At 40.3% G+C, this 72089-nt stretch overlaps 1 long non-coding RNA gene across 4 annotated transcripts; it reads right to left on the bottom strand.

Annotated features, from left to right (window-relative positions):
• Positions 1 to 29216: 29216 nt before the first annotated feature.
• Positions 29217 to 63269, bottom strand: LOC110017367 (uncharacterized). 4 transcript variants are annotated; one of them, XR_013655150.1, is made up of 6 exons: positions 62966 to 63269; positions 62284 to 62380; positions 30712 to 30879; positions 29988 to 30621; positions 29816 to 29876; positions 29217 to 29453 (listed from the first exon to the last, which is right to left on the bottom strand). It is a non-coding gene; the product is annotated as an uncharacterized LOC110017367 (long non-coding RNA). The 4 variants fall into 4 exon arrangements; XR_013655151.1 differs by lacking the exon at positions 62284 to 62380 and adding an exon at positions 41109 to 41261; XR_002292735.3 differs by lacking the exon at positions 62284 to 62380 and having other exon boundaries at positions 29988 to 30085; positions 30428 to 30621.
• Between the last annotated feature and the right edge of the window lie 8820 nt (positions 63270 to 72089).

Here is a 72089-nt window from a genome sequence, read left to right as displayed (position 1 = left end):
ACCACTGGATATTGATGCCACAGAGGGAGTGAGTTCCCAATGATCCCCATGTTAAAAAGTCAGAGTTTGTAAAAGAAAAGTGTTTACAAACTGGTGTCAAAAACGCGTTTAATGTATATTTATTCAATTTCTTTTCATAACAACTCTCAGGTGGTGGTGGGGGTACGGGTTCTTTAAATCAGACTTTATGTTTTGTTCTGAGCGCAAATATTTGCATTATTGGAAGGGGGGTCTTTTGAAATGGAATTGATTGATTATCCATTTTGGGTACCTTGTTGAGGTGGACAGAACCCCTTCGTAATGTGCCTGTTCCCTATTTGTTGGGTGCTGTCAGAGAGTATACGTTCAATTTGTATATATTTTTGTTGTTGTTGTTTTTGTCTGTACTGAATTAATGCAGGTATTTCTCAGAGTGCATTGACATAAAGATTTAGACAGAAAAACAGACATACCATTTATTTGTTGTATTTGAAAGTTGTCAATTGGGGAGCCGGTTTGGCTCCTGCTGGTTTGCGGCGCCTTCCGTCCATGAAACCAGGGTTCGACTCCGGGCTGCTCCCTGTTCCCTTCTCTACTTCTGTGCCGGTCCCGAGCCCGGTTGCCTTGAGAAGGTTGCGTCAGGAAGGGCATCCGGCATAAAATATTGCCAAGTTTACCATGCAACTTGTTCGCTGTGGCGACCCCTGATGGGAAAAAGCCGAAAGAGGAAGAAGAATTTGAAAGTTGTCAATTATCCTGTGCTACAAAAGTTGAATTTTGTGCATTTTCATTCATTCATCTTCTTCTGTTTATTCCCTTTTGGGGTCACGGGGCTGCTGGAGCCATCCCGGCCACTTGTTATCGAAGGCAGGGGGCACCCTGGACAGGTCGCCAGTCTGTCGCAAGGCATTTTTTTGCATTTTCTCCAGTTTAATCCAATGATATTTAAACAGTATTTGGAAGAAAACAGTTTGCTGCCCAGATTTGATATATTAATGTGCTCCGATGACTGTCCGTATTGATTAATTGCCTATACATAATAGAATAAAAAATACTACAAAACACATACCCTCGACATGATTAAAATAGAACAGAAAAACAAATGGAGAGACGGTGATGTGCTAAATGGGTTCAAATGTATGTCGCAGTTAACTATTGCAAGGTCACTGATACATTTAAATGCTCCAGAGGAGAGAGGAAGGATTGATTGAACAGATTCAATGTCCTGCTCTCCTCATTAGACTCATTTTTCAGCTGCCTGAGGTTAATTGCCACACACACACCTCATTCTGTTGTTCCACTTACATCATAATTACTGTGGCTAAGATCAAGAACAATCTAGAGCTCATGATATGTGAGGCTCTTCAGCAAACGTGCACGCACATGCATATTCAAACGTAACACACAAAGTCATATCATGGCATTGCTACCATCAATATTATCTGCCTGACCCTCCCACTACATTCCCAAATCCCCTTCCTTCCCCTGGAGCCAGCTGTTTTTGGGATTGATTTCATTTATTTAATGATGGTTGTGCTAATGACCCCTTCGCACATGGCTGATGGTGTCACAGACACCACAACATCTTAGGAATGAGGATTCGATGGGAGCCTGAGGAGTAAGCTGGCAGTATTGCAAAGAGCAAAATGAAATAGGAAGGGGACCGAGAGAAGGATGAGAAAGGCTGGAGACACCGTGCATGCAGGCGATCGTTGTCTTTCTCAAACAAACAAGGGCAACGGATAAGGGGAAGAAATTAATAACCCCGACACTTACAAATTTCCATACTGTCAAACAGATGAAAGGAACCTATTTACCTCTCATTAGGGATTAGTGGCTCCGTGGCATCATTGTTGTGATTTTTTTGCCTTTTTTTTCACAATACGTTTTTTTCTTTTGTATTGTTTTTTGTTTGTTTGTTTGTCTGTCTGTCCACATTGGCACCTTTGAAAAATGCCCAATTTAAAGTTCTAATTGCTAACATTTTGGGGACAAAGAAAATCATAATTTCAAAGAATATCATAAAGGGGTTTCATCATAATTTTTACAAAATATATTTTGCTGTTGGGTATTTTGTAGATAAAAAGATAGCAAACATTGCAAACATATTATTTGTTGGAAAACAATCTTTACAGGACTTTTGCAACCAATTATTAATTTACAAGGTGTATAGGCTGGTATTTGTTCCTTGATATTTTAGGAGATTAAGGATGTGTTTAATGGGATCTTATTTTATTATTAAATCTTAAAACTGTCTAGCTGTACTGCTTTCCTTCTCCATTTGTGTTCATTAGATCTGTTTTTACTGAAGTTGCAGTCAAGTGTGATGGGTAGGAGAAAAATACTTCCACCAGTGCTCTCTGACACACCTGTGCCAGTTTTCTAAAATATTTGAACCAAATTTCCTAATGCCTTATCTTTTGTCAGAACCTATTCCTTTCACCTTGCGCTATGTCAAAGTAACCAGGCAGTGTAAAAATATGTCACTTTGGGATTCAATAGCCCCAAATTCAAAGTCATGGATGGAGTCACAGCCAATGGAATCAGCAGTGTTTACTGGGGTGAGTCAAATTGCTCTTTTTTTGGGTCTTATTTTATTTTGACATTTTTGGACGTTTTGAAGCAAGAAACCGTGGTATTTCAAAGGTGTTGTAAAGCACTAAAAAAATTTCAAGTATAAAATAAAATAAAAAATGTATATATATATATATATATATATATATATATATATATTTGGATACATATTTGTGTTTAGTGTCATTGGCAGGGTGTTTTTGTCTTGATACGGTTTTGGGTTTCAAGCACAAGTAATTTCCTGGATTGAATAATAGCATTGATTTGAGGTACACTTTTCAATTTCACCCCTTACAGAAGGCAACGAAGTATCACTGAATATATTGATTTAAAAACGTCTTGGTTTGGACGACATTTAATAATTAAGAATGAACAAAATAAAACTAGACTCAGAATTCTCCTCATTATTTTTATCATTTGTTTGACAGTGATAGTGACTTTAACAATCTGAGGGGAAAAAAAGGAAATAATAAGGTTAACATGAAAGTCACTGTGTCCCTCAGATTCACTACTAATCAATTATTTGTTTAGTGTCTCAGACGTCCTCCTTAGACAAGGTTGACTTTATTCTGTATGGGGATACAAATGAGTTCAGTGATTGGTGCTTATAGTGGGATAGATGACAGTGTTTGGTGATTTGCGGTATTTTCTATTTTTTTAAACAAACACAAATTTTTTTTTCATTGCACCCATGGAAGTATCTTATTTGCCTTTGTCTATATGTTGTTAACGGAAAGAATTTCAGGAGTTAATTGTATGCGCATGTGTGAAAAGGGGCGGAGATTTACAGGGACAATGTTGTTTTTCAGAGGGCTCCTTAATGAGCCAAGGTAATCAATGCCAAAGGAGATGGCTTTGATGGATGCCTTTGCGAAAACAATGTGCTGTGATGACCTCTCTCTGAAGGAACCACACAGCATGAACTCAAAACAGAAAAAGTGACCTTCAGCAGATTGTTGCATTCAGGTACTTTTCTAATGTATAATTTAATTATTAATATTTTTCAATGTATCTTTATTATTTTAGCATTTTTCAAAAATAAAACCAAATTTTTTTAACGTCCCCATATACAGTACAGACCAAACGTTTGGACACACCTTCCCCTTCATTTGAATGAGAAGATGTATCCAAACAATTGGTCTGTACTGTACAAACTGACATAAATACACATACCATATAGAAAATGCTGAAAACAAAGATGTTTCATTTCTCCCTTGCACAGATTCATTCTTATTAAGCGACTCATTGTGTGTGGATTGTTAGATGGTTCTCATAAAAAATATATTCCACTGATTCTCTGTATTTTGTTTTTGTCCTTTTTGCTAATGTTACTAAAATGCTAATAAGTTCAGTCTCCTGGCCAATCTTTGTAATATTGCTGTCTGAAGTTACATCATTAAGTAATGCTGTTATTTTGTCAGTAAAAGGGTAATGTGTGGGGTTATCCTTGCCTCTGGGCTTCACACCCAACAGGCTTTGCAGTTGCTATGGGCGTGGTCTGATTCAGTGTTCATATATAAGATGATTTGCCCGCTTTATTTCAGTTTGGCATATGAGTGAATAAAGCTTCACGTATCGAAGTCAAGACTTGTCTTCTCATCATTGCCACATTGGTGACCCCAATCGTGAATAATGTCAGAACCAGCAGACGCGCGAGTTTCAACGTCATCTTCAGTGACCTCGCCATCTCCCGCGCGCGGGGACCCGGCCATGCTAGCTGCCGCCGCCGTGAAGCTGCCCGAGTTCTGGCAGAGCGATCCCGCCTCCTGGTTCCAACATGTCGAAGCCCTTTTTCATCTGCGCGGGGTATACACGGATGACACCAGGTACTACTTGGTGGTGGCTGCTCTGGATCAGCAGTCCACACGCAGGGCAATGCCGCTGCTGCGCAGCCCGCCCCCGCAGGAGAAGTACGCGGCTCTGAAGGAGCTTCTGCTGCGGAGAGACAGCCTGTCTGCTTCAGAGAGAGCAAGGAAGATCCTCAACATGTCGGGCCTGGGAGACAGTTCGGCTGTGGACTTGATGGACAGCATGCTCTCGCTGCTCGGCTCGGATGAGGCCGGTTTTCTTTTCCCGCACATTTTTTTGCAGCAGCTCCCGCCGCCCGTGCGCGCGGCTTTGGCCAACTCTCCTCGCCTGGTGGTGGGAGATTACAGAGGACTGGCTGAGGACGCGGACCGAGTTCTGCTGGCTACCAGGCGTTTCGCCGTGCAGCACGTGACGTCTGATGCCCACCTGCAGGAGACGGAGGACGATCCGGTATCGGTGTCTGCAGTCGGCGAGGGCGCGCGCCGTGGGACCTCCCTGTGCCGTTTCCATCAGAGGTTCGGAAGGAAAGCAAAGCGCTGTGTCCCGCCATGTGCATTTTTGAGTTCGGGAAACGCAGCAGCCGGCACTCGGTAGCAGCTGTGAGTGCTGGCGAACGTGGAGAGCTGCTGTTTGTTACGGACTCTTGCTCCGGACGTCGTTTCTTGGTGGACTCTGGCGCCCAGAAGAGTTTGATTCCCCCCTCCGGCTCAGAGATGTCCACCGGTGGACCGCCGCTGTGTGCGGGTAACGGATCTGCTATCGGGACTTTTGGGACCAAAAGGACAACTGTATGTTTTCATGGACGTAAGTTCAATTGGGAATTTGTCGTTGCCTCCGTTTCTGTTCCCATTATCGGTGCAGATTTTTTGTGTGCACATAGTTTGTTGGTGGACATGGCTAACCGCAGACTAATAGACGCGATCACTTTTGCCACTGTCCCATGTGCAGCTGGGGGGTCTGGGCCTGTCATGCGCGTGCATTTTTTGTCATGCGATGACGTTTTTCAGAGTTTGTTGGCTGAGTTTCCATCCTTGACCACCCCCGCCTTTTCCTCCACTGTGGCTAAGCACGGCGTGGAGCATTTCATCCCCACTAAGGGCCCGCCAGTTTTTGCTCGTGCACGGCGCCTCGATGAGGCAAAACTCTCCATCGCTAAGGAGGAGTTCGCCACCATGGAAAGTCTGGGTATCGTGAGGCGCTCTAACAGCCCGTGGGCGTCGCCCCTCCACATGGTGCCCAAGGCAGATGGTTCCTGGCGCCCGTGCGGGGATTTTCGCCGTCTGAACGACGCTACAACACCTGACCGTTATCCCATTCCCCACATTCAGGATTTCTCGGTTCGTTTGTGCGGCGCCTCAATTTTTTCCAAAGTGGACCTGGTGCGCGGTTACCATCAGGCTCCTGTGCGGGCAGAAGACGTGCCTAAGACTGCAGTGATCACTCCTTTTGGTCTTTTTGAGTTCCTGCGCATGCCCTTCGGTCTAAAAGGTGCAGCCCAAACCTTTCAAAGGTTAATGGACTCCGTGCTACGCGGTCTCAAGTTCGTGTTCGTCTATCTAGACGACATTTTGGTGGCCAGCCCCTCCCCTGAAGAGCATCTCATGCACCTAAAGGAAGTTTTCCAGCGGTTGGAAACCCACGGCTTGATCGTTAACACGGCTAAATGCCAGTTTGGTTTGTCAGCCATTGATTTTTTGGGCCATCGAATGTCAGCGCAGGGTGCGGTTCCTCTTCCCATCAAAGTTCAGGCCGTGGCAAAATTTCCCCGTCCTGAAGTGGTTAAGTCCCTACAGGAGTTCTTGGGGATGGTGAACTTTTACAACCGGTTCATTCCCCGGGCTGCCCACCTGTTACAACCGCTTTATGACAGTTTGCGTTCAAAGAAAGCCACAGACCCTGTTGATTGGACCCCAGACCGTGTTGCTGCATTTGACGGAGCTAAGTCAGCCTTAGCAAAGGCTGCACTCCTCGCGCACCCAGACCCAGATGCTGAGATCGCGCTGACTACTGACGCTTCAGACATAGCAGTGGGTGCTGTGGTAGAGCAGCGAGTGGCGGGCGCTTGGCAGCCTCTTGCATTTTTTAGCCGCAAGTTGCAGACTCGGGAACGCAAGTATAGTGTTTTTGACCGCGAGTTGCTTTCTCTGTATTTGGCAACTCGACATTTCCGTTTTTTGTTGGAAGGACGTTCTTTCGTTGCCTATGTGGATCATAAACCACTTACGTTTGCCATGGCTAAGGTGAGTGAACCTTGGTCTGCGCGCCAACAGCGCCATCTGGCAGCCATTTCTGAGTTTACGACTGACATACGTCACGTAGCCAGAAAGTCCAACACCGTCGCTGACTGCCTCTCACGCGTACTCGTCTCCCCGGTGCTTGTTGGGACGGATTTTTCTGCTATGGCCGCCGAGCAGCCTGGTGATGCAGATATTCTTGCCCTCCGCTCTGGTAGTTCGGGCCTCAAGCTTGAGGATATTGTGTGGCAAGATGGTGGTCTAACTCTCCTGTGTGACGTTTCCACAGGACGGCCACGGCCGGTGGTTCCTGCCGGGTGGCGGCAGCGCATTTTTGAATCTGTTCACTCCCTCTCCCACCCAGGTGTACGTGCGTCTGTAAAGCTGGTTAGTTCCCGTTTTGTGTGGCCTGGGTTGCGTAAGGATGTGAAGGGCTGGGCCGCGGCTTGCGTTGCATGTCAGCGCGCCAAAGTTCACCGGCACACAAAAGCCCCCCTAGAACCTTTCCCGATCCCAGCCAAGCGTTTTGACCACGTTCACGTGGACTTGGTTGGCCCACTGCCTCCCTCGAAGGGTTTCACACATTTATTAACAATGGTGGATCGGACCACCAGGTGGCCTGAGGTAGTTCCTCTGTCCTCCACTACATCTGCTGATGTGGTCAGTGCTTTTCTCTCTGCCTGGGTTGCCCGTTTTGGTCTACCGTCAGACATTACTTCAGACAGGGGCCCCCAGTTCACTTCGGAGCTTTGGTCGGGAATGGCGCGATCTTTAGGGGTGCAGGTGCACCGTACTGCGGCTTATCATCCTCAAGCGAACGGGTTGTGCGAGCGTTTCCACCGTTCTCTTAAGGCTGCCCTCCGTGCAGCGCTCACAGATGACTGTTGGTTGGATCGTTTGCCGTGGGTCCTACTTGGGCTACGCTCAGCTCCTAAGACCGACCTAGACGCGTCCTCCGCTGAGTTAGTGTTTGGACAGCCGCTCCGAATTCCTGGGGAGTTTTTATTAGAGTCGTCTGCCCCGGGCCCCCGTTTACCGTCGGCTTCTGGCCCCGTGCACCACTGCGTCCCACGGTCATTTATGCCTGCATCGCTCCAGTCAGCCCAGTTTGTTTTTGTCCGACATGACGCCCACCGCTCGCCCCTTCATCCCCCCTACGATGGTCCGTTTCGTGTCCTGGAGAAGGGGGACAAATGTTTTGTCCTGGACATGGGCGGGCGCAGAGACTTTGTGACAGTGGACCGGCTGAAACCTGCGTTTGTGTTGACAGGCGACGCTGTGCAGCCAGCTCGAGTTCCTCGCCGGGGGCGTCCTCCTTCCAGACCCCCAGATCTGCCACGCTCTACAAACAGCGTCCCACAGTTGACTCCACAGGCTGCGGGTCGACATAGCCGTTTTGGCAGACTCATTAAACGCCCTTGCAGAATGGGTTTTGACAGTTGAGTTCCTTTCTGGGTGTTCGGGGGGGGGGGCTGTGTGGGGTTATCCTTGCCTCTGGGCTTCACACCCAACAGGCTTTGCAGTTGCTATGGGCGTGGTCTGATTCAGTGTTCATATATAAGATGATTTGCCCGCTTTATTTCAGTTTGGCATATGAGTGAATAAAGCTTCACGTATCGAAGTCAAGACTTGTCTTCTCATCATTGCCACAAATGCACTAAATGCTATTTTGTTGTGAACAAAGTTAAAAACACAATTCTTACTACGTTATAATTATTAAAATTTATGTCCATTTAACTTATTTCAAAAGACTTTCAATGACTTTATAAGAACAGATTTTTGGTTTTACTGAAGAAAAATGTTTGGATTTGATTCTTCCTTTTCATGTGCCACCTTTAGATAACCACAGTTCTGAATTTTGGTGTCATGGTGCCTCTGTCAGTCTCCTCCCCCTCCCCCCTCTGCTTGGCTCCTGATGCGACACAGCTGCGACCACTCACCTCATCACCTGCCTGCCTTCATAAGGAGCTCCAGGACCAGTATTCATCGGCAGTTCGTTAGTTCGTTGCCCCTGATGGTGCTTAGAATGGTCGTCACTTTCATAGCCATAGTTACTAAGCCTTTGCCTAAGTCTTGCTCTCCACCTTGTCCTCAGGATTTCATTATCAAGAGTGGTTGCCTGAGTGATCTACATTCCAGGATCCAACCCTCTGCATTTCCTCCAGTCACGCCACGAGCCTCTGCCGATTCTTCAGTCACGCCACGAGCCACGGTCATATCCACCAGTGACGCCACGAGCCGCAGCTTACCATCTATCCTCGTGGTGGGTCCTCCTTGGATACTCCTGCTCCGCCTGCCGCTTACAGCATCAAGAACTGACATTAAAACCTTTTCTTACTCATCTCAGAACTCACCTGTGTCTCCTTCCGGGTTCCAGCGTCTGGGTCTGTTTTGCCTCGCTAGCCATGACATTTGGTTTTTAATAAGAGAAAACTATTTGAATCGGTTAGTTCAAAAGGGGCCCAAGTCCGCAATTTTTCAAAATAGAGATATTATATGTTCTATGGTCTTCAAGGGAAAAGCTATCTGATTATGTGCAAAAAAGTCTCAAGTCCGTTGAAATGTATTGACTATGCTTGACATTTTAAATGCATTAAGTGCAAAATTCCTGGACTTGGGCCTCTCTTGCATGGGTTTAGCTTTATCCCATAGATGGCAGCACTAGTTATCCAATACGGCAGCACCCCTATTTAATTCAAGAAGGGCCCAAGTCCAGAGACTTTAGTTTGCTAGTCCTCTGAAATTATAAAAGTGAGGTGCTTCATGTTATAGCATTTGTAAGATATGAACTGGTGCTAAATCTGGGTAAAGTATTAATCATTCGGTAGCCTCCCTTTAAACTATGCAATTAAAATAATTTCTGGATAAACAAACCTCTTGGACTTGGGGCCCCTTTTAAACTAACCGATTCATTTGTCTATCAAGACAAAAAAAACATACAAAGAGATGGATCCATTGGGGTCACATTGCAGTTGCTTTCATATCTAACCACCTCTTTCCTTTGCCTTTAATTTTTTAGTTATGCATCCCCATTACATTCTGCACATATATACGCACAAATATTTTTCCCTGGTCACTTTTAGTTTTTAAGCAATCTTGCAGACCATTTATGAGAAATAAAAACATTTCTTTTTTGGGCTTATGGCAGTTTTCTTCTTTCTGTGCATTGGTTTTTGTGAAAGAAAAACAAATAACTATTGACACACTTGCAACTAGCCATGGGCAGATGGTGAGTTTCTCAGCGGGTTCTGTCGCTGCCCATCATCATCTAAGGGAATGAATGGACTCACAATTTCAAGCACCTCACTAAAGTCTGCTGTAGATAGAAAAGCAACAATACATTTTTTAAACAGACAAGGATGTTGTATTTCTGATGGATTTATCCACCAGTGAAGGATGCCAGGCTGTTAAAAATAATTATTATTGCAAAAAATAATAATTTATATTGAAGCACCATGTCAAGCATATCTCTAAAGTAAATTAAACTCTGTCATCTATGTTGTCATAGTATAAAAGATATAAGCCTGAGGTCCTCTGCACTGATGTGACTATTGGACAATCCAAAATGTGGAAAATATTCATTGATACTATGGTGTAAGTATCCTTTTATATAATATGACCACATTAATTGTATTTTTTTACAGAGTTCTGTTTGGAGTATATTAGATTATTATGGTAAAATTAGCTATATCTTTGTATACATTCGTCTCCTTTGCTTCACTATTGTTTTAAATCTCTTTGCCTTTCAGGTTTGACATTTCACTGTAATTTTCCGTTTAGCAACAGTGTTAGGACCTTTTTCTGTCGATATGACTTAATATAAGTGACTGTTGTTTCTGGAGGCAGTTTTCTTGTGACTGGAAAATGTGTTGAGTGTGCTTCAGAAAGTTTTTTGTTACGTCTCTGCCACAACATCAGAATCATTTCTGTTGTGGAGTACCTCCCTATATACATATGAAGCGCTTAGTGGTAACACTAATAACAATAAAAGAAAATGATGCACTAGCGACCACAGGCACGATAAGGATAATTAGGCCAAAAGGAAATTTATTCTCAATTTTATCCTTCAAAAACAGAAATTGAAAACCATAAGTTACATTTAATAGCTGCATGAAATCACCAACTATAAGTGTAGTGGGCCTTACACCCACTCATTCGTAGAGATGTTGGCATATATGTTGTCCACTTCTCTCAAAGTCTGGAATTTGTGCTTTTACAGTGATGGATGTCACTATGTCAATTCACATTTGGCAGTGAAGAAAAGCCATTACATTACAGTGCTTGTCATGCCACCCATCTACTAATATGCAAGTTTAATGGGAAGCTTACCACAAGTTAATGGACTGCATGCTGTGTCCAAGCAATTATATTACAGTGCATGACACATGCGGTAAAGAAAAAAAAATATGAAAAACTGCACAGTGGGAGCATATAATCAAATAGTTGGTGTCAAAGCTTCAAATAAAATGTGCAACATTCTTATTTAAGGTAAAGGATGAAAATGTAACGTTAAATATATATGCCTACATATTGTATCAATTATGCTATACAGTTGAATATTTGTGTTAAATCTCATTTCCATTATTTTTATCATTTTTCTTTTTTCTTTTATTTTAACAAGCAATTTTGACTTATTTGAATAGAGAATAAAGGATATGTATTCAACCAGGGGTTGCAATGTAGCACCAGGCACTTACTTTGATTCCAAATTCTCTTTACTTAATAAAGTTGGCCTTACCCTTATATTTCTCTCAAAACATTCCCTCCTGGAGTACAGGAATCGTCATTGTACTAAAAATAGTAACTGTTCAAGCTGTTTTAAATGAACTGCGGAAAGCATTTTCATTTTTCTTTTTCTTTTTTTATTTGTGCAGTCTAGTGGTAGTGGGTATTCATTGGAAGTTCTCAAAGAAAGGCCAGCAACAAAGTAAATAATACTGGATAAGGGATACTGCAGATAGAGGTCACAGAAGAAAGGTCAGTTCATTAGAAAAAGACAGGATAAAGTAAATAACCCATTTTTGTACATCCTTCCTATAAGAAGCCCATCAAAATGAAGTTTTTGTTTGGTTTCTGACACTGAGACGTCAGACATTTGGGCATTGCTAAAACTACTTGAACTGCTTGGTCTGAACCAACCGAACAGGGAACAAAATGTTACTTAAGAAGTTCTTCCTTGATCAATTATTCAGTACCGGAAGTTCACGAGGGGGTAGCTACAATATGTGACAGAAAAAGAATTGGGTCAAGAACTGGCATTGAGACATTTGAAGAAATCAGAAGGAATGGGATCTCGCCTCATATTGATGGAAACAGAGAGATAACTGATGAAAAAAAATAAAAGTGACTGAAAATAAATCTTGTTAAACACAAATCGAACGGAGCAAAACCAAATTCTTGTGGTTGGTGTAAAGTAACATCCCTCTAACTAGTTAACTATAGTGTCTCTGTTACCGCGGTGTTGATCTAAATTTAAGGAGCTCCACACTGCTAGCAGAGGAAAACTTCAGTCCCACTGAGATGGGGTTTTATTGCACAACATTTTTAGGCAGTGGCTGCAATTAAACAGTGACTGCCAATTGGAGTTCTTTACCTGTGAACAGGTTATTCAATCCAGTACTTCTGAGTTAACAGAAGGGAATTTGTGCTTGTACTTACAGCAGACATGGTTTGCTAAAAGTGTGGCCTGGTTTCCTTTATTTTTTAAATATATTTAAAAAAAGGAACAGATTACATTTTGAAAAAACCTGAGATGCTTAAGAGAAGACCCACCTTAGTTTAACAATGTTTCTATAGTAAAAATATTTTTTTTCCATTGTACCATTGTTTTTGTCCAAAAAATCTCCATTTACGTTTTTTCTCTCCAAATATTTGTTTTTACTAAAAGTCCTCTAGAGAACTGACAAGTGTAGAAGATAACATGTCTTTCCATCTTACTTTCTTTATCCCTTGTGCTATTCTATGGGGTCATGACATGTTATCCCTACCAGGATAAAGGTGGATCGGATTTCATGTAATCCATGGACACCAGTAAAGATCACAAATAATTGAAGAAAAAAGTTTAGCACACTGTCTAGTGGGTCTAGATGACCTCACTTCCAATGTCAAAGAGCCTAGGATAGCACAAGGGTTAACAGACTGGGAAAAACATCCAATTCATCAATATCTGAAATGTTACTTAGAATCTCTGCATATTGACTGCATTTTTAAGATATTTCAGTTCTACATTAGCTAGCATTCCACATACAGCTCAAAGCAAAAAAATAAATAAATCATCAACTGCTTTCAAAAATATTTTTATATTTGAGAAGGGCTCCTACTCCTGCAATATATTTTATGAATGCTATGTCATGGTAGGTCATGTCACTTTATTGAAACCCTCATAATAGATTTGTTTAACGCTACAAGACTACAAGTCCACAGACATTACAAGATTAGACTGATTCACGGCAGAGTCACAACAGAAAAAAAAAAAAAATCAAATATTAATAATAGATAAAAGGGAACTTGTGTTTCAATTGAATGTCTTACATACAGCTTCTCTAGAATATTGTCTGAAACTTTAATGAAAGATGAAGGTATGCCACAATCTAAGAACAAAGTATGGAAGTCAAGATCCACGAGTTTAGTGCTCTGGGGAAAGCCATACAAAGATCCCAATCTCTGCTTAGCAGTGTTTACATAAACCTACACCGTAATGCATAACATAGCTCTAAAGATGCAGACATGAGGCTCTCTAGAGTTGGAGACAAATGCTCTAAAAAGGAATGCAGGATACTTTCTGCCACAATTTGAGAACATTTCTGTTGAAGTGGTTATGGAGAAAAAAAAACAAAAAACAGGAGGTGTAATTTAAATTAAAACCATAACACTTCAATCCGCTGAGCAACTTGACTTATCTTGGCTGATGGGTTTCAGGTCTTGATATACCAATTGAAAAAATACTGTCATGAGTTTCTAGCAGCTTAAAAACTATACCACGATAAAACACCATCAATTCTAAGTGGTTTTATAGCTTTTTACATGCAATTTTCTTAGCATCTCTTTCATGTTTCTTTTTGTCCTAAAAAACCAACAAACCAACAACACAAGTGCCATACTCGGCTGCAGAACAACGTTTAGGCATGGCGAAGGTAAAGGATTTGTTTCTGTAGATTTTGTCTTTTCTTGGTTGTCAATTTTTCATCACACACCCCTGTTTATGAGTCATACTGTCTGTTTTCAAGTTTTTATTAACAGAATTGAATTCTGTGATCTAAGTCTGAATTGATTTGTCACTTTAAAGCTGATTTGAAAATCAGACATTGCAGTAAATAATTTTTACACATAATCTATATGCCATGTTAATTAGCCTGTTTATAGCCCTGAGTTGGATCTGAGACCTTTGCAGATGTCGCTGTGGTAGTCTACTACAGGATAAACATTCACATTTCTACAGTTTTCTTTTACACAATAGTCATCAAGCATGAAGCAATACAATTTGAATAATAGAAACAAAATTCAATTATCTTAATGCACTTTAAAATGAAAGGTAAAACGAGAACCAGATTAAGTGTCACGGGTCCTCCGTCAGCTGCCTCCCTCCTCCCTACTCTGCTCATTGGAACCAGCTGCACCTCATCACCTCATCACCAGAAGACCTTCATAAGGAGATCCATCCCAGCATTCTACGCCAGTCCGTTACACTCTCTCCGGTGCTTATGCCTGGTTTCAAGCTAAGTCTCGTGTTTCCCAAGTCAAGTCACGCTCTTACCTTGTCTTGTCCTACGCCTTCAGGTTCTACTCTCCACGGGTGCCGCTGGTCCCTCCACGCCTCAGGCCGTTCAAGCCACGCAGTCCTCCTCGCTGCGCTCAGGATCATCCGCCACTGCGCGTCCTCGCGCTCACAGGATTCTCGCCGCTGTACCACAGACGCTCTTCTGGAAACCCCACTGGAACTTCCTACCAGACTCTCGTGCTCTACGTTTATTCCTTCGAAGTTTAATATTAATTAAGCTTACAACCAAGTCCCTGAGTCCTAGTCTCCTTCTGGGTTTCAGCAACTGGGTCTGTTTCGTCATCGCGACCATGACAGAACGGACTGGCCTTCTCCCAGACCCAGCTGACCCGGAAGGACTCCGCCTAGCTGTCACTCAGCAAGGCATAGTTTTGGGACGTCAAGCTGAATCCCTCCATCAGATGGCTTCCGCCCAACAGGACCTGTTTCGCCGCTTGGATGGAATCTCGCAAGTAACTTTCAAGAATATTTGGGGCGATAGTGGCTCAGGTGGTTGAGCGGGTCATCCAATGATCGAAGGGTCGGCGGTTCGATCCCCGCTCCCATCAGCCAAAATGTTGTTGTGTCATTGGGCAAGACACTTCACCCTCCTTGCCTCCAGTGTGGCTCCACTGGTATGTGAGAGTGTGCGTGAATGATCCCAGTGATGGTCAGAGGGACCGTAGGCGCGAACTGGCAGCCACGCCTCTGTCAGTCTGCCCCAGGGCAGCTGTGGCTACAACAGTAGCTACCATCACCAAGTATGAATGAGGAGTGAATGAATAATGGACACAATGTAAGCACTTTGAGCATCTGGAAAAGCACAGATAAATACAATCCATTATTATTATTATTATTAAGAAACCAGTCTGAGATTATTTGAGCTTTATGACATGGCACTTTATCCTGCTGGAAGTCGCAATCAGAAAATGGTACACTGTGGTTATAAAGGGATGGACATGGTCAGCAGAAAAACTTGGGTAGGCTTGTAATGATGCTCAGTTGGCACTAAGGGGCCCAAAGTGTGCCAAGAAAATATTCCCCACACCATTACACCACCACTACCAGCATGATGGATCCATGGTTTCACAACAGTAATAGACTCCTCAGACAAGGCAACATCTTTCCAATCTTTTATTGTCCAATTTTAGTGAGCTTGTCCAAATTGAAGCCTCAGTTTCCTTTTCTTAGCTGACAGGAGTGGCACCTGGTGTGGTCTTCTGCTGCTGTACTCAGGCAGCAACAAGGCATTTTAGCCCACAGAATTCCCGCATACTGGATATTTTCTTTTTTTTTTCGTCCAATTCTCTGTAAACCCCTAGAGATGGTTGTGAGTGAAAATCCCAGTAGATCAGCAGTTTTGAAGTCCTCAGAGCAGCCCGTCTGACACCAACAACCATGCCACATTCAAAGTTACTTCTATCAACTTTCTTCTCCATTCTGATGCTGGCTTGAACTGCAGCAGATTGACTTGAACATGACTACATGCCTAAATACATTGAGTTGCTGCCATGGGATTGGCTGATTAGAGACTTGCGTCAAAGGGTAGCTGGACAGGTGTGCCTAATAAAGCGGCCATTGAGTGCACCTCCCTGTCTTTTTACTTGATCCAGTTTGTCATAAGTGCAGGGACACTTGGAAGAGGAACAGGTAGATCTCAGGGTTGGGGATCCCTTCTCCATGAAAAATAGTATTAGCATGCACCTTTATGTTTTTCATCAAATAAACACCTATATTTCTACACTTAGGCACATTTTTTGTGCTTAAACATCTTATATGGCCGTTTAACTGAGAGAAAATGATATAGGCTTTGTGTATAGATTTCTAAAGTTGTGAAGAGGAAAAAGACAGGCTCTTCTTGAGAAGTTTTAAAATCTAAAAAAAATAACTCATCCGGGCTGGCTGCAGTGAGCTGCGACCTTTTCTTTTTATAGCAGCAATAAAAGGGTTTACACTCAGTGTTTTCAGGTATTTCTAATCTTTCTTTTTGCAGGCCTTTGCCTGCATTCCTTGACACGCTCCTGCCTCTTATGCAGTAGTTCTAACTTGATTGCCTCGGGCTACTGCTCCATAACAGTGGCATCATCAAACAATCTACAGAACCAAAGACAGAGACCATCTTTACTCCACGTGAGGCAAAGGATCTAGGACAAATAAGACAAAATGCAGAGACCTGCTTCCCAGTCTTGTGGGAAATCACCTAAGTGCAGCACAGTACTGACATTTCAAACCTGCATGAAATACTCCCAGGTTTGAAACAGGTTAAGTAGATACAGCTTCTCATTCTTTTTTAAACAATGCTAAAAATAATGTGGATGGAAGTTCCTTTATTTTTAGTCTTGTTTAGGTTTCTTAGCAAGAAAGTGTTTGTTCGTGTGCTGTGTGACCTTGATTGTAAGGATGCTGGGAATTTTAGTTTTACTTTTCTGGTCAGTCTCAGTTGCTTGTAAATGCTTGTAAATTTACGAGACAAAAAAAAACTAGTGAATTTACAAGATTTTTTCTCGTAAATTTACAACTTAAAATTTCGTAATTTCACTGTTTGTTTGTTTTTTGGTGGCCCTAAAACTCTGTCGGATGTTGGCAATTGTGACAATAATGCTTTTAAAACGCATCAGAACTATGAGTAAAACATTCAAACATTGTTACATACTGCGTGTGTAAAGCACGAAATGCAGAATTTAAAGTAAGTGATAGACAGTTGAAGTGAGCATACAGTGAAGCAACAAGTGAATGCCGTGCAGCACGCAGCAGAGCAGCCCTTCTAAACTTAATTGAACAGGTAAGCTGAATAATTATTGATAATGTTCCAAATGTTTGGAAGCTCATTTGTTTGATTTACGATTTATTAATGTTTTATTTATTGATGGGTGGTTTGAAGAAACTCTGCAGCCCCTTGATGAAGAAAGCTTTATCCCTGCAGCTGTCTGCTTGAATCCTTTCTTTCTCCTCCAAAGACAAGATCTCTACGTTTGTGTGATGCTTCCGTCTGAGGAGTACTTTTTGGCATTTTCAACATTTTAATGCTAATAAAACAGACTATTTTCATTCCTCTTTATTGTTTTATGTTGAAACGGGATGTTTCATCTGGAGGAGGGGGCCTATGCAACTGCTTTCTTTCGCATCGGTGTTTTAATGACAGGTTCATGACGTAAGTTGACAAATTAACTTCAGGATATGTGCATGAAAAGGAAAGTTGAGGCTGCAGTGGTCCTCTACACCCGAACGAGTTGCCAAAAGGTTCCTAATCTCTTTGTTTTTTACACCTATCCGGAAAAAAAGCTTCACAAAAGGTTCCACATATTTCATCTTCAAGCTAGGTTCCGATAAATGGAAAACTTTCGTGCTTTTCCTCGTTAATCTATGACTTTTTATCTCGTAAATTAATGAGAAAAAATCTTGTACATTTAAAGATTTTTTCTCATAAATTTACAATATTTTCTCTCGTAAATTTACTGTAATTTAACAGTTATTACTTTCTTTCTCATAAATCTACGACTTAAAAGTCGTAATTTAAAAAAAAATTGTTTTGTAAACTGGCCTTAAAACTCCGTCATACTATCAATTTGCAAAATTTGAGTAAAAAAAAAACCTGAAATAACAGTTTATAACCATTTTCAAACTATCTTTGAAACCCCAGCCTGTATTATGATATTCTTAAATAGATGTTATTATATAAATTTACTAAAATTGTGTAATATTAAAGTTCAATAATTACTCCTTAATTGATTTGAACAAACACCAAAGCTATCATCTGGACGTTTTTGTGTATGTAAGTCAGTTCAGAGTTTTTGACCCTGAGAACCTAAAAAATCCAAATAATCAAATTCAAATAACTTGCTAAGGACAGCAAATATGATGGAATTGAGGATACTTAGAACCAGTAATAAAAATAATGGCAAACTTATTTGGGGAAATCTCACTGCTTTATTATTCACACCACAAAAACCTGCTCTTTAGCAATGTTTTTTCCAGTTGCATCATAGACCAACCCTTTTTCTTTTGTTAATTGCTGTTTTAGTTATTTTGGAAATAATCAACTTTTTTCAGCTGAACAGTATTGATTAGCTAAAGGTCCTGAAGGTTTGGTACCAAATTGTGTTCCAGCACTGCTTTTCTACACAGGGTAGGTTCTGATCAAAAGAAGTTTGAACACTTGTAGGAATGACTTTTAAGACATCTGTTAGACATGAATGGCTTTGAAATTGTTCATCTAGTTCATCCTTCTTGGAAACTTTGTATTTGTGTAATTGTAAAACTCCATCCATCCATCTTCTTTCGCTTATTTGGGACTGAGTCGCAGGGACAGCAGTCTAAGCAAAGATGTCCAGACTTAACTGGCTTTGGCCACTTCCTCTAGGTCCTCTGAGGGGACCCCGAACCTTTCCCAGGCCAGCAGAGAGAGGTAGTCCCAGGGAGGCATTCAGGAGGCATCCAGACTTGATGCCCTAACACATTTTTTCAGTTTCTGGTAACCTCCTTTTTTAAATTATGGCAGGTGATGGGATACTTTTTGTACCCTTTCAATCTATCCATTGGACTTAACCCAGCTTGAACTATGAACAAAAAATCTTATTGATGCAGTGTTCCAACTCTTTTGAGTGCTAGTGTATATTTATTGAAAGAAATCAACCTCGGTTTGTTTTTCCTTAGTTATCACAGATAAATAGAATTTGCCCGACAGCAATCAGCTTGATGTGTGCATGGCCCTCCCAACAGAAGAGGGCATAAGTTAAACTGACGGCAAAGGCAGAGATAAATGTCTTAGCGGGAAATTACCATTCCAAGGTCATAGCAATGAGACATTTCAATTAGGGCCTTTCTCAGAACAAATTTAAGTGGAAGGGAGGAAAGTACTTAACAGAGACAATGACAGATAAATGAAACTGCCACTCCACAATGAAATTGAAGATGGAGACGGAAACCTGAAGGGTCACTTTAAGGAATTAATTTACATCCTTTTAAAATATGGTAACGAGTAAAATACGTATGATGCACAAATAAGAACTGGTTGTAAATTGAAATGGAGCTGTTGTTAAAGTTACTCTGGCCATTTCCTGAATTTAATTTGAATGTCAGAGCATGTCAGAATGATGGTTGACAACAGGCAGTTGTGACTAGTTTGTCAGCTTTCAGTAACTGGATATGAACAAAACTAGTGTTTTTTTCTGCAGTCTCACCAAAACCTTGTTGATAACCCTTATATGTTTATAACCACTACACACATACTTTTAAAAATGCGTCCGGTGTTATAAGTCATGTGTTTATGGAAGTCATCAAAAGGTTTGATGATAGAGGATAGAGGTCTTATTTAATGGCTTTTTAAATTAATATTCCATTCAGACTTTATCTGACATCCCTTGCTCTGGGATTTCACATACTATCTTACCAAGGTTATGCTCTAGAGTGGAGTATTTGTGTATTCTAATTTAACACAGCTGTTATGTGTATGTGTACACGAATACTTCAATGCACCTCTGACACATTGAAGCATGTTGCACATGTGCACAAGCAAAACATTTTAGACAACAATGTGTGCAGTGGCTTCTGCATATCAACACACTTGTTTATGATAAATGCTATTTGATTACATACAATAACAACTGACAACTTCAGCAACGTGAGATGCTGTAACACAGATAAGAATTCATCAGGCAGATGGTTTTATCATGGAATAGAAATGTACATCCATAAAATTAAAACAGAAATGACTAGTTTTTTAAATGACAGCATTATTGAGTTAGCTTTTTATACATGTTTAAATTGTATATTTTTAGAAATGTAATGAGAAGGTGTTTAAATCTGCAGTTTTATGTTGACATTAGGAAGCACTGTCATTGTCACAATTTACTTAAGCACACATTTTGTTTACAGTTACACTGTGGATTCGTGAAAGTTAAATTAGCCTTTCAAAGCAAGCGAAAACATGTTGGATAAAATGAGGAAAGGAAAATTGGCAACAAAATATTCTCTCTGCCATTATTTACAAAAGTACATCTGTGATCATATATACTACATCAATCACAGGATGACAGAAGGACACTGTCATCCATTGGGTGATTTTGAAATTGTTTTTTATGTTTCTAAAGTTTAATTTTTTTTTTAATTTTTTTTTTTGTCAATGAAGCTGTTTTAACTAAAATGTTCAAATACAACTTTTTCCATTAAAATAGTCAAAAAATACAATAGCCAATAAAATAGCAATGTCTTTTTTTTTCATTTAATAAGGTATGATAAAAAAAAGACCAATTGAGGTTTTTTTTTTATATATCCCGTCTTTATGGAGTTTTACAACAGAAATAAGAAAGAACTACAACAAAGAAAAGAAAAATATAGACTTGAGCCTTTCAGAGTACTTTTGTCATGTTTAAGATTTATCTCAACGGGTAACAGTAAAGCTATTTTGTCCCGCAGCATAAAAGGCAGAACTCTGTTTTAGTTTTAAATGTAAATGATGAATCGGAATCTATAGAATGCCAAGACAAGCATTTTATGAATTTATTAATTTGAGGAGAAGTCCTTCTTTTTAAAATAAATATGATTAAATATGATACAAATTTCTTGTAAAGAAGACAATAAATATATCTAGGTGTGAATTTCAGCTGCATAAATAAAGAAGCTGATTATTCTGCAGCCTCTTCTTGTTAGATTGTGGGAAATGTTTGGAATGGCATTTAATATAGTAATAGTGTGTGACTTTGAGTTTGTGTGATATTTTTCAAAAGAGGGCACACTGTCTGTGCCATGCAAGGGCAAACAGATCAAAAGCTCCAAGTTGCAATAGAGTCAGGCTGATTAGATTGCATCTGCTATTAGAGCAGGATACATCAAACAATCTCATTATGCATGGTGAAAATAACCTATGAGCTTCACTTGGTACATGCTTTGCAATAAGAAAAACTTTGCAACCCTGTTGTTTTACTGTTTGTAACTGGTTTGGGAGAACAAAGCAAACAATAGATTTTTAGAGTCTTGTTTTTCAAAAGTGTATGTAATTTAGTAAAATGCGTTTGATTCTAGCTAATTAAAATGCAGAGGTGTATAATCTTGTGTATTTTATTTTCATAATACAGTGTTAAAAATCTATTCATTTTATTTTTCCTTTCCATGACATTTTGCTTGAAACATAAAGCTGTCTCAGAAGTCAGACAAGGTAAAGCTTTAGGCTCCCTGCATGTGTGGCTGTGGTAAAAAAAACTGTATGAACTAACTTGAGGAACTTTTGTATTAAATTAGCAGTCAAGAGTTAATTAGGAGTCAATAAGTTTGCATTATTTTGCAAGAACATTGCTGTTTTATTATTTGACATAATAAAAACTGGAACACAGCCACTAAATATCCTTAAAAGTCCTTGTTAAACATACAAAATAATTGCACATCAATTCTGTGTGAAAAAAATAGCTGTCAAAAATAACAGTTATTTCAATTTGTAATTTAGACCTTTATTTGTCCTGTTGCATGTCAATCTCTTACATCACTGGACTTCAAACATTTCAGACTGTCACTTTAGTATTTAAAATACTCATGATAAAAATGCTGAGAATAGGCTCCAATCTCTAGAAATGTGCAGTGCTATATCCTCATTATGTATATCAAAGAACACCCAAGGGCCTCATTTCAACCAGTGTTGATTTGAACATATGTGGCCTAAAAATGCATTTTGCGTGCACAAACATACCAAGACTGTGATAAAGTGTTGCATCTTTGTTCTTGATGCTAATCCCATTTAAAGGATTGTGCATTCTGAGTGCAGCTTCTCCCAGATGTGTCAAAATCTTATTTTCATGTTTCAGTAAAGGAGCAAAAAGTGTGGGGGAACACACAGTCATCAACATGCCCCTGTATGAAAATGCAGTCTCCACTCTTTGTCTCCATGCATCCTTCCACAAGTTTGTCTTTACTACTCATTACTCTCATTCCATCAACAATTAATTTATATCATGTGGCAGAAGTCCAGTGTAGAAGTTTAAGATTTGATGTCACAAAATATTTACACTTCAGCAATTTTAGTCAAATTGCGCATATATCCTTAACTTTAGAAATTTTAGTGGTATTCCAAAGATACTTTTTTTTTTACCCATTTTGTCACTTGATCCACAGTCAGCAGACGCGTCACTCCCGGCTCCACTCCTTGAGTCTATAATGTCCATGCCACACAGCCACTACTTACATTTTGCGCATTTTCCACAAATGAAATTTCGGTCTTTCGTGATACATGCATGATACACCCTTCTATCATGCATGCTATTAGTCAATCTATGCTATTAGTAAAAAAAAAAAATGCTGCATTGGCTCCCTGTGCGTTTCAGGGTTGATTTTAAAATTCTTTTAATGGTCTATAAATGTTTTTATGGTCTCGGGCCTTCTTATTTAAATGATATTATTTTAAAATATGAGCCCTCGCGGACCCTGAGGTCCTCCGTTGCTGGCCTCTTAGTTGTTCCTAAGGTGAGGACCAAAACTAATGGTGAGGCTTTGTTCTGCCATTACGGTCCTCGCCTGTGGAACGGCCTGCCGGAGAACCTCAGGGCCGCAGAGACTGTAGAGGTTTTTAAGAAGAGACTCAATACCCACCTTTTTAATTTAGCTTTTAGTTGATTTTAAGTGGTAATTTATTCTATTAGTTTTAGTATAGGCTATTTTATGTATTTATTTTCATTTTATGCATCTTATTCTCATTTTTATGTTTTTCATTTTATTATGTCTTTAATTTTAGTATCTTATCGTGATTTTATCCCCAGTGTTTCTTGTGGGGATCTTTTCTGCCAGGGCAGCGGTTGTTGCTGCACTTTGCAGCTTCACGGCTGTGAAGTGGACCCCAGTGTTGTCCCAGTTTGGGTGGGCGCTGTGGCGATGCTCCCATGGCCGGGCTGGCTGCTGGTATGAAAGAATTCCCAAATACTGTTTCCTCACAGCAGAGCCAAGCCTTACTTGTTTGCTTGTTTGCTTAATTATTTATTTATTTAAAGTTACATAGTCATTATTCTTTGTACGTGGGGGCCATGGGTTATATGTTTTAACGGAGGGGAGTGGGAAGGGTGAAGGGTGGGTTGGGTTTTTACTGTAATATTGTGTGTTTTCTGTTTTTAATGTTAAAGCACTTTGAGCTGCACGAAATGCATGAGAAGCGCTTTTTTTATAAATAAAGTTTGATTTTATTTGATTTGAATCGTAAGTGTTTCTTGCGTTCGTCATTCATCGATGTGCACAGATGTCCGTCGAGGGTTTCAGCTGATAGGTCTTTACGTGAATTCGGTTTTAAGCTATTCAAAATTTTGGGTCGTTTGAGAATTAAACTGTTTACACATTTTACGTGGTTTATATGCAATTAATATATAAATCTCATGCAATTGTGCATTTTTGCGAGATGTATATGCAAATGTATGGCTTTCCACTTTCATTCCATGTATGTCATGCATGTACTACCGATGTAAAAATGTTATATCATGTATACGACACATAAACAGCCCATAAATACTCTCAGTTCATGTTCTATGTTGATTAACATGTTCTATGCGTGGTTTACTTTTTTTCTTCTGTGGTTTTCACATGGTCCATTCGTGATGAATCTGGGAAAAATTCTCATAAAGACCAAATCTTTTCTCGCTTTTTCCACATATCTTTGTATGACAAATTTATATCCGTCCAATATGTGCCAAAAGTAGATAGTGGCTGTGTGACGGAGTGTAGGTACCAAAACTGTTCGGCCTGAAATAAGTGTTCAGGGGCCTGCGACTAACGATAATGTCATAGTAGTTGATTGGCTTTACGTTGGTCTGATGATGTGTCAGATAGTGATTTGCCCGGACAAATTAGAGTAAAACCGTAAAAGAAGAAATATGTCTAAAACCTAAAACCTACTACTATGATTGTAGAAAAAGAAGTTATTAGTTCTGTTGTAAACAAAAAAAGCTCCGACATAGAGCGAGATGATCTTCTAAACAGGCTTTTATTATTGTTATGATTATTATTAAGTGTGTTCGCTTATAGTTTTTTAAATCCGTGCAGCCAGTGCTTTATTCTTGGCTGAACGGACCCGCAAGAAGGGTTAGTACGTGCCCTTAACATTTAGTCGTGGATGAATTTAAACTGGAATGACATCAGCCTTTACTTTGTCTGGACCCAACCGGAAACACAAAATCACACGATTGTTTGCACGGTTTCTCAGGACTGTTCATTCAAAAGCCGCCTCCGCTAGGCACACACCGTCCCAAAGCCGCTCCTCTGCTCAGAGACACGATTTTCCTGGGAGACACGGTTCTCCTGGGAGACACGGTTCTCCTGAGTCCGGCAGCTCACTCATGCAGAGCAGCCGAATTGTGCAATCCGGACCCTTGTCCGGACTGCACATCGTAACAAAGTACCCTCCCCTGCCTGCAAACACAAAGCGACACAAAAGACTCCAGCTGCAGTGAATCACGAGGCAACCTAGAAACATAATCAAAGCACACTATTAATTTTAAATCCCCAGTCAGTCTGTGTAAATAGAGGACACTGCTGTGCAGTACTGCATTTTAGGTATACCTTCACTTAAGTCTTATAGCACTTGAGCTCAAATTAAATTAGCAATTTCAGTAAAATCTTATTTAAGTATTGCACCTCATATGATGATATACAAAATGTGCAGTTGGACAAAATGTTTATGTGAAAATAAAAATACTGCAGGACTAAAGACACATTTGATGCAAAAAACAACAACAAATTCTTGTTTTTTTATTTTCAAATTTTTGTTTTTACTTTTTCACTATCTTTTTTTTAGCTGTAGAGCAGTGGAAATTTTTTTTTTTTTTTAAATTAACACAAATGTCTTATTGCTCAGGTTATTCAACCTTTGAGACACTGCCTGCTAGGAATGAACAGTCTAGGAAATGTTGTTTATTAAAAAAGTATTAAATGAGCCACATTTTGTGGAATTTGTTGCTGTTTTGGACTATGACCCCAGTCCTAAAGCAAGATGAAAAAAAATGGTATTGACTACATAAAATCATGGAGAGAAAAATGGTTAGTGGCCCAAACACTTTTCCACTTTTTTATATTATGAATTCTAAAAATGATAAATTATGAGTGAGCTTGATCTATGTAAACTTTCAATTTACTTTTGTTTTGCTCTGTATTCAATATAAACACAATTCAACATGATTCAAAGCATAATTCATGTTTTCAAACCAATTTCTGTCCACATACCATATGGATTATTATTGTACAAAGCCCAATCTTTCTATGTTTTTTTCCTGAGGTGCAGGTCATAAAAATACATTTCCACTTGACCATTCCTCTTTTAGCTTCCACGGACCGTCATTGTAAAGGATATGGCAGCATGTGGCACTCCACAATGTAACAACTTGACTCCATCAGCTTGAAAGAAGAAACTTCTTTTGACCTTGACTTTTAGGACAAACTCAAATAAAGTGATAAAAAGGAATTATATGTATTCTGAGAAAGACAAAAATAATTTGTTCTTTTAGTAATAAATCTGTATTTTCAACCTTCACCCACAATAAGTACGCTTTCCATTCCTAATGTGGTTTATTAAGATTTATCAGAGGAATGGTACAACATTCCCAAATGTTAGGATCACTGACAGCACTCAAAGTCAGATTAAGTGGCATGCTGCTGAAAAGAACCCAAGATCTCATGGGGCAGCTGAAAGGAAAATAACTTTTGGCTTTCTGAAGCAAGGCGAGTCACTTTGTTTTTATCTGTTCAATGTCGTTGCTCCAGTCTCTCATTGGGTAATCAATGAAACCCAAGAGGGCTCATCAGAGACCAAGGAACATCAGCCAAAAGGCTTTGATCTGCTGACCTTCATCCTCCGTGCTCCAACAAAAATACTATATAGACTGATCCATGTTTGCATGCTCTTAATGGGCCTCCGAGGGCCATGTTGACAGTCTTGGTTTTCACAGGGTCAGTTCTCTAAATGTATGACACAGCCTTCAGAACATTAGTAAATTTGCTCCTGACCTAAGCAACTTATGCAGCATCGTGTATACGAACATAAACTAAAACCTTTGCAACTAGGATGTGACTAATTTAAGTTTCTAAGGATCTTCAGATTTGAGGATTAAGTTAGGCATGACAACAACTTACATTTGCTCAGATGGTCAATACACTTCAGTGACCTTTGCAATAAAAATATATTTTTTTTAAAACTACACAAAGACCATTAACAATGAGTGTATATTTGAATGCTTAGATTATAATAAAATGAATTTGGTTGAAATAAGAAACTAATGTTGTTCTCTATGATGTCCATTCATCTAAATCAAAAATGACCTAAATTCTAATCTCCTGCACCACCGTCTTTCCTCTTTAAACTGAGTTTTACCATCCTCCTATGCAGTACTGCCCCTTAACCACGATTGATGATAATGACCTTTTAACCGTAGACTTTATTCATGTACAGTGAAGCACTACATCTGCAGTTCATGAACAAGCACTAAAAAGCTGAAACAGCTGTAATAAATTCAAAAGAAGGCCAGTTTTATTAAAGCTACATTTTAATAAACGCTAATTCAGTAAATGCCTATTCACATTAGTCAGCAATATTTAAAAGAAAGGTTTGTGGACTACAACAGTGTCAGAAAGCAATATTTTATTACAGGTAAAAACTATTCCTTTGATAATAACTTTTTAAGGTCATACAAGTAACATATTTACTCCACCATGAAACTCCATACTAGAAACATGAAAGAAAAACATGTTCATTTCTTCTCACCAAGAAACTGTTAAAAAGTTATAGTGAGAGTCATGTAGTCTCCATTTTTCTTCAAGATCAGAGAAATAAACCTATACTAAAATGGTTTATATAGCCCGATGAAATTGTGTTAGAGACTCACTATGATGGAAATCATGTTTTCACACAAGCTACTATGACAAGCCACAACTCCCTGCTCCGCTCCATTCTGATGCATCTGCTGGCAGACAAATAGATCCACGAATGTCTTTATTTTTCTTGTCTGAGCTGACATCTGGCTCAAAACCTGTAAAGCTGAATAGCTCCAATTTTGCTTACCATTTTTGTAGCCTGGTAGGGCCTAATGTTAGTTTGGGGTTGTGAGGGGCTGTAAGCTAGAAGGTGAGCACAAAAACAAATAGAAAACGAGAAGGGGCCAGTCCCGCCAACAACTCAGAGGTGAATTTACAACGGACTACTGCAAGTCTGCAGAAACTAAGTCCTAGAAAACGACACAGTTTTTTTATTTTTTTGTTTTGGCGAAAAATGGCATAATCATAATTAAAAGACCACTCCAAGAGGATTGGGGTGGAACTTTAAAGCTTTAAGATGTTGTTTATTAGGTATAACATCTTTATACATTTTTTTTCTTCTCACTCTTGAGGTTGATTTACCATTTTGCATTGTGTCTTAAAATCTCTAGCTCCGTTTTCTCTGCAAAAAAGGCATTCCTTATTTTCACATTCTTTTTAATTTTATACATCTTAAAAAAGATGACATGAGATCATTTCATTATGACTAACTGTTTAGAAATGTTTACTGCTTAAATCTATTGAGTGAAAAGGCTTTGAGAGTGTATTGGTGATATAGCATGAACCCACTTAACTGTTCACGCAATGAAGAGTAAGGCTTTTATTGTCTCATCTAATAAGATAAATCTTACACAGTGATTTTTTTCTTTGATTAACCTAAATACATTATTTTAATTCTTTTTAAACTAGGTGAATAACGTTTATTCTCTTTTTCATGGTCCAGTAGCCATCCCATGAGAAAATGTTTGATAGAAGTCTCATTTTTCTTCTATTCTGTGCTTTTTCTTTTCCTTGCTTTTCAACTGCTGATTTGAGGGTAAATGAAATTTGGTACCGAGATTCTTCAAACCACTCACTGGGAACATATGGACACATTGATCTGCCATGGTGCAATTACCAAATTTGGATGTTTTGGAAAAAAAAAATTGCATAATCTTAGCCCCTATCGCTGTGTCCTTTCCATCCGTATTAAGCTGTGTCCAGCCATGGGGAGCAGCTGGGATTTCACTAAAACTTAACAACTGTGACAATTTTACCGCTCTCCCTCCATTACAAGTTGTAAAAGTTCATAAATATTTAATCTAGTCATGTTCTTGAATGTTTCAAACATTTAATGTGACATACTAAAACAGTTACAGAATGTTATGGTATTGGGTTTCAGAACAAAAAGTGTCTATATTGATTATTTTATTGTGTACGGTAGTTACATTGCCTTATACCATATTGCTGAAAGTATAATAAAGTCACATTTTGCATTCTAACTTTGCATGTTTTAGAACATTTGAGAGAATAATAAGAAACAGAAGAATTGCAGCTATTTTGATGTGTCTTTTCATGTGAGCGTCCCTTTTAATGAGACCTCACCTCTTCACTCAAGATGGTCTCACTTAGATGTGCAAGTGGCCTGCTTTAATACGGATGAAGTAGTGACCAAACATAGTTCAAAGTCTGAAGAAATCAGAATTTCTTTTGCATTGTCCTTATGTTCTGGGGCGGCTTTGCTGCATCTGACACAGTGTGTTGAGACTGTGGCGGTTCAATGAAATCTCAAGAGCATTGAAGCATTCTGGACAGAAATGTGTTGCCTAGTGCTAGAGAGGTTGGTCTCAGAGTATTGTGAAGCAGCCTAACAAAATCCTGTGGTTTTGTGTAAAAAAAACTCAAAAAAAAAAAACCTCTTCAAAATGGGAGAAGTTTGGTCAGGTGGGCTGAACCAAAATACCTGTTTACAGGTGCAGAAGTCACATAAAAAGTCACATGAACTCATTCCAATGATTGCTTTAAAAGGTTATAAAAAAAGGATAAGGGATGCTATAAATTTTGTCTAACCCTGTTGTGTTGAATGCTTTTTTTCTTAGACAGTGACCATTGTAGTCTTGTGTTTTTTTATTTTTTTATTAAGATAAATATAATATGGGAGCCGGTTTAGCTCGTGCTGGTTTGCGGCGCCTTCCATCCGTGAAACCAGGGTTCGACTTCGGGCTGCTCCCTGTTCCCTTCTCTACTTCTGTGCCGGTCCCAAGCCCGGTTGCTTTGGGAAGGTTGCGTCAGGAAGGGCATCCGGCATAAAACATTGCCAAGTTTACCATGCGACTTGTTCGCTGTGGCGACCCCTGATGGGAAAAGCCGAAAGAGAAAGAAGAAGATTAAGATAAATATAATATAACTTAACAGTTTTATCCATGTGTGTAAACGTAAATTTACCAAATTCAATTTTTCCTTAAAATAAATATAAAAGGCTATTAGGCTGTTGTCTGTCTTTATTCTGTCTGACAGCAGCTTTTGTTGTCATCTCTCTCACATTTGTTTTAAAGCTACAGCACATTTGTAAGCATTTTGAGTATAATATATGTCAAAAAGAATGAAAAGGTCTGTCACATGAAGCCATTGTGAGCACAAGAAAGACACAATTTGAAAGAATAAATCCAATAATTTCAGAATCATGGGACAAATATGAGAGAGAGGCAGTCCAAACCTTGGTTTGTCACATCTCCAGCCAGACTCCTCTGCACTTCAGAGAATTTCCCTGCCTTAATCTGAGACAAATTTGCAGAAAGGTGTGGGAAAAGAGGAAGAAAGAACAGATATAATTGCATTATATGCTAGAGGGCAGTGGAATAGGAAAGAAGGATGCAGAAAATATTCACATTTTTGTTTTCAAGAGCTTTAAGCCTTTAGCAGGTTTGGCTGCAGTGCAGATTCTGTTGATCATGTATTCTCAGGAAAAATCCACAGCTTTGTTAACCTATCAAAACACAGTCATTACAGAAACAAAGTATATTATTCTATGCGTTTTTTTCCACATACATTTGAAACCTTTTTAGACATTTTTGAGTTCTGCTAAGAATAATTATAACAAACAAGTCTGGTAAATAGATCAGATAAGACATAAAAGTTAACTTGAATGGTGTTGGAAGAAAAACATGATTCACTTTTTTTTTTCTACCCTTCTGACATATTTTTTTAAATGTAGCTATTTACATGTGTGTATGACACTTATCCTTTTTTATTCCCAAATGTGCTTTTTTTTTCAAATTTTGCAAAAATCCTATTCAATTTCAGAGTAGGGTGCAACATGAAGCAGCACCTAATATGTTTGACGGGATGAACCCTGAAGCAGGACACAGACTGTAGTAAGTTGAAAACGGTTTATTCATTGCTAGTAGTGGTGGAGGGTTCTGGACTGCAATTCACGTAGCTTGGGTGGGCGATGAAGCGGGTGAGCTGCAGGTCTGGTGGAAGCTGTAATGACTGATTTGAGTTGGAGCCTGGGTTGGTTTCCTGTGGAAACACAAAATGGGTCAGCGTGCAGATGGTAACGTAGTACTTGGCATAAAGCTTGGCCTGAGAGCGTAGTATGGGTCAGTTTACCGCAGAAAGCAGACGGACTGACGTTGGCTGAAGGGTGTTGGAGTCCAGATAAAGGGTGCAGGTGAGCAGATTGTAAACCGGTAGGTGTGGGAGGTGACCAGGATCCTGACAGCATCGAGCTCTGCATGCCTCACGTCACAACTGCTCTTACAGGTGAATATGGGCTGTCTATGGGTGAAAGATAGGCAATTCTGTATGGGGCACACAGGTGACCCAAAGAAAGTTTTAAATTTGTAAACCAGTTAGTGAGCAGTTTGCTGTCATCCTAAATCTGACCACTAGCTTTCAAGATTTGGGTTTTTACTTTATCTGGTTTCTTAGTGTACCTTCACACCTTGGAAAGCTGGAAAATCTGATTTGATTTAACATTTGATGTCTAAAAAGCATCTGCAGTATTCACTTTGGTCTAGCTTCACCTTTGCTGCTGACTCCGCCCCTTGCAGAGCTGATTAAGGCTTTCTACTCCACCAATTACCAGGTTGGGAGGAAGGTTTAAAATCTCCCTAAAACTCCTGCTTCAGTGGTGGTTGAATTATTGGGTGGAATCTGATCCTTAGCTTGCCTCTGCATTCTGCCAAGGCTTCAAAGTTTCTCTCTGGTTTAGTTAATTTTCTAGCCCTGTGGTTTCACCCTTCTTATGTGTGCTTCTGTGGTTTAGTTCCTGGTTGGCTTCCTCTGTTGTTAACTGCTGTTTGATAATTTTCCATTTGATTAGTTGTTGTAGTTTCGTGTTGTATTTTGTTAAAATGTTAATGCTAAAAGCCCGAGTGTTTATGTGAATTCATTCACACATTGCAACACTTTCTGTAAGTCTTTGGTGTATATTAGTCTGTTTTTTGCTTTGTGACTCGCTCCACCAGAAACACTGGGGTGTGGTGCCATTTTTAACCTTCCTGGTTTCTAAATTCTTCATGTTACCATTTTTCTTCCTTTTTCTTGGATTAGTGACATAACACACTTCTTCATAGTTGTCGAAGAGACATTTTTTTTCTTCAATTTTTGTCTTCCTCATGTTTGCAAGGTAAGTTTTCTTCCCTTAAAACGAACACCATTCACTTATTCTGCTCTTTAGTTTCCTAAATAGAATGTCAATGTTTTTGGTTAATGGAATCCCTCAGTTTTTAGGCAGACTTGTGCCTGCTTGTCAGTGTAGTCTGCACCAGAGATAAGACTGGTTATCACACCTGGGCAAACAAAGCATACCATTTGTCAACAGGTCATAGACCTTTCTTTCCCAAATACTAAAAGAAAACACAAAAACTGTAATTTAATTTCTTGAGCAGAATCAATATGTGGAACCTACAGAAACCACCACAGACATCCGTTACACATACAGAAAATGATGGCCAAAGACCTAAAATGAAAGTAGAATAAGTGAACATACTTTTCATTTTTTTATTCAAATGTTAATCTATTTACTGTATGTACTGTGTATTGAAATGTTAAGTGTTAAAAAAGGGTTTAAAAGTTATGCATAATCTACAAATATATAGTTTTTTAAAATTTACTGAAATCAGTCATCATGAAGTAAATTGGTGTGGGACTTAAGTAAGGGATAAAGCCCAACAAGGTGTTCATTATCAGAAACTTATGTGTGAACGTCAGACGGTTGTCTCTGCTTGAAGCGCATTATCTTGATTATACCATGGTCACATGTGAAAGAAATACATATTAAATCAATTATTAGTACTTTAATCTTGTTATGTTTTAGGTTTAAATTGTTTTCACAAGAAGCGGATTATTTCATTAATGATGTGACACTTTGTCAAGGTAAAGGCTACTGAGCCTGCTTTGACCTGCTCTGCCACAGTGGACAACAATGATATATATGCTAAAATGATGTTAAGTGGTACAAAGCGTAATCTCGGAGGGAAAGTGCACCTCTTACTTCTTGTTTTTTGTCCAGATGATGAAGCAATTTGTTTTTCAAAGAAACAAGTATTTTCCTAGATTACTTCTATTGCAAGAAATATTCACCATTTACTCTGATTGTCAAGCTATTTCTTTCATTTATCAACAATACAATTATATATCAACGCATATTTACTCTTCATCAAGCTTTATAAGCACTATCCATTATCACTTATTAATATACACCCTGCAGTTAATCAGAATTGAGTATTCACCCGGACCTTGGTATATGTTTTTTCTTCTACCCACTCTTTTTTTTTAAACAATTGTATTTTCTGTTTGAAAATAAAAGGAAATCAAATCAAAATCAGGCTCACATGTTGTGGAAACAAAAGACATGCAAAATATTACACTTTGGGTGTAATCTGCCATTAAAGTAATTGTACAGATCCGTCACTATTGAATGTGGGGAGACGTATCGTCCATGAAGGACGATACGTCCTCATCCAGTCAGCAGCCCAGGACAGATCCTCACCAACTTCTTTAAACTGTTTCAAATCTGTTTTAAATCCCACCAAACCATTCAGAACTGGCGAGCTGAGGCCACTACATAAGTCATAGAAGGTACTAAGCCGGAGCCCACAAACTTTAAAGGATCGCAGTTTCATCATAAAATAAAAGTGACGTTGGCCCTTCTTATATATAACACTGGTATTGTAAGCCCAGTCCAGTTTGTGGCTGAGGTGAAAGATACGTTAACTGTCCACCACTTTAGTGTCCGACCTGTGGAGGCTACACATAGTTTTATTGAGACCATCTCTGTGGCCTTACCATGTGTCAAATAAAAACTCAAATATAGCTATGATATTAATAATATATGCTCTTAAATTAAAAAAAGTTTAAACTTAATAACTTTTCTCAAAGGGGCACCATCTTTTTTAATTGGAAGGAAATTGTTACACATTATGATAATTTATCAATCTTGACCTGAAAATTGATTAAGAAGAGTAATACGATTTATCAATCTCAACACTGCAGGCAGGTAGTTGTCCTGATCATCACGTGTGAAAACAAAAACGACAATGGCTGGTTTATGAATATTATTAAAAAATTTACATATACATTAAACAATGATGAAAAGCTCAAACCAACAATAGTGTGTGGATGAGTATGTCTGTGTGGAAATGGGTGAACGTTTGTGAGAAACAAAGTAATGTCTCAGGACTCAGGGGAGGGGACTTTCAGTTGAAGTGCATGGTCAGATGCCTTAGCAAAATTTAAAGTGTGTCTACACATTGGACTGTAATGATGGCTTGATCATTTTTTTGCTGCCATCACATGCGTTTTCTGCTGTGATGCACTTGGTTGTTTGTACATTAAAGTAGAATAAACCCATTTCAGCATTTTTCATTGAATTAACCACAGAAAAATATTATTTTGTAAGGACCTGGTTGTTTTCTTACAAAGAAACTGCACATAATTTCAGGGAATGAACTGTCAGAGCTGTCAGCATCTAAATATGTCTGAGCTCCTCCACTATTCTAATTAGATAGCAAGCTCTTTGTCATTTAGGCTGTAAAAAGCATTTTCTTTCTTTCACAGCATTTTTTTCCACTTTAGATGATTGCAGTTGAGGTGTTTTTGCTCTGCGTTTACCCGTTTTTTTCACTTTCCTTTGTTCATCCGTATTCTTGCTTTGCTTTTGATCTCTCAACATCACATTTTATAATCAAACTTTTCTTAGCAGTGTTCCAGTCGCTTAAGCACGCCATGGCTTCATACACAACTGATGACAGGTAATATCCGTGTTTTGTTAAAGTTGCTGTACTTTAAAAATATAAATGTATTGCTTTTTTTATGGAACAAGTAATGACTTTCTTTTGAATACAGCAAATTTGAAGTCCAAAACAAACTGTAAATAATGGATTACTGGAACGTTCGCCTTCTTAACCCACATAGTGTAATAAGCTGTCAAGATTTTCCCCAATTTATTTACTTGCCCTCCTAGTGGCATACTCTTTTGGAGTTTTGCAGTATTTGTTTGGGTGTCAAAGCAAGCACACATAATCTCCCAGAAGAAAATTAAGCTGCAAACAACCACTGATCCCACCAGCTGAAGGCAAAGCATGCTGGCATATGTTACTTATGGTTACTTTGGGGTTTATTTACTATTTTTAAAGAATATCCATAATCTATGGATATGTTTCAGTGAAGAAATAAAATCATTTCTAAAAAATAAGATTTAGGGATAATAGATGACAATGTCAGCACCTAAAGGTTCAACTGCCTGTCTGTCTAATTCCACTGTGTTCCTTTTATAAACAAGGAGATTCAAATTGTTGGCAGGATTGCTTCTTCGAGCTCTATGATGCCGTTATGAAATTCTGCAGTCATCTTAATTATTATAATAATGTAATACTTTATATATGTTAGTTTATCCAATAAGATAGGGAATAAAAAGAAGTAAGCTGTACCAGCAAAAAATGAATGTGGGAACTCTTTTTTCAAAAGAGAATTTAATAAAAAAGATGACAGTCTCATTATAACAAAATGTTTACCATTATAAAATACAATCATTTTATTCATTAAAACCATCTTCATTATTTTGCTCTAATGATCTTAAATAGATGCCATCACCTTGCGTGACCTTTATTGTTGTTATTGATGGACACCTAAAGGTAGAGACAAAGAATACAAATGCACTATCCTTGATATGAAAATCACCTGGCTCAGGCACAAACCCTTTTTCAGCTTTGGGGCTGTTTTATTGAAGTCTTGTCTCCCTGCTAACAACTGTGTGGGCTCAACTAAAGCAAATCTCTGCATCACACACCAGTGAAGAATTTTTTTCTCATCTGGACCAGCTTTGATTCAACATCTGACCATCTGACTCAGCTGAAATCAGCTTGTACTTTGTCCAGATGTAGTCCAGCTTTATTCCAGATCCTTTCCAAGACCAGTCCACCCCTATATAGCCGCTGGATTCATTTCAGCTGAGCACTGGATCAATGTCAGCTTTATGTCTGGGTCTTCCCTCATGATACCTACCTTTAACTTAAGTTACACATTTATCTTCAAACTATTCACATTAATAAAACAGTGCAAAATAACAGTTTACCATGGTTTGTTTAATCAAAAATTCATCAAAGGTTTGATGAAAATTCTGTTAAGTAAATGGCTGAGATTTTGTTTGAAGTCATCTTAACTGCAGCTGCACTTATCTTTCTGAATATTACATTAAATTCTTGTATTCAAAAGAGGACCAAAACCTGTTTTAATATGACTATGAGATAATGGCCAACGAAGTGTGAATTATCAGAAATCATACCATGGTCCAGGTGAATACTTGATTCTGATTGGTTGCTGGGTGTGGATTAAAAAGTGATAATCCACACCTAAAAAAGAAGTTCCAGTCACATAACTTAACTGTTCTAAATCGCTGTGCTGGCTTCTTTAAAACAAACTTTTTCTTATTCATCTGAACAAAAACAAGCAGAAAGAGGTGAACTTCCTCTCTGAACTGATGCTTTATTCAACCCATCGTGACAATCAGCATTTATACCACTTTTCTTTGCTGCTGCAGTCGAGGTCGGTACCGGTTCAGCTAAGCGGCCCGTTGTCATATTACCGCACTGCACCAGTGCTAGTCTGCTTTTTGTGAAAAAAGCAATCTCAACTGAAAAAACAACAAGAATAAAGAACTAAAAACTTATTGAACATTTATTTCTTTTGTAAGTTGAATATTTATTTCTTTTAAGTTTTGTACGTTGGCCTTCGAAGTGTGCATTATCAGAAATGAACGCACTTTGCGAAAGTAACTGTCCTCCGCTCTGCTTCACTTTAATCCGTACCCAGCAGAAAATCAGAATCGAGTAGTCACCAGGACTATGATATAAAACACATTAATTAAAAGGAAAAGACTCCTATACCATTTTGTTGACCATATTTTAATGTATTTCTTTACAGGTTTCTAAAAAGGAGTAAACCATGCGGAATATTTAAACTCTACAGTAATCCATTCAATCTTTTAAATCAAAATTCAAAAAATATTTATTATTTAGAAATGTATTATTTTAAAAAAAGGAAGAAAAAAGAGTTATTTGAGATCAGCAGTCCAATGGACTATGGAGGTAAACATACTTTTTCATTGTCCAGCCCTACATTTAGGTAAAGTAAAGTCAGTCTGCAGGATAAAATGTTAGTGGTTTTTAAACGATTCCTCTATTTGTAGCAGATTTTAAAGGAAATCTACAACTGCAAAACTTTTCCAAAAAAAGTTAATATTTTCAAACTGAGAGATCCAAAAAACACTACTGTAATTTGCTCTGTGGATGAAGGATCTTTGAATTAGATTACTATATTGTTTAGAACTGTTAAAAAATGTCCCCATAATTCATCAATTAAAGGCTCACTCGTCGTCAGGATAAATATATATACACATTTTTTTGTTCCTTTTTGTAATGTTTTCTTTTTACATTGCGTGGGCTTGTAGTCTGCAGTTAATTTTTTATTTTTTTAAACTTGTCCTGTCCATCGGCTGAGTAAACAGATGAGAGCCGAAGGCCTTTTGGGTTGGACATATTTTACTTTAACAACAGGGGTTATGACTCTTCAGACAAACCAGAGGTATGTCTGAATAAGCCCCTTTTGTAATCAAGGCCAACTTTATTCATTTTAGTCATATTTGAAAATCTTTCGTGTTGGATCAGAGGGAAAGGAAAGGAGGGAAGAGGAGAGAGGGATGGTAGAGAGGGGGGGGGGTAAGAGAATATAGAAAAGGGGGGGGGGGCTGTAAAAGCCATGAAGCAGCATTAAGCAAAAAGTTTCTGGATGGTTATACTCATTACGGTGAGGTTCAGAAGTAATGCAAGCAAGGGCGGGGCCTGTCTACATACACACTCAGATGTTATAAACATACCTGTTGGCTCCAAAAATTTTCACATGTCAACATGTACATAATACAACTAATGCATTCAAACCAACTAGTGTGAAAAATTTCATTCAATCGCGCAAAATATTAGTGCAAAGGTGAGCTAACACCTGTGCTCAAGTGAGTGTTTGTGTTCTTGTAAAATGGATGATGGAATGTAAAAAGAAGGAGGGGCAGTGCCCAGTCATTCCCACACCAAGACCCACGCCACAGCAGCAGCGGTACCCTGCAACGCCGGTACGGTTGTAGATACAGAAAAACCGTCCCCTGGGTGTTCACATCCTTCACCCAGGCCAGGGCCAACAGGACCGCCACAGGGGCCCCCAAAGCCAGAGAGCAGGGAGGCGTAGGGGGACATACATTGCAAGCCCCAGCCCAACCAGGAGAGCAGCCTCCCCGCCGTGCCGGGAGGGCCCAACGCGGGGCCTTACCCCAGAAGAGAGCCCACAGCCCTAGACGAGCACTCCACCACCACCCAGGAGTTCTGGACATCCCCCCACCCCAACCCCAGGTACGAGCCAGGGCCCCCCAAGGGAGGCCCACCCCGCCCTCCAGGCAGCCACCCACCCGGCCCACGGTTGGTCCAGGAGAAAGCAGGGGTCAGCCATCCCCCCCCCCAGGAGGAGGACACCCAGGGGAAGAGGGGGTTCACAAGAAGTGTTCTAAACATGGCCCAACCAGGCTCGCCCACAGTTGGAAATTTGGCGAGGCCCAGCGCTAAGGGGCAGGGACCAGAACCCACACCACAGGGATACAAACAGCCCGTGGCTCAGATGTGATGTGATCCCCAGCTCTTGGTCTTGCCAGAGCGATCAGGGATCCCTTTCCCTACGTGGAGAGAGGGCTGCCGGGCCCAGGGAGGCACCACCCAAGGAACACGGCCGCCATTGCCAAGGGCCCAGTACCCCCTACCTGAGGACCCCACAGCACACCAGCCCCACCCAGGCACCGGACCCAAACACCCGACTAACGGATACCCAACTGCCTCCCACCGGGCACCGGAAGGCCCCGACCCCCACCCCCAACTACGGCAGACAGACAAGGAGCAGCGACAACCTGGTCTAAAGCTTTTAGACAGGAATCTGCTGTTTGACTTCTGTATTGACTTACATTAATATTTTTCTTGTTTTCCAGTTTATTAAAATTGTTTTTCAGCAATAAAAAAGTTGTGAAAATGATAGATTCTAATCCTCCTTCTTTATCGAAATTTCTGACCAGAAGCTTTCATCTGTGCATATGTTTGGCTGATAAATGGTAGATCTGACAGGTGGATCTTTCCACATAACGCCTGTTCTAAGTCCAGCCATGAGTGGGTTTCTGGATTATTTTTTAACCATTTTAAGATTTATTGTATTCTATTTGCAAGAAAGTACTTGTAGAAGTTAGGTAATTCTAAACCTCCACAGCTTTTTGCAGATTTTAAAGTTTTTAGACTAATTATTGCAGGTTTATTGTTCCATAAAAAGCTTAATCCAGTAGTTTGCAGTTTTAAATCAAGTCAGCTCGACCCTAACACTGGGTCATAAAAGCGTTTAAAAAAAGAATAAAACTTGCAATGACAAGATGAATAGTTTCATTGCTGAAACTAACATTATGTATTTTATTAACAATTAATGATCAAGCTTTTCAAACAACACACACCATCAAACATTTGCTAAATAAAAGTTGGCAATGTCCATTTGTAGAGCAGTTGACTTTTAGGCAGAAGTGTCACTGAAAAAGAGCTTACACAAGGTTTGATGTTTTCCTGGTAATTAAGCTTCAAGACTTTTTTCAACCACCTAAAGATGGCTTTTGTTCTGTTTATTTTATATTTTTTTACAAAAAAAGTATTGTGTCCATCTCCACTTGTGGTGTTTGTGGAAACTTTGTCTTCATATCCATTCACGGTATTAGTATATGCTGTGTTTTTTCTATATATCACTTCTCAATTCTCATTTTCAATTTTAGGTTTAAAATTTTAAACATTATTATTGACCTTAAATGTTGATTTACTGTCTGAGTTAATTAAAAATAACAACAATAATAATGATAATAAAATAAATAAATAAATAAACTTCTGCCTATAAAAGCAACAGCAAAACACAAGAAAGTTAGTCTGTCTATAAAGTCTCTAAAAAAGTCGTGCAGGGACTGCTCGAGGGGCTTGCTGTGATTTGCAATAAAAGTCAAGTGCTTCTTCAGCAAACTCTTCAATATATGGTTTATTTTCCAGGGGGTGCCTCCTAAGATCTAAGATCTCATCTCAGAAAGCCACAAACAGTCGTAATTCGCTGAATGTCTCTATAGGAAATGCAGTCCATTTTTAAGGGTAACTTGCATTGCTATGTGTATTAAAGTGAGCTAAATAATGTGGTTACTACTAGTCACTCAGGTGAATAAGTACATGTTTTGGGTTTTTCTTGTGAGTTACTCTGATAGAAACCAGATAAAAAAGGATAATTTTTTTCCCCATAGGATCAAATTAATTATAATTATAATTTAATCAATATTTGTAACAACACTCTGTGTTATTATTTTTTATACCATGGTCCAGGTAAATACTCAATTCTGATTGGCTGCTGGGTGTGCCTTAAAAGTGATAACGCACGGTCATAACCGCACGCCCCAAAAAGAAGTTCCGGTCACCTAGCTTAAATGTTTTGTATCACAGTTCCGGGTTCTTTAAAACAACCATTAGCTTCCTCCTCTGGACAAAAACAAGCGGTAAGAGGGAAACTTTCTCTTTGAACTGATGCTTTATTTAACCCATCGGGAGGATCAGCATAAATATATCACTTTATATCGCCGAATCTGGACTGCAGTGGTGGTGCGGCGCCTTGTTATCGTGACATTGTGCTGCACCACGTTACAAATAGTCCGCTTTTCGTGAAAAAGTTATCCAAATTGGAAAAAAAACAAGAGTTAAGGGCTAAAAACTGGTTAATATTTATTTCTTTTGTAAGTTACCATGGTATTAGCAGGTTAATGGCCTTCGAAGTATGCATTATCCCTTTTTAACGCCCTTGTAAAGCAAGCAAAAATTGTTAAAAATGTGCGGTTCAGGCATCCACGGTGTGCGTTAAAAAGTGATAATGCCCACTTCGTCGGCCATTAACCCTTACTTAATGCATTCGCAGCAGCTGATCAGAATCGAGAATTCACCTGGACCATAGTTTCTGATAATCCACACTTTATTGGCTATTAACCCTTACATAATCAAGCAGAGTAGAAACATGACTCAATTTTATACAGTAATTTATCTCTTATTCTTTGAAATGACTCTACTCCAGGGGTCACCAACACAGTCCCCGCGGTCGCATGGTCGCCCATGAGGATCACTTTAAGTGCTCGCAAGGCATGTTCTAAAAATATCACAGATCACAATGGAATTCAATATTATTTTCTAAAAAGTTTCCTTCATGTTTGGAACAAATTAGGGATGCATCCGGTTCCGCACACACAATTACCATGGATCCCAGTCCTCCCTGTGCCTCGCACACACTTCGCCCGTGCATCATTTAAATGAACTGTATCTTCACACCAAACGCAGTTAGTAAGTCAAATTTATATGCACTATCTTTGTTTTTAACATGCATCAAAGTTGCTGCTTGACGTTGTCCAAAAGTGTGTTTACCTGAAGCTCCCGCTGCGTATAGGAGGAGTTTCCGTCAAAAGCTTTTCTCAACCTCATCACAGAGGACGTTGATAATGAGAGATCAGGCTTATTTAACTGCTTCTCCTCTTTATCCAGTATCCAGTGCGATGGGCTTTACAGCAGCAAGGGACACTGTGAAATAATTTAACATAGTAGATTCTTAGATCCCCTGATTCTCTTACTTTGTTAAAAAAATAATTTCCAAGATGCAATGTCTCATTGCATTGCAGACTTTTTTCACAAAGCTTCTGAAAAAAATTCTAGAAAACAACCGAAGCTTTGTTTAGAGCTGCACATTTATTTAATAAAGAACAAGAAAGCCAACTAGGTCTCAATTGTGCCTTCCACCTACTTAGTAAATGAGCAGAAAAATCACACAAACTATTGATAAAACTAACAGTAATAGGCGGAAAATGTTGCACAAAATGTTACATTTTTATTCATTAAGTGTTCAACTCTGTACCACCAATGCAACTAGTGTCCCTCCGAACTTTCAAATGGTTGTGCAGATAAACATTAATAAATCAATGTTTCATGTTTAACCTTCATATTATCCTCAATTATTACTCACACATTTGACCCTTGGGGTCAATTTGACCCCAATGGTAAAAGGAAAGGTGACCCCCTTTCCTTTTATGAACATATTTATTTCCCTTTTTGTATCTCCTTTTTTCTGAAGTCTCACTTACCCCTCCCCTTATGTTATCCGGGCTTGGGCCAGGCAGTGACAACGTTAGAGAATGTTTTTTTTTCTTTTCTTTTCTTAATGTTTTTGTGTGAAACAGAAAATCATAATGAGAACATAAGTCAGATAGTCAGAACATGGAACAGTTCTTCATGCCCAGAGTCAAGCTTTTAGTCTGCACTACTGTACACAAGACGTGCAGAGTTAGTGCATGCTCCTTGCAGACATGTTTCATGCAAAGAGTGTGTCGCACCAGACACACAGTCAGCAATGTTGAAGACAAAGTCATTATCCAAGCTCTTCATTTGAGAGGTGAGATGAAACTTTATTTATCCCCGATGGTAAAATTCCATTGTCTGCGGCAGGAGCAAAGCTCAGCAAAGTAAAGTGACCTTTAAGGGTTACAGTTCAACATTATGTATATATATATATATATATATATATATATATATATATATATATATATAGCATAAAATATATTACCATCAATTGAAAATATTTTACTTGAGATGATAATTTTAGAGGGGAGGCATGTGTAGTCGGAAAGACTTGGATGTGATCAACTCACAAGCTTACATTGGCTTCCTCATTTTGGCAAGATTTCACACCACACTATGAGAAACATCAAACTTCTCGTGGGAATAGTTGTTTTCCCCACCCCCCTGTTATGTATCAACTCAAAAGTATCAACTCTGCACCTGCAGGTGTGGTGATGTTAGGTCACACACACAGACAGACAAATTTTACACAGCTAAAACAGCCTGGGGTCAAATAAACCCCCGAGGAACACCAATGTATGCAATCTGTGTTTAGCACTTTGAAAAAAATATCATCATGATAATTTTATGCTGAATCAGTTGTCCCCATCAAATTAGGAAAAGTCATGAAACATGACGTAAAAAGAAAAAGGTTAACTATTATTTTGTGAATGAAAAACACCGAATTGGGGTTAAATTGACCCCAAGGATAATAGGAGAGTAAAACATGTTATTCTTATTACTGTTGTGTAAATCATTGATTAAAATTGTGGAATATAATTACTATTTATGTGTGAGCAATCAATTCATAGTGTTAAATTAACTACTGCTATTTATTATTGTAATTACCATTACTATACTAGACTGTGGTTTTGCTTTTTGGGAAAAAAAAGAAAATAGGAAAAAATGTCCTCATCCTCGAAAAGGTTGGTGATCTCTGCTCTAATCCGTCCTTGGGTTTCTATTATTGTAGCTTGTTCTTGGAAACTTCACGGTTACACATATTGTGTGAAGAACTGGCTTCCTGTTGAGGTGAGGAAAAGCAAAGTGTTTGAGGATTTTAATTTTGTTCCAACTGAACCACTAAAACTGTACTATTGCATTACTTTATAATTGTATTATTAGAGCTTCTGGCGGTTTTGTGAAGATTAAGCTAACTTTTGTAGACATACCTGTCCACTTTCAAAAATTGTGTTTTTTCTCTTTTTTCGGGGGAAGGGGTGGGTCACCTTTATATCAGACATTTTTTTCCCAATTGAAAAATAAATAAAACCTTTGTCTTTCAAGTTCGTTTTGCTAAACGAAGCCAAGCAGAACTTTTTTTTCATGGTGACAAAGTGAAATGTGATTGCACAAATGAAAAGATGGAAGCCTGTTCATGCCACTGATCCATGATTTTCATTGTAACACTTTTGCATTCTTGTGTGTAATTGATGTGGTAATGCAATGGCGGTAGTCAATTTAATGAACGATAAACACCTTTATTTGAACGATAAACACCTTTGTTTTACCTTCCAATATTAAAATAGTCAGAAGACCATTTAGGAAACTTCAAAGAATGGTTAAGAATTTGTTTGCCTGATGGTCAGGATGGCATATTTTTGCTCTTCCTCATTTGTCTTCTGTTTTGATGTTGCAGAAAATCCATTTTCCTCATTTTGAGGTCTTGAGGCTTGTCTCGGAGGGCCACAGGATCAATATTTGCCAAGTTTAAACCACAGGATTATCTGTGTGTCAGGATTTTCAACAGAAGCTCTCAACTGTGACATAAATTTTCAACTATCCTCCACTGTGTGAGAAGGTCACACATACCAAACAGCCTTTGTCATATTGTGCACCTAAAGTAAGGATTAAGTAGTCAATAATTTCACACCTTTATGCTGAACAATGCTATTTGTGGTAGACCTTGAAGGTATTTGTTAAAGGCCTCAAAACGGTGTGACAACGAAATGATTATTTTTGTTGAAGTCAGAGAAAATGCAGCAGTAACGAAGATGCAAAAGTTCCACTTTGTCTTCCATATGTGTTTCATTTTCTTACCCAAAGCACTTCATGAAATTCATGTCTTTGTTTTAAGTCATACCTGCAGTGTCTGTGGAATGAATAGATAAATAAATCAAAACATAAACCCCTACTGTAACATTAAAATCTATCCAACACAAGAGGCCTTCAGCTCTGATCTGCTTGCTCCGCTGTTTTACAGGACAAGTATAAATAAATAAATAAATATGTGTGTATATATATATATATATATATATATATATATATATATATATATATATATATATATATTGAAGTCTATTACCTTTGCACTCTCTGTAAATCTTAACAGCATATTTTCTAATCCCTCTATCTATTGTATTAATATCATTTAAGTCAATTTACTACAATTATAAAACCTAATTGGCTCAAATGGAGTAAGACATAATTCTTAGAGACTAAAATGATTTTTCTTTTCACAAGTCTAAAAATTGGCATTATTAATTAAACACTCACCTGAGCACAGGTGTTAGCTCACCTTTGCACTAATAGTTTGCATGATTGAATGAATGAAAGATTTCACACTAGTTGGTTTAAAGGCATAGGTATGCGTTCGTGAACACTATCTGTTTTGTGTGCATGTTGACATGTGGACATTTTTGCGGCTAGCAGGTGTGTTGATAATATTTGAGTGTGTGTGAACAGGCCCCGCCCTTTTTGTACTACATTTGAACCGTACCGTAACGATAAACAACCAGTAAACCTGTCTGCTCTATGCTGCTTCATGGTCTTATCCCCCTTCCCCTCCTATTATCACCCTCCTACCCCCCCCCTCTCTCTAACGTCCCTCTCTCTTCTTCCCCTCTTTCCTTTTCCGTCCGGTCCAACACCAAAGATTCTCAAACATGATTGAAATTAATAAATTTTGGCCTCAATTACAAAAGGGGTTTATTCAGACATACCTTTGGTTTGTCTGAAGATGAATAACCCCTCTTGTTAAAATAAAATATGTCCAACACAAGAGGCCCTCAGCTCTCATCTGTTTGCCTAGCTGTTGGACAGGACAAGTTAGAAGAAAAAAAAAAAAAAAAAAAAAATTGGCATTATTTCTTGCAGAAAAAAAAGCAGCTTAGTAACATTAAAAAAACAAACATTGAAATGTTTGCTTTCGACCTTTTGTGCCCATAGGATAATATAAAAAGCTTAGAGAAGCATTTAACCTCTTGGTCCTTTGTCTACAGATCCCACTTGGTAATGTAACAAAAGCACTTCTAAACACTATGACAGCAGTCAGGGAAAATGATCCTTAAAAAGTTTCAGGGTGTCAGCAACCCAATCAGATTGTTGTTTTTGTTGTTGTTGCTCCATAGCAGGGCCTTCATATTTCCACAAAGCTTGCTCTGATCTAAATCATATAGATATTTAAAGATCTTGATCTTTAAATTTTGCTTTCATGTATAAAAAAAATATATAAAATATTTAAACAAAGTATTGAAAATTTGCTTTCATATTTTGACAATATTCTTACAGTCTACAGTCATTTTAAGATGTAGCAGCAATTCTCTCAAGGACCAGAGTCCAGGACTAGAACTAGACAAGAACAGGGATAGGAAAGCAAAATAACACTAAGAGCACTAAAAACATAAAATCAGCTTCTTAACCCTCCGGTTGTCTTCAGGTCAAAATGACAGATCGCTGTATTGAAAAACCTTGAAATAAATTAAACGATATTTTTCAAGTTAAAATTCAATGACTTTTTCTTGACCCCAACATTAGAAAAACAGCATTGTGGTGTTAATTCATATTTCTATATTAGCTGTACTAAAAAGTTACAAACATTTTTTTGAGGTCAAAATGACCAGAAAGTCAAATTAAGCTGGAATCACAGTCACAAGGTGGGAAAATGTTTTGAATATTTGACTTTTGGTATTTGACAAAGGCTACATTATCAGTGTTTTAAATTCCCAGATATAATATCACTGTACTACATTATTTAGCACTGTTACTGAAGCTCTGATCATTATGTTGAAAGATTAACAACAGTATGTAAAATGACTTTTAACATTACAAGAGAGGTCATTTATGTTTCTGAAATTCTTTCTTTCAAAGCAGGTGTTGTCCTTGCTCTGCAGCAAAGGTTTACTGTAAACTATAAACCTGTGAAGATTAATTTCTCTGAGTGAGGTGACGACCCTGCCTAATAGATTCAGGACAACTCTGGATTTATTAATGTGAAAGTTTCTTGGTCTTATGTGACACATTGTACAAACTGGTGTGTTCTTTGAAAAACAGAATTTTGAAGGTTGGTCTGATGATGTTTCACTGCGTTTTTCAGTTCTGGTTGTTTATGTGCTGCCTACTTCAGAAGTGTGGCAAACAAGTTGAATATTTAGATGGTCAAAGACCCAGTGCTTATTGAAATGGTTGACTGATGTCCTGAGGTTTTGGTGGGGTTCAGAGGTGGTGGCAATCATTAGCTTGTTTTGTTTATGTGGCAGGTGTGAATGGGATCCTAATGTAGTTTGCAAATATGTCAAAACAAGATTGTCCATGTTTCAGAACGTCACCTGAGTTCTTAACTTCTTCTTAAAACCATCTGTCACCTGACCTGTGTGGCTTATTTTTTCATCTGTCCTTCAGATGGAGGTGAACTATACTGAGTTCTGGTCTGATAGCTCTTCTACCATCCTTTTGTGGAGCAGTTGTTTAGTTACCCCATGCACAAATCAAACACTCCTGACTGCACTGCATATAGACCACAATGTTTTGCTTCTCCCTCCATATCATATCCTTAGGGAGGACCAGATTTCCGCATTGTTTTTCTTTGTTTGAAGTGTACAAAATATTGATTCCATAATATATTCCATAATATATATATAAAATATTGTCTATTTAAGATACTTCTGATTTTACACGATGACACTTGAGGAAGGACAGCACTTTTATTTCTAGTTGATCCCCTTCTTTCTTGGGTTCAGTCCTGCAAGTTTCCTTTTTCTTGGTTTTTTACCAAAGTCCACAGTCCTTTAGGACAATCCTAATGTGACTCCTTTCCTTCTTGGTCATTCTGAATTGTTAAGTATAGTTTCTCTCTGGTACTGTAATGTTCTGATTATCGATTCATGCATTTTCTAAACCCACTTGGTCCTATTTAGAATCAAGGAGATGCTCAAGCAATCCCAGCTACTGTTTGGCGAAAGATACGGGATACCCTGGACAGGTAACCTGTACATTCCGGGGCTGAGAAAACAGAGAAAACACATATATGCAAAAGGAGAATATGCAAACTCCACACATAAAGGTCCCACCTGAGGTTTGAACCATTGCCTTCTGGCTGTGAGGCAAATGTGCTAGCTGCAACACTATTGTGCAGCCCACTAGTACTCTGATTAATCTTAGATTATCTTCAAGTGGGTGAAGGGAGTCAGTCATAAAGCTAAAATCAAATTAGCTGTCATGCACCTACGTGTGTGAAATTTGTTCTCCACATTTGAACCATGCGCTGGGGTACAGACACAGCCGTGCTCGAGAACCATTTGGTGGTTTAACCCTCAATACAACCCTTTTAGGCTGACTATCAAGCAGGGAGGCATTGGGTCTAATTTTATTTTTTATTTTTTTGCAAATTTGGTATGATTTGACCTAGGTTTGAACTCACAATCTTCCAGTCATTGAGCATGCACTCTTCCACAAGGCCACAGAGCATCAACGTAGTGGTCACTGTGTGTGGGTGGGTATTCTGTGCATCTCAACATTCAGATTCCTTCCTTGAAATGTACAGAACAGATCAAGTAGGGTAAACTTTGGCATTTTCCTGAGTAATCATATCTGTCCACAGCACTGATGTGGGAACTTCTAAAATGTTCAGCTCAACTGATGTGTTGTGCTTTTTTCACAAATTTCTGAATGTTTTGGGTTTGGTGTTCACATCATTTCTTAAAAAAAACAGAAAACACTTTTTTCACTTCCCAAGTCCAACATTTCCCATGAACAAGTGCAGCTTTGTAACATTCCAGAAAAAGTTCAGTGTTTAATTGACACAATTACTTTTAAAATTGATTAGTCTCATTTCATTTAGAAGATGATTCTGGGCAACCTCAATGATGGTCTTAGCTTTATAATTTTTTTCATTTTACAAAGCCCATTATGATGCTCTCGTTGAGACAACTGTGTTTTAATACTGGGCTATATAAATGACAATGAATTGAACTGAATGGAATTTTAGAAGACTGGCCAAGGTGACTCTTAACTCTGTATCTAAAATCTATTGATGATTTCTGTAATCTGCCAGTTTTTAAATGCTTTTTTCCAGATTTTCAAATTATCTGAAGGATATTCCTCTCAAAGTCTTTGATACTATGGCTTTAAATATTATCAGTCATGTTATCACAAAATTCTGCTCGTCTTAATCATTATTACCCGTTGTAAGACACGGATGACTGGGAATCTTCACTGACAATGTGCCAAAGACTTTGAGACTTGGGAATTGGAACACAACCAACCAAATACTCTAAATTTGTCTGTTGATTTATCTCTCCAAAATTTCAATAAAAAACTCATATCAATAATGGACAGTCGCTCCTTTAAAAATAAAAACAGTTAAAGCCATAGCACCTCCTCCTTGGAGAACAAAGGAAACCAAGAGACTTAAAAGAATCTCTCAGGGTGCGGAAAAAAATTGGCACAAAACAAAACTAACAATTCATTTAGTTGGAATAATGTATACAAGTTATCTCATATTTGCTTATTTTATGCATCACCTAGCTATATATATATATATATATATATATATATATATATATATATATATATATATATATATATATATATATATATATATATATATATATATAAAAATTATAAAGCTATATATATATATGTATAAATATATATATAAATATATATATATAAATATATATATATATAGCGGCTGGGTAGCTCGATTGGTAAGGTGCAGGACTGTCATGCAGGAAACCCGGGTTCGATTCCCAGGGCGGAATGAACAATTAATGGCAATGAAAAATGGGAATTACTCATGGCAATTACCATGACAATGGAAATGGGGCAATTAACATAACAATGACGGGCAATCATCATCACCCAGTGAGGGTCCTTGGGCAAGACCCTTAACGCTACCGCCTACCTCACAACATGAGAGACAATGAACCACATGTCATGCCGGCTCAGACGTCGCCCGGCCAAACAAGGTCTGCGTCAGGTGCTGAGGGACCAGAGCACCCTGATGGAAAGTGGGCTACTGGAACAAGACGGAAATGGACTAGATGTGAGAACAAGGTTCTGTTAGAATGCTACTACTCAAGTTATCCCACCCAGAGGGGTTACATGCAGAGAATGTGGAATGAATGGATGCTTCGAAACCCACAATCAGGGCTAACTGCCAAACAACTAGCCCAGTGCTCTAACATCCACAAACGGCAACTCCTATCACAACTTGAGATTGAAGCAATACAATACAATGCCACGGGTGAGCCAGAACAACAGGTCAGAGAGGAGGTTATACCACACTCCCACCCTGAGATTGGGTACACAGCCCCAACAACCACAAAGACACTGAGCGAGGCAGCAACTGACCTGAAAGACAAGATCATGTCTACAATGAACACTAGGCAACCTCGACACCAGCTACAACGGTTAAGTGATGTACCGCCTGAAAGTCTACTGGAAACTGTGAATGAAGCATTGAGGGCAATTCCTACCACAACCATCACAGAAACCAATGAACTGGTTTACACTTCAGCAGCAGTGATCCTTGAGATGCTTGGCTATAAGAGCAACCATGGAAGAAAACAGTACCCACCATGGAAGCAACGGTTAGAGGCCAACGGTTAGAGGCCAAAATCAAGGCAACTCGGAAGGATGTGAGTAAGCTGACAGAGGCTTAAAGAGGTACAATGAGAAAGCAAGTACCTAAGAGATACAGCCAGATGTCCATACCTGAAGCACTGGAAACTGCCAAACAAAGGCTCCTAGCCTTGAGCAGCCGCCTAAAGAGGTACACAAGAGACAATGAAGCCAGACGAATAAACAGGCTCTTCGCAACTCAACCTGCAAAAGTGTACGCTCAGTGGCAGGGTCAAAACAGCCGAGCAGACCCACCAAGGCTGGAAACTGAACAGTACTGGAAAAGTATATGGGAGAAAGAGACAGCACATAACAGCAATGCCCAGTGGCTGGTCTCTCTGAGAAAAGAACATAGCAACCTCCCTGAACAGAATCCAGTAACCATCACAGTGGCTCACATCCAAGAAAGACTCTCAGGTATGAAGAACTGGACAGCACCGGGCCCTGACATGATACATGCCTACTGGCTAAAGAAGCTTACCGCACTCCACGAGCGCCTGGCAGCACAAATGAACCAGCTGCTTAGAGATGGGACTCACCCCAAATGGCTAACGGAAGGGCGAACGATCCTGATCCAGAAGGATCCCTCAAAGGGTGCAATCCCATCCAACTACCGGCCAATAACCTGTCTGTCCACAACATGGAAGCTCATGTCAGGCATCATTGCAACCAAGATAAACAGGCACATGGATCAATTCATGAGTAACACACAGAAGGGCATTGGTAGAGACTCCAGAGGAGCCAAACACCAACTCCTGGTCGACAGAACAGTCGCCCAAGACTGCAAGTCACGACACACCAACCTGTGCACAGCCTGGATTGATTACAAGAAGGCCTATGACTCAATGCCACACACATGCATCACTGAATGCTTGGAGCTGTACAACATCAACAGGACTCTAAGAGCCTTCATAGGAAACTCGATGAAGCTGTGGAAAACCACCCTTGAAGCCAATGGGAAGCAACTTGCACAAGTGTCCATCAAATCGGGGATATACCAAGGTGATGTTCTGTCCCCACTGCTGTTCTGCATAGGTCTGAACCCCCTCAGCCAAATAATCAACAAGACTGGCTATGGATACCGACTCAGAAATGGGGCCAACATCAGTCACCTCCTCTACATGGATGACATCAAGCTATATGCTAAGAGCGAGCGTGACATTGACTCCCTGATCCACACCACCAGGATCTACAGTACTGACATTGGGATGTCATTCGGGCTCGAGAAATGCAGCCGGATGGTGACAAAGAGAGGCAAGGTAGTCCACACAGGAGGGGTCTCACTCCCAGAAGGAACAATAACAGACATCGAGGACAGTTACAAGTACCTTGGAATTCCCCAGGCAAATGGCAACCTGGAGCAGGCAACAAGGAAAGCTGCAACAGCTAAATACCTCCAACGAGTAAGGCAAGTCCTGAGAAGCCAGCTCAATGGCAAAAATAAGACCCGGGCAATAAACAGCTACGCACTGCCAGTTATCAGATACCCTGCAGGAATAATAAGATGGCCAAAGGAAGAGATACAGAGCACGGATGTTAAAACACGAAAGCTCCTCACCATGCATGGAGGGTTCCATCCCAAATCCAGCACACTGAGACTGTATGCTAGCCGCAAGGAAGGAGGCCGAGGACTAGTGAGTGTAGAAGCCACTATCCAGGATGAAACATCCAAGATGCATGAGTACATCAAGCTCAAGGCCCCAAATGACAGTGTGCTCAGTGAATGTCTCAGGCAATGGAGAGCAGAGGACACAGTGCTGGAGGACAGATCCTCATGGGAGGACAAACCCCTGCATGGGATGTACCACCGGACCATAACTGAAGTGGCTGATATCAAGAAGTCCTACCAATGGCTAGAAAGGGCTGGCCTATAGGACAGTACTGAAGCGCTCATCCTGGCAGCTCAGGAACAAGCCCTGAGCACCAGAGCGATAGAGGCTCAGATCTACCACACCAGACAAGACCAAAGGTGTAGGCTGTGCAAAGAGGCCCCTGAAACAATCCAGCACATAACTGCAGGATGTAAGATGCTGGCAGGTAAAGCATACATGGAGCGCCACAATCAAGTGGCTGGAATAATATACAGGAACATGTGTGCAGAATATGAACTGGAAACCCCAAGGTCAAAATGGGAAACACCTCCGAAGGTGGTAGAGAATGAGAGGGCAAAGATCCTGTGGGACTTCCAGATCCAGACTGATAGAATGGTAATGGCAAACCAACCAGACATTGTAGTGGTGGATAAAGAACAGAGGAAAGCCGTTGTGGTGGATGTGGCAGTGCCAAGCGATGGAAACATCAGGAAAAAGAAACATGAGAAACTGGAGAAATACCAGGGACTCAGAGAAGAACTGGAGAAAGCCTGGAAAGTGAAGGTGACAGTGGTGCCTGTGGTAATTGGAGCACTCGGGGCAGTAACCCCCAAGCTGGAGGAGTGGCTACAACAGATACCTGGAAAGACCTCAGACCTCTCAGTCCAGAAAAGCGCAGTGGTAGGAACAGGTAAGATACTGCGCAGGACCCTCAAGCTCCCAGGCCTCTGGTAGAGGACCCGAGCTTGGAGGAGAAACCACCCGCGGAGGGTGAGAGGGGCGGTTTTTTTTTATAGGTGATTTAATCATGTTTGCAGAAGTGTCTGTGTGTGTCCGAATCTGTTTCACAGGAAGGTGGAAGTGACACCCTTGGGAGAAAATGTTTATCTTTGCGTATTTTAAGCATTCTCCTGAGAACCTGTGTTAGCTGTGTCTAAAATGAATCGAAGGATGCTCTGTGTTAGTTTATCTGTGAGAAACGGATTTGCAGGTCCAGAGATGATTTGAGAAGACTGTGGAAGGACGGACATGTTGTAATAAATGCTTTCTGATAGCGCTGCAGCTGTGTTTTTATCTGTTTCCCCTCCTTAGAGCTCAGCGCATGTGTAACTTAGGGACAACCCAAATCAACTTATTAAAACAGGAGGCAGCAGAATTTGCGCCAGTGTGGAGAGAGATTGTTTACTGGGTAGATCTCTGTCTGTTCTCCTCGTAAAGGTACCTTTGTCTTTCTTTCCTTTTTGAATTGTTATGATGTTGCAGGTTGTTTTAACCCAACATTAATTTGGTCCTTCGAGCCGGATACCAACATACCTGAGGATTTCAGCGAGCGTGGTGGGCCCTAGGAGACTGTGGCCACAGCTGACTCCTAGGTGAGTCAAACCTTTGTTGGAGCTGGTGCCCATCCCGTTGGCTGGAGTCCAAAAGGTTGACGGTATACCGAAGGAGAAAGACAACGGAAAGGACGACGGAGTCCTGTGAAATTCCGTAAGTACGGACAACGTACTATTGGGTTGGACGGCGGAGTCCATGAAATTCCGTGTTTAAAAAGAAGTAAAGCCCTGAGAATTCTAGACACTATCAGGCAAGGACGCCGGGGTCCTGGAAATCCCGTACCATTTGGTTGGACGGCGGAGTCCGTGAAATTCCGTGTTAAATAATATAATGAAAAGAATACATATATGTATGAATAGTATGATGTACAAAATCCCAGTACCATAACTTTCAGATGTAGGAATTAAAGGTAATTAAAAAGCCGGCATTTATAAATAAGTAAAGTAAACAGTTTGTGAATGTTAATGTGATATTGCGTGCAAATCGCCGTATTTGCTGTTTGTTTCTTGTTGCTGTGTTTTGTTGTTGTTGTGTTTAGCAAATCGCTGAATTTGCAGATTGTGTTTTTTGAACTGCTAAACAAGTGTTTTGTTTTTGCTTTGTTCTTTTTGTTTTTTTAAATGAGAAAGGCACAGAGTAATGAAAGTCCAAAAGAAAGTTTGCAGAGTAAGGATTGGAAGTATGTGGGAAGTCTGGATCCTGCAAAAAACGAGCATTTGGATAAATGGGTAAAAAACTATGGATTTAATGGAAGGTTAAACACTCAGAATTATTGCATTACAGGATGCGATTAAAGAAAAGACAGGAAAAGATCAGAAGAAAATGCAGAAAGCAGGATTTGAGTCTACGGAATTTTGGTTGAGAGGCGGAAAAAAGGAAAAAAAGGGCAGTGCGGCTTCAGAGAACAGGAGAGAGCAGAGGGAGGGGGCGCGTGCACGAGCCTGCAGGAAGGAGGACGAGAACGTGCAGGAAGGAGGAGCACCTGCTCTACACGGAGCAGATGTAAACAACTCTCTTTACCCCCAGTTAGTAAAGGATCCCCCACCTAATGATGGGGAATCCTCTCAAAAAGGAATGTTGACTAGATCACAGACAGGGCAGAAATTACAGTGGTCAAAAACGATGGGAGAGGGACTTTCTCCTCTCCCCTCTGAACCTGAAGAGACATCAGCAATGACAGAATCATTTCCAATGATCCAGGTTGCAAACCCCAAGGCAGGAGATGATCAACCCGACTATTTTAGTGTATATTTTAGTTTGTGTTTTAGTGTATAGGACATGGACAATGGAAGATGTTAAGATATAGAAGGTGTGATTTCTTACAAATCTTCTCTACAAATATTTAAGGAAAAAATAACACAATACAAAACTCTATTAAACATGCAAAACAGGAATACTATTTAAAATTGAGAGCAGACAATTATTCTAAACCAAAGATTCTTTCTTTCCACCACTGACCAACTAATCAACCCAATCTCTTCCAGCCCATGTTCTATTCTTAGCTGTTCAAAATGTGAAGAGTCTGCAGTCCACTTCACTGATAAGATAAATAAATAACATTAGACTTAATACCACGCAATGACCACTAACAGTTTAGTCTGTTGCATTCCGTTTGCCTTCTGAGAACACACTAGAGAGTTTTCCCTATATTTATGCTACAAAGCAAAACTTAAAACTAAAACCTGTTCTCTGATCCCATCCCCACCTCACTTTTTTAAGTCAATGTGTTCATTCTGTAAGGAGGAGCTCCTGAACATTGTTAACAGCTCTCTTCAGACTGGGATCTTCCCATGTCCAAACTGCTATGGTGAGACCCACTCTGAAGAAGAGTGGTTTAGATGCTTTAAATCTAGACAATTACCGACCAGTGTCAAACCTGCCATTATTAAGTAAGATTATAGAAAAACTAGTTTTTATTTAACTAAATGATTTTATTAATAAAAATAATGTTTTAGAAAAAATTTCAGTCTGGTTTTAGACCATATCACTCCACAGAGATGTCGCTGGTCAAGGATATAAATGATCTCAGGTCCAACAAAAAGAAAACATCTGTTTTAGTATTGCGGGAACTGAGTGCAGCCTTCGATACAATTGACCACTCCATTCTTTTAAACAGATTGCTTGACATGGTTGGAATCACTGGCACGCTATTCAGCTGGTTTGAATCCTACCTCGATTTTATTGTCAGTGTAAATGATTGGGAGGCACAGACTGACATGTGCGAGCCAAAAGGTTAAGTCCTTGGCATTACACGTTTTAACCTTTACATGCTACAGCTTGGTGATGTCATCAGGAAACATGGGATAAACTTTCAAAGTTATGCTGATGACACCCAGTTATATGTGGCTGTGTCTCCTGATGACATGGGCCCATTGATGACCTTTTAAGTTGTGTTTAAGATATTGAAACATGGATGGGAGAGAACTTACTAAAGCTCAATCAAGACAAAACAGAGATTTTAATTGTTGGTCCGAAGCTGAGAGAAAGGGCCCAATCCTACTTTTCAGATTTTTATCCAAACGTGTGCAGTAAAGTCAGAAACCTCAATGTGATTTGAGATGCATATTTAAGATATTGAAACATGGATGGGAGATAACTTACTAAAGCTCAATCAAGACAAAACAGAGATTTTAATTGTTGGTCCGAAGCTGAGAGAGAAAGGGCCCAATCCTACTTATCAACTTTTAATCCAAATGTGTGCAGTAAAGTCAGAAACCTCAATGTGATTTTAGATGCAGATCTTACCTTTGAAGCATACACAAACCAAGTTACAAAGACTACATTTTATCATCTTAGAAATATTGCACGAGTGAGACCCTTTCTCTCCAAATCCAGTGCAGAAATGTCAATCCATGCTTTTATAAGATCTAGGATAGATTATTGTAATGCTCTTCTTTCAGGTATTAAGAAAAAAATAGTAACAATTAGCTACAGCTTTTTCAAACCTTGGCTGCATGCCTTTTAACTCAAACCAGATAGTAGGAGCACATTACTCCGATTTTGAAACCTTTGCACTGGCCACCAGTCTGGTTTAGGATCAATTTTAAGGGTATTTTATTAGTCTCCAAAAGTTTAAATGGAACTGGACCCTCATTTTTTATCAGACTTACTTTTAGAGATCCTCCCAGAGCCCTCAGGTCCACAGGTGCAGGTCTGCTGGTCCCAAAGGTCAGAAATAAAACCCACGATGAGGCCTCATTTCAGCACCGTGGGCCTCGCCTGTGGAACAGCCTGCCTGAGGGCGTCTGAGCTTCATCCACTGTGGACGTTTTTAATAAAACACTTAAAACACATCTTTTTAGTAGAGCTTTTACATAGTTTTTACTTGTCCACATGTTTTTATTTGATTTTATAAATCTAAACAATTAATTTGATTTATTTTAATTGTACTGGTGGGATGTGTATGTGTTGGGTTTTTTATGTGTTTTTGTTTATTCATATATCCATATGTATACATAGACAAACTTTCCAAAAAAAAAAAAAAAGAAAAAACCTCAACTCAAACTTTACATGAACTAGGATCAATTCTTCTAACCACTGCATCTCCATAAAGTCCCAACAGGGTATCCATCCCTCCATCCATTTTCTTTACCACCCTCATCAAGTTCACAATCACTGGCAGGATTGAAATCAATAGCCGCAAAACAAACACTGCCCACAACTTGGAAAAACACGTTCCTGTGTGTTTAACATTTGGTTTTAATGTGTCATTCACGCATACGGACAGGGAAGCTCCTGACAAAGCTGATTGATAAACAACCATTTTGTTCAACCTACTTCCTGGCTGGATTTTAACTTGAATTGAATTTCAAGCTTCAGTGAGATGTCGGTGTTAACACACAAGACGCTCTCTAGGGGAAAATGTTGCTGTCAAAGCTGAAAGACGTTTAAGCTATTCCTTTTCTCTTCCTCTCCTTACACATTCTCATTCATCAGTCATTCAAATAGGTTTTGACAGATGGTATGTTATTCCCAACCAAAAGATTGGAAAAGGTTGATTTTCAACTTGGAGAAATTCATTAGTGATGTTCACATTGTCATTCCCTGGAGTTCTCAAAAACACATTTTTTAACCTTGTTCTGAAATATTCACTGAAACTAAAAAGATAAAATCAGTTTAATGCTTTTGTCAAAGTAAACAAAAATCCTACATAAAAATGTGTATACATCAGCAGAAATAGTTATGTTATAAAATTTAATATCAAAGTTGGTAATAAAAACAAACGTAAATAATGATTCACTGTATACAATTTAGCTACCTTAGAGTAAGAGACACATGTTGGAATGCTGACACTCAAGCTGGTATGAATACTTTACATGAAGAGCATAAAGTGAAGATGGATAAAGGAGAGAGAAAAAAAGAACTATCTCCTTTGACTTTTGTACATACAAGCATTTATGGAACATATATTTTTTTATTAGGATGTTATAATTTATTGCATGCCAAAGTAACAACTATGGCATAAATTGAACATATTGCGGCAACCTGGGGGTTGGCCTCGCCTTCAGCCCCTAAGACTCATTGGAAGTTGGGAATCTTGGTGTAAACAACCATGAGTTAGAGGGCTGGCAACAGAAGTGACCTTCACATAGCTGAGAACCTACAAAGACAAGCAGAGGGGGTTGTATAATACCTGAGTCCATGAGGCAGGGGATAGAGTATGTATGTACTGCCCAGTGAGGAAACGAGAACTCTAACCCAAGCTAATGCGCCACTGGCAAGGACCTGGAGAGATCTTGGAACATAGTCCCTAAGCCAAACTGGCTGCCTCCGTTTCTGGGTCGGTCTTGCTGTTGAGTCAACAACACATTGTCCACCATCGTCCTGCTCCACACCCACAGTGGTTGCAGAACTGTCCTCGTCTGCCTGTGCAGTAGGTGCTAAGGGGTGGTAAGAAGACAGCCTATCCTCATGAGGCACAACCCTTCGACCCTGACCCGGCAGCCACACTCAATACATAACTTCGGAGATCTGTTCCAAGATCTCTCTAGGTCCTTGCATGTGGCGCATGTGCTTGGGAGCGAGTCCTTGTTTCCTCACTGGGCAGTATACCCATAGTCTGTCCCCCTGCCCATAAAAACCAGGTATTGTACACCATGTTCTGTTTGTGTTTTAATTCTCAGCTATGTGGAGCTCACTTCTGTTCCCAGCCCTCACACTCATGGTTTTCACACCAAGATTCCCCACTTCCCATATTTGTCACTGCTTTGCGAGAAGCTTTTTGTAGATTTAATTCTGTTTGTTTGTTTTAGCTGTTGTTTTATTTACAAAAGAAGTATTGAGCAGGGATAATTCAATGATCAGTGTAAAAAAACTTCAGAGTGACAAAAGTAATTTTTTTATCTGCGCGTTTTGGGGGGTCCTGGCTGCCGCTGCTGCTACGGCGGGGGTCTTGGTGTGGGGATGACTGAGCACTCTCCCTTCTTCCTTTTACATTCTATCATCCACCTCAGAAGAACAGAAACACTCACTTGACCATATGTGCTATCTCACCTTTGCACATATAGCATGTGTGGCTGTGTGGCTGTATGTGTGGCTGAATGAAATGTTTCATGAATAAAGTTTAGTATAGATTACAAAAGGGGTTTATTCAATTAGACACCTGGTTTGTCAGAAGACTCATAACCCCTGTACTTAAAGTAAATTATGTCCAACACATGAGGCCTTTAGCTCTTATCTGTTTGCTTAGCTGTTGGACAGTACAAGTAAAAAATAAAAAAAAGTAATATTACATTGAAATGTAATAATAATCAAAAAATTAAAATCAATAATGTTATTAAGTTGCTATTTTGTCAATTAAAAAATGCATCTTTGTCCTTGTATTATCAAACAATTTAGGATTAAACATTTTCCAATTCACACAGTAGTAATCTGAATTGAACCTTGCAGACATCTCTCTAGCTGTTAAGTAAATTCCCAGTGACGCACTAGTTTGTGGCACATAAACCTTCCAACACTATAGAACTTGGCATTCTAGACAGCCTGACATTTTTCTTACAGTGCAGAGCATTTGGGTTCACCCTTGAAGAATGCCGGTCCCTGTTTTGCTGGGTTTTTAAGAGTTTAAATGAAGAACATGTTTTGTTTTTTCAGAACATGAACAGCTAGTTATAAACCCATTAAATTTCGTCACGTACTGTAACTTAAATTAATATGGGAAAATTGAAGTAACAGAATACTTAGTGGCTTTGTCTATGAATGCCTATATAAACACATTACTGTGTGTCTGAAATTTTGGCCGGCTGGTGTTGATGTGGGACTTTGATTTTACTCTTTCAAACCAGTCAAAAAGGCTCAGTCTGGATGGCTTTGACATCATCTGATATCTGTTAAATATTTATATTTTTCTGTTTTGTATCAAAACCACACATACCATCTGTATGATTAAAAGTTGTATTTATCATTTTAGAAAGCTGTTAATTTCGTCCATCTGCTATATCCTTTTTAGGGTCACGGTATTGCCGAAGCCTGTCCCTGCTACTGTTGTGCAAATGTTTTACTTTATTTGAGAATAGACTTTCTTTTCAGTTTATTAGGTGTGTGTAATATGACAGAGTACATCTTTTTGCAGTGATTTTACTTTCATTTGAAAAATGCTCAATTAATAAGTCCAGTTTTTTAAACAAAATATACCCTTGCAAATTTAGTAGAGATTGTAAACATTTTATTTTTGCAAACACTTTAAGAGGTAAGTTTAACTGTGTTCTCTATGTTCACAGTCATTTTTAGTTTTCTTAAAAAATAAATTAGAAATAAATCAACAGTGGTTAAATTAACTATTTTTCTTTTTAATTTTTTTTTTCATTTAAACCCACTGTTTATATATCTTTTTCTCATACCATCCTTTTAAAATGTGTTTTAAAACAGGGTCAAAAAATTACTAATGGGCCTTTGTATCATCAATCAGTCAACATCCCCATATTTATGTTGTCTTTACTAGATCAGACAGTTAGTACTGTCAGCACCTTTATTTTCTTTAAAAAAAAAAGATGCATAATGTGAGCAAAGGTACACAGCATTACAAATTATTGAGGATTTCCATTTTTAAATCAATTGACTTGCATCATGAGGGAACTGCTTTAAAAAATAAATAAGTAAACCTAGTTTGATTTGACAAATAACATGAGTGTCTGAAGACTAACTGTGTAATAAAGCAGTAGATTAAGTGCTTAATGAATATTCAGTGAGACACTGCTGAATTTCAGCGCAGCAGGTGGGAACAGGGTGAAGAAGTGAATGTAGTTCTGGCTTAGTGTACGTGTCGTTATGCCTGCAAAAAAATAAATAAATAAAAATAAGTCTTGCTGTTGCTCTTTTTTTTCTTTCTTGAAATGCTTTTTAAATGCAAATGCTACGTAATTTTACAGAACACTGCACACCACAAATTGGACTAATGTTGCTACATTGACTACAAACAAGTGGGTCTTGATGATGATACTTTCGTTAACACAATTCTCCTATAACACTTTAATGTACTTTATTTCATGTTCCCCATTACAAGAAGCACAATGTCTCTGTTTTCACATGAAAGAGGCAAGCCATTTTTGGCTATGATGTAAAGCTCATGCTTAAGGAGTACAGCTGCAACACGTCACTGGTTGACATAAATCTGCAACTTAATTTAAGAAGAAAGCCACAAATACCAGGTTAAGGACTGAACTAGATAAGAGTTCAGTGTTGCCCTACAATTGTTTTACTGTTGTTTGTTGCATACTTTTTTGAAACGACTATTATTTTCTTGGCTATTGATTTAAATTATTGTGTTTTTGCAGACATTTGTTTCATTGTTTTAATTTTTGCTGAGATAAATACAATTACAAAAGAAAGGTGAACATTTGCCCATAGCTCATTCAGGATTACCCTAAATAATATTAGAACAATCAGGAATATTGCTATTAATTTAGAAGTGTGTATGTCAATGACAATTTCATGCTTCTTTTTATTCATTGCATGTTCAGCCCCAAAATTCTGTTTTTAAATTTTCATTTCTAAAAGACACACTTGTATTTGAAACTGCACTTTACTGACTATAGTCTCATGTGGCAGACCTAGACTCATGTGGCAGACCTAAACAGAACAGAGACTAGACAAAGAGGTGTGTCGTCATTTGGAAACTTTGGTTAAAGAGAGGAAAGGTTTGTTTAAAAAAATGATAGAACAGCAAAGATAATGAGATCCTAAAATTAGAAAGACATTAACATATAACTTATCAAAAATGAAAAGAATTGGCAACCAAAGGTAACTTTGGAGCAGGTATGACTCAATGAAGACTCCAAGAACCACTTGAAGCAGTTTTATACAATTATCCTAAATATTGAACACTCGGTTTGATTACCATCATTGTATACAATTTCTTTCTTTTTTAATCTTCTTGTCTGTGCATGGCCATATCACACTTCTTTTGGTCCTCTACGTAAATTGTTTTACTTATTCCATCCATCCATCCATCTGGGACCAAGTTGCGGGGTCAGCAGTCTAAGCAGAGATGCCCAGAATTCCCTCTCCTGTGCCCCTTCCTCCAGCTCCTCTGGGGGGACTCAGAGGTGTTCTCAGGCCAGTCAAGAGACGTAGTCTCTCCAGCGTGTCCTGAGTCATCCCCAGGGCCAGAGGGACATGCCCGGAACACCTCCCCAGGGAGGCATCTAGGAGGCATCCGGACTAGATGCCCGAGCCACCTCAACTGGCTCCTTTCGATGTGGAGGACAAGCGGTTCTACTCCGAGCTCTCCGCGGGTGACCCAACTTCTCATCCTATCTCCAAGGAAGGGACAAGCAACCCGATGGAGGAAGTTCATTTCAGAGCTTTGAGAGCTTTGCTTTCTGACTCAGCTCTCTCTTCACAACAGGCCAGTGTAGCAACCGCAAGACCCCAAGATATTAAAAGTCCTCCACCAAGGGCAGGAGCACTCCACACCCAGAAAGGTCAAACTATGTTTACTAATTTGTCCTAATTTCTTTTTATTTTGTTTTGTAAATAATAATATCAATTGATGTTAAATAACAGTATTTGAAAAAAAATGAACATTATCTTTTTTTACAAAGCTCACATAATCATTTCCTAAAGATTCACAGTAGATTTATAATTAAGAAGTGAAGTAAAGTCACAGGCCAAACTCAATATAGTGTCTTCTTATGTTATATTCTTTCATTACAGCAAGGTTAGCTCCGCACATAAGACAAAGTAGTCTCTCCTTCATATTCGTGAACAGATAATCTGTCTCCCACCTGTCTTAAAAGCTCCTGTTGTCCATCTTTCGTGTGGCCATTTTTGTGGAGGGTGAAATTAATTTGTCCGATGTCACTGGAGCATGTCTGTTAGTGACTGTCAACAGAAAAAAAGGAGTGTTTGCCGCTTTCAACTGTGCTCCAACATACTAGCAAAGCATTATGGGATTTGTAGTATTATGGTAGTATACAGAAAATACCGTGGGCCAGCTCTAATGCACATTTGATATGATCTCGCGGGCCAATTATAATTACTCTGCGGGCCAAATTTAGTCCGCGGGCCTGAGTTTGACACGTGTTTTAGATAGCGAGATAGATGAGGGACGGATGGACGGACAGCACATGACAGCAATGCTCATAGGAACCTCCCTGAACAGAACACATGGACGGATGGACAGACGGACAGACAGACGTCAATGCCGTAAACAGTTGAAACTGAAAAAAAGGCTGGCCTTGAACAGCCACCTTATGAGATAAACAAGAGACAATGAAGCTAGGGGGATAATCAGGCTGTTCAAAACTGAACCTGCAAAAGTGTGCACTCAGTGGCAGGGTCACTACAGCAGAGAAAACCCACCAAGGTTGGAAACTGAACAGTACAGTGAAAGTATATGGGAGAAAGAGGCAGCACATAACAGAAATGCTCGTAGGAACCTCCCTGACCAGAACACAGTAAGCTCACCTGCTCCCTGATTACTGAATGGCTCCAGCTGTGGCGCGGGGTATATGAGGTGGGTGTGTCTGCTCATTCCTTGCCAGTTCAAGATTTTTCTCCCTGTTGAAACTCAGGTTACAGCTCAAGGATTACGTTTCGCTCCCCTTTGGCACCGCGTACTGTGAATCTGGTCCCCTCGACGCTCACACTGAGCCTACCGCAACTTCCATGTAAGGAGCCGCCCCTCCCAACTCCCGACGCTCTTCAAAGGCAGTCTGCTTCTCTCCTCTCTCGGAGCCTGCTGTCTGCACGGACCTTGCTGTCTTCGCCCCTCACGGAATTTCCCCCTTCGGCTGTGACGTCATGCTGCTTCTCAAGCTCTACAGGACCTAGCAGCATCCTTCCTTTGGATTTTGGACCTTTTTTTGGCTTTATGAAACTCTTGGAATAAACTTTATTTACACTCTGTGCATGCCTTAACTTGGGTCCTCAGTAACTTGTAACAGATTGAACTGGCCACAATGGACCCCAAGGGCACCCAGGATTGGAGAGCAGGCATAGAGGAGGTCTTATCCGGTTATGAGAACCAGTTTGTGGGGCTATCTGCAGGTATGAATGACATACTTCAACGTCTTAATGATATCTCATCAGAAGCTGTCAGGCCTTCTGGAGCTAACAGGCTAGCCCAGGAGGGCGCACCAGAACCCGCATGCCTCCTCCCCAACGTTTTTCAGGTGATCCTGGACACTGTCGGACATTTATTGCCCAGTGTGAGATTTTTTTTGCTTTACAACCATCCATGTTTAGTTCTGAGCTTTCCAAGGTGGTTTTTGCTGTGTCGCTGCTCTCTGGGAGAGCTGGACAATGGGGTACTGCTGAATGGGAACGACAGTCTGACGTCTGTTCCTCCTTCCCTTGATTTGCTGCTGCCCTCAGACGGGTGTTTAATCCACTCACTCCATCCCATGAGGCTGGTCGTCAGTTGCCTCGTCTGCTTCAGGGCAACAGATCAGTCAATGATTATGCTATAGACTTTCATACGCTCTCTGCTGATTGTGAGTGGAACGAGAGTTCGCTGTACGATGTGTTTTATCAAGGACTCAATGACTCCATTAAGGATGAGCTGGCAGCTCGAGACCTACCTATGTCCCTCAATGCCCTAATGGAGCTGGCTGCCCGCATCGACCGCTGGATGAGGGAGAGACGCAGAGAGAGAGGTATGAGACGGCCACCTGCATCTCACGTTCCTCAGCCTGTCTTCACTACAGACACGAACTCAGCCGTCAGAGGAAGAGAGGATCTGGGGTCGTCTGAACCCATGCAGCTGGGCCATACAAGGATCACACCGGAGGAGCGAGAGCGCAGATCCCGGATGAATTTGTGTTTCTACTGTGGAGCACCACAGTATCCAGTGGCGCACTGTCCGGTAAAAGAGAGGGCTCAACATCAGTGGGGAGGATATGTTTGAGCCGTAACAAAATAACCTCCTCAGAGTCAGGTGAGTGTACTGCTGCTGTCTTTCATGTTTAATCAGGACCCGTCGAAGTAACCGCTTTAATTGATTCTGGTTCTGACTGCAACTTCATAGATCACAGTCTGGATTCTACACTGAAAATCAATTTTCAGTCCTTAACTGAACCCCTGAGTGTGCATGCCATTGATAACCATTTGATTAATCGTAGTTCCCGTATCACTGAACCTGTGACTATCCAGATAGAAAATCACTTCGAGGACATGTGTTTCCATGTTATTTCACTTCCTGCTCCCTCTGTCATTTTCGGTCTCCCCTGGTTGAGAAAACACAATCCTAATATCGACTGGTCTTCTGGCAGTATTTTGACCTGGGGAGCTGGTTGCCCTGAATCCTGTCTCGGTCCCATGAAGCATCGTGAAGCTTCTGTCATGGCTGTAGAGGAGGTTTATCCAGATTGGTCCAAAGTACCCTCTGAATACTTGGAACTGAAGGAGGTCTTCAATAAAGTTAAACCATGTTCATTGCCTCCCAACAGTCCATTTGACTGTAGTATCAAACTCCTTCCCGGTACTATTCCCCCCAGGGGTCATCTCTATTCTCTGTCTGATCCCGACAATCTATGCAGGAGTACATTGATAACTCTCTTAAGTCCGGTCTCATTCGTCCCTCCTCCTCGCCTGCTGGTGCTGGCTTGTTCTTTGTAAAAAATAAGGATGGGGGCTTAAGGCCATGCATTGATTATAGAGGGTTAAACCAAATAACTGTAAAGAACCGGTACCCACTCCCTCTGATGAACACAGCTTTTGAGTTACTTCAGGGTGCGTCCATTTTCACAAAACTTGACCTACGCAACCCATACCACCTCATTTGGATTAAAGAGGGTGATGAATGGAAGATAGCATTCAATACTCCCAGCGGCCACTACGAATATCTGGTCATGCTGTTTGGTCTCTGTAACGCACCAGCCGTTTTCCAAAATGTGGTGAATGAGGTGTGGGGGGATATGATTAATAATTTCGTCTTTGTGTATCTGGATGACATTCTGGTCTTTTCCAAGTCAAAGGCTGACCATGTTCAACACGTCCGCCGAGTTTTGCAGTGGCTTCTCCAAAACAGACTATTTGTCAAAGCAGAGAAGTCCGAATTCCATCTCAGTTCAGTGTCGTTTTTAGGGTTAAACATGGCAGAAGGTCAAGTCCAAATGGATAAGACAAAGGTGCAGTCAGTTTTAGACTGGCCTGTCCCGGAGACCCGCAAACACCTCCAACGCTCCTTGGGTTTGCAAATTTTTACCGCCGTTTTGTCAGGGGATACAGCCAGATAGCCACACCGCTTCATGCTCTCACATCATCAAAGAGGCGTTTTGAATGGAATCCACAAGCCAATGAGGCTTTCATCCAGATAAAGAGGTGTTTTACTTCTGCCCCAGTGCTTAAGATGCCTGATGAGGATGCCTCAGACCAAGGTGTAGGTGCCGTGCTCTCACAAAGGTGCAAGGAGGACAACAAGGTTCATCCTTGTGCCTTCTTCTCACGTCGCTTAAGTGACTCTGAACGGAGGTACGATGTGGGGGACAGACAACTTCTAGCCATCAAGCTCGCCTTGGAGGAGTGGCGCCATTGGCTGGAGGGGGCGCAACATCCGTTCATTGTCTTCACAGACCACAAGAACCTGGAATATCTTTGCACAGCCAAGAGGCTCAATTCCCGCCAAGCCAGATGGTCTTTGTTTTTTAACTGTTTCACCTTTTTACTCTCCTATAGATCGGGTTCTAAGAACACAAAGGCTGACGCCCTCTCACGTCAACATGCTTCCAGTCCTCTAGACCACGGTGCTGAGCCCATCCTGCCACCTTCAGTCCGGCTAGCAGTCCTCACCAGTGACATCGAGACTCAGGTTAGACAATCTCAAACACAGGTAATCATTCCTAGTGACTGCCCGGCCAGTATGTTATTTGTTCCAGAACAACTGCGTTCAAAGGTTCTCCACTGGTGCCATTCATCGCCTCTCCATTGTCATCCTGGCAGAAGTAGAACCACCACTGTTGGTGGCCCTTCCTACAGTCTGACGTAAAGAAATATGTGGCGGCTTGTCCTGTTTGTGCTAGAAACAAGACGTCTGATCAGCAAACTTCTGGGCTCCTCAATCCTCTCCCGGTTTCCAACCGGCCCTGGTCGCACATCACTATGGTGGTCTCCCAGTCACAAAGGCAACAACACGGTTCTAACAGTAGTTGATCGATTCTCAAAGATGGTGCATTTTATTGCTCTACCAGGGTTACCTTCAGCTAAGGAGACCGCTGACGTAGTACTGCGTCAAGTTGTCAGGTTACATGGCATCCCTAGAGATATAGTCTCGGACAGGGGCCCGCAATTCACAGCAAAGTTCTGGTCGGAATTTTGCAGACTGCTGGGTGTCAGGAGACCTGCACCCTTGTACAAACGAGGCCAACAGGTATGGCTATCCACCTCTGACCTTCCTCTGCGTGTGACCCACAGGAAACTGGCAACCCATTTCATTGGACCCTTCCCCATAACCAAGGTCGTCAACCCTGCTGCCGTTAGGTTACGGTTGACTCGTCCCATACGGGTACATCCCACTTTTCACATGTCCAAGATCAAGCCTGTCCAGGAATCGGACCTGGTCCCACCTGAGAGACCCCCCCCTTCCAGCTTGGATAATCGATGGGGGTCCTGCCTACGATGTCAGAGCTCTACTTAAGTCCCGCCGCAGGGGACGTGGCTTTCAGTATCTAGTTGACTGGGAGGGGTATGGCCCAGAGGAGCGTTCTTGGGTCCCCTCCAGGTTCATTTTGGATCATGACCTGATTGCACGGTTTCATCGGGATCACCCTGGACAACCGGGTGGGCCGTCGGGTGACAGCCCTTGAGTGGGGGGCACTGTCAGGATATTGGTCCTGCCTCGTCATTTCTACCATTCTCCCTCTCACCTGCTCCCTGATTACTGAATGGCTCCAGCTGTGGCGCGGGGTATATGAGGTGGGTGTGTCTGCTCATTCTTTGCCAGTTCGAGATTCTTCTCCCTGTTGAAACTCAGGTTACAGCACAAAGATTACGTTTCGCTCCCCTTTGGCACCGCGTACTGTGAATCTGGTCCCCTCGACGCACACACTGAGCCTACCGCACCTTCCATTTAAGGAGCCGCCTCTCCCAACTCTCGACGCTCTTCAAAGGCCGTCTGCTTCTCTCCTCTCTCGGAGCCTGCTGTCTGCATGGACCTTGCTGTCTTCGCCCCTAACGGAATTCCCCCCTTCGGCTGTGACGTCACGCTGCTTCTCAAGCTCTACAGGACCTAGCAGCATCCTTCCTTTGGATTTTGGACCTTTTTTTTGGCTTTATGGAACTCTTCAAATAAACTTTATTTACACCCTGTGCGTGCCTTAACTTGGGTCCTCATTAACTTGGAACAAGAAGGAACAATTGCAGATATTGAGGACAGTTACAAGACCTTGGAATACCACAGGCAAAATTAAATCTGGAACAGGAAAAAAGGAAAGAGGCAACAGCCAAAAAGCTTCATTAAGTGAGGCAAGTCCTGGGAAGCCAGCTCAATGGCAAGAACAAGACCTAAGCATTAAACAGTTACAAACTGCCAGTTATCAGATACTGTGCAGGAATGATATGATGGCCAAAAGAAAAGATATGTCCCACATATGTTAAGACACAAAAGCTCCTCATCATACATGGAGTGTTCCATCCCACATCCAGCACCATTAGACTGTATGTTAGCCGCCAGGAAGGAGGCTCAAATACCGGGGACAAAGGGAGGAACAAGAAAAGTTTCAAAGATGGAGTGGATAGGGGGTGCCAGTGGGAATCAGAGCATTAGTGGTCACTCCCCAAAATGCTTTGTGGTAATAAGAGCATTCAGGGCAGTGACCACTAAACTAGAGGAGCTGGAAAAACCTCAGACATGTCAGTCCAGAAAAATGCAATGCTAAGATATTATAGAGGCCCTGCTCCCATGCCTCTGGTAAAGGACCCGAGCTTGGAGGAGAAACCACCTGCAGTGGGTGAGAAGGGAATTTATTTTATTTACATATTGTGACGAAGTAACATCACAGGTTGCAGGACAGCACCAGGGGGATATTTCAGAAAGCATGTTTAAACTACCCTGACTTTAACCCTGAACTGTGGCTGAAATCCGCCTGAACTTGCTTACTCTGGGTATGTCAGTTCCAAAAGAACGGATATGAGTTATCGTAATTACGCTCGACTTGGTAACCCTGGGTTAATGCACATGCACAGCAAGTACATAAAGACATTCTCAATGGATCGCCAATTTCCAGAGTCACCATGGAGTGGAGTGTCCCTGCCCCAGGTGGAGGAGTTTAAATACCTTGGGGTCTTGTTCACGAGTGAGTGAAGACCGGAGCGTGAGATTGACAGGCGGATCGGAGCGGCGTCCGTAGTTATGCGGTTGCTTTATCAGTCCGTTGTGGTGAAGAGAGAGCTGAGCCAAAAAGCAAAGCTCTCAATTTACCGGTCGATTTTCGTTCCAGTACTCACCTATGGTCATGAGCTATGGGTCATGACCGAAAGAACGAGGTCCCGAATACAAGCGGCTGAAATGAGCTTCCTACGTAGGGTGGCTGGGCGCTCCCTTAGAGATAAGGTGAGAAGCTTTGTCACCCGCGGAGAGCTCGGAGTAGAACCGCTTGTCCTCCACATCGAAAGGAGCCAGTTGAGGTGGCTCGGGCATCTAGTCCGGATGCCTCCTGGACGCCTCCCTGGAGAGGTGTTCCGGGCATGTCCCACTGGGCGGAGTCCCCAGGGAAGACCCAGGACACACTGGAGAGACTACGTCTCTCAGCTGGCCTGGGAACGTCTCGGGGTCCCCCCAGAGGAGCTTGTTCCCCCTGGTTTCCCTTGGTTTGTTTCGAATCCAAGACTTGCATCGTGGATGTGCAGTCAACAAATCTACAGCAACTGTGTTATGCCTTCATGTCAATATGGACCAAACTCTTTGAGGAATGGTTCCAGTATCTTGTTGAATCTATGCCACTAAAGATTAAGGCAGTTCTTAATGCAAAGGGGGGTCCAACTCAGTACTAGCAAGGTGTACCTTGGTGGCCTGTGAGAGTGTATACAGTCTGCCTGGAAAAACAAAAGAGGAAATTGTGGTGCCTTAAGTGCATCTTTAAATTGCAATTTTAACAAGACTTAATCTTGTTAATTTTACAATCTACAACAGCTCAGACTCAAAAATAACCCAAAAAACAGCTTTTGTTAATCATATAAATAGCAAATCAATGATTTTGTTTTATCTTAATTTCTTTTTATTTTCTCTCTCAATGCCAATCTGATTAATTTAATTGTGTACTACTGACTTAATACCTAATTATAGTAAAGCTATTATTGAACTATTAAAAAACATCAAGTGCACAAAACTTTTTTCTATTTCACACTGTGGTTCATTAAGAATTAAGACTTGAACTCTTAATTGTACATTGAATGTTAAAGTTGGGAAATTAGCTTTGTTCTGTTTGGACAGAAATTTCAGTTTCTAAAGTGATCCTTGGTAAATTACCATTTCTTTCTGCGAGTATTTATTTCTAAAGCGACTTTAAGAAGGGGACAGTGACAAGTCATCATTTTATGCTTTTAATGCTTATTTTTTCTTCAGACCTTTTATGAGTCAAGATATTTTATATTGTACCTTTTACAATACACGAAAAAACATCCCATCCTCTACATCAATTTGTTCATTTGTGCAGAATAGTCATAAAACCTCTTTTACGTTACATATGTCACTGTAACTCACTAGTTTTCATTGTTCCATTATTATGGTGGAAACAGAACGTTTTGGTGTCATATGTGAATCAATAAATCTACCTAGTAAAATGCCATGTGTAATTACCTGCCATAAACACAAACTGCAAAATGACACATTAATAGATTGATGTTCACATGATGATACATGACGCTGGGGAATTAAAAAAAATAAATAAAAAAATGTTGAACAGCAAGGAAGTGACATTTTAAAAGCATCGACCACTGTTCAGTATGTGCTGTCCATGTTTGGAGAACTTCCTCCCAAAGCTCCAATTTTACATCTTTAAGCATTCACACAATAAAAGAAGAAAAGTACTGTTAACATTTTTGAAGGAACTATTCCACAAATGTTTATGTTCCCTTTTATTTCCTCTTTACATACATTTATCAGACATAAACCTTCATCGTTCTTATTTGATTAGAAAGTCTGAAGGTTTTCTCAAGCTGTGACAAAAATTGCCAATATCTTAAAAAGTGATCTTAAGATTGTTCGTGTCCCTGGGGGGTGGGTTCTGGTCCTTGCTCCTGAGTGCTGGGCCCCGCCAAATTTCCAACTGTGGCCGAGCCTGGTCGGGCCATATTTACAACACCCCTTGTGGGCCCTCTTTTTTCCCCGGGGTTCCCCCCTCCTGGGCGGGGGCGGCGGGCCCCTGCCTCGCTCCTCCCTGGACCAACCGTGGGCCGGGCGGATGGCTGCCTGGAGTGCGGAGCGGGTCTCCCTTGGGGGGTCCTGGCTCGTCTGGGGCTGTGGGCGTCCTTCTCCGGTGGGGCCCTGAGTTGGGTTCTCCCGGCGCGGCGCGGGGGCTGCTCTCCTGGTTGGGCTGGGGCGGCGCTCTCTTTCCCTCCGTGCCTCCCTGCTCTCTGGCTCTGGGGGCCTTGCGGCGGCCCTGCTGGCCCTGGCCTGGGTGGCGGGCTTGGTCGCCCGGGCGGCGGTTGTTCCCTGCCGGTTCCCGTGTGGTGTTGGGGGGATTCCGGCTGCCGCTGCTGGTGCGGTGGGGGTCTTGGGGTGGGGATGGCTGGGCACTCTCCCTCCTTCTTTTCACGTTCCACCATCCATTTTAGAATAACATAAACACTCACCTGAGCACAGGTGTCAGCTCAACAGACTGAATGACTGAAATATTTCACACTAGTTGGTTTTAAGGCATAAGTATGCGTGTGAACACTATTTGTTTTGTGTACATGTCGACAGGTGGACATTTTTGCAACTAACAGGTGTGTTTATAACATTTGAGTGTGTGTGTGGACAGGCTCCGCCCTTTTTTTTTTTTTTTTACATTTAAACCTTACCATAATGATTAACAACCAGTAAACTTGTTGCTTTATGCTGCTTCATGGTCTTATCCCCCTTCCCCTTCTATTATCACCCCCTACCCCCCCTCTCTCTAACGTCCCTCTCTCTTCTTCCCCTCTTTCCTTTTCCGTCCGGTCCAACACCAAAGATTTTCAGACATGTTTGAAATTAATAAAGTTTGGCCTCAATTATTCAGACATACCTTTGGTTTGTCTGAAGATTAATAACCCCTCTTGTTAAAATAAAATAAAATATGTCCAACCCAAGAAGCCCTCAGCTCTCATCTGACTGCCCAGCTGTTGGACAGGACAAGTTAAAAAAAAAAAAAAAAAAAAAAAGTGATCTTTGCAATATTATATAAACTGTATATTCAGTGTATACATGTGACAGTAACCAAAAAGTGAACTTAAGACAGCTATTTTTCTCAGTCTAAAGAAGCTTTATTGTGTAACTTGTGCGTGAAGTGGCAGTACAAAATCTCTGTACAAACCAAACCCTTCAGTTGAAAATGTCCCTGATCCATATAAATACTGTGTAAATCAAATATTTATGTTGTACCAACAGAAAATGGTTTTACCAAAAAAGGAT

The sequence above is a fragment of the Oryzias latipes genome, chromosome 3 (genome assembly GCF_053564925.1).
Source record: "Oryzias latipes strain Hd-rR chromosome 3, Olatipes_Hd-rR_3.1".
In the NCBI taxonomy this organism is placed as follows: domain Eukaryota; kingdom Metazoa; phylum Chordata; class Actinopteri; order Beloniformes; family Adrianichthyidae; genus Oryzias; species Oryzias latipes.
The sequence above is the reverse complement of the archived record's forward strand: the minus strand, read 5'-3'. Positions and strand labels throughout refer to the sequence as shown.